This window comes from Triturus cristatus, chromosome 3_2, assembly GCF_964204655.1.
Source record: "Triturus cristatus chromosome 3_2, aTriCri1.1, whole genome shotgun sequence".
Lineage (NCBI taxonomy): Eukaryota > Metazoa > Chordata > Amphibia > Caudata > Salamandridae > Triturus > Triturus cristatus.
In genome coordinates, this window is record NC_140584.1 from 553,949,382 (window position 1) to 554,021,470 (window position 72,089).

The following is a 72,089-nucleotide window of genomic DNA, read 5'->3' on the forward strand; positions in this document are numbered from 1 at the left end:
CCATTGGGGTGGCCGCAGCTTTTATTATGGGGCATCGAAACTGTGGAATTCTCTTCCCTTTCAACTCAGGAATGCTACTTCCTTGATTGCTTTCAGAAAGCAATTAAAAACCTGGCTCTTTCAGCTTTAGGGGTAAGGTTGCGGCTGGTTACTGTTTGTCCTAGCACCAAGACACCTCCAGGTATATGTGCGCTCTTATAAATGTTTTTAACATAACATAACATAACGAGGATGATGAGATTATCTCCGCCATAATGCAGTAACAGTCTGGCAAAGCCCCTGGCCCGGACAGCCTCCACGCCGAGTTCTGCAAAACGTATCGCCACCTTCTCATTCCTGTCCTGTGTCATGTTTATGAAGAGGCCAGAGAGACGGGTATACTCCCACGATAGATGCGGGAAGCGCTCATAGTTCCCCTACCCAAACCAGACAAACCACCTGCACAGTGTGATTCCGACAAACCCCTCTCCCTTATCAATGTAGACGCTAAAATACTAGCTAAACTCATTGCAAACTGCATCAGCCCCCTCTTGACCGCCCTATTCCTCCCTGACCAGCTGGGATTCATTCCCAGCAGAGGCACCTCCCATAACCTTTGGACCCTATTCACTGTCCTTCAAGATATTGACCCTGATATATACACGGTGGCTGTCTTTCATGACGCCACCAAGGCGTTCGATTCCCTTGAATGGGACTACCTGGTATTTCTTCCTTCAGCGCATGGGCTTCCCCGCCCCTTTCCTAGCGTGGATTAACCTACTTTACACAGACTTATAGGCCAGTGTCCTGATCAACGGAACCAGATGCCTCCCTTCCCCATAGCCAGAGGCACCAGGCAAGGGTGCCCACTTTCCTCTATCCTTTTCGCTCTAGCCATTGAGCCCCTTGCCGCTAAGGTCCTCCAACATTATTGAGAACATGCCCTTATTTACCCTGAATGACAACTCCTGATTTCCATGTACGCTGATGACCTCACCCTCTACCTGCGTAACCCGGAAGACAGTCATTCTTCATGTTGCTTATTCTCTTTGGTCACCTCTCAAGTGTCAATATTAACTGGGGGATATCCCAAATCTTTCCTCTAACTGCTGCAGCGCCGCAATTCACCGCAGACTATCCCCCTTGCATGGTGTGAGTACACAATTAAGTACCTTTGGATTGTCGTCACACGCAACCGTAGCGCCTTGATGACGGTGAATTATGGGCACGCCTTGGATCTCCTCACCGATAAAATCACCAGATGGATCGCTATGCCCATCTCTATGGCCGGGAGAGCCTCACTCATAAAGATGGTAATCCTGCCCAAACTGCTTTACCTCTTCATCAACATCCCCTATGCGCCCAGTAGACACTTTTTTCAAGCCCTCAAGACCCAACTCATTCACCTCACCTGGGGAGGGAAACAAGCCCGACTACGCTGGGACACTCTCACATGGCCCTTTAGCAAGGGTGGTTTTGAGATCCCGGAACTGGAATTGTATTTCAGCTGCGCCCAGGCCCATTTTGCAGTATACTGGATGGACCTCCCCTACATGCCTCACTTAGCAGTTAAAGACGGTTACATGTCCCCAACCCCCTACTCCGCATACTTAAGCGCACCTGCTATTCCGCGCCGACTCGCTTCCTCCACGGTGGATTGCACCACTAGCGCTTGACATGACCTGGCCCGCCGCCTTCACATCACCACACTATATTCCCCCTTGCTGCCTATCCATGGCTGGCTGGACCTTCTAGTCACATGGGAGGGTGGATGCTGCCAGCTCCTCCGCAAGCTTGGGATTCAAACATGTGGTCAGCTATACACCAACAGCACATTCCGCACTAGTGAGGAATTCTTTGGAACCACCACACCCACCCCCTTAGCACTCTTTTACTATATTCGATTGAAGCTGGATGTTAGAACCCTCACACTGTGCTTCCCACAGGAACCTCCTACACTCGCTCCTCTGCATACTTTCCTTCAGAAGGACACCCCCGCACATGCCATTTCAACGCTCTATCGCACCACCCAAAAAGAATGCGAATATGACCACTCCCAGGTTAGGACTCGCCGGGAAGCAGAACTAGACTCCCCTATCACTGACAACCAGTGGTCCTTCTGCTGCCAACAAACTGGGAAAATATCTGCTAATAGTAGACTATGCATCATTCACTATCGCTACCTACACTGCCTCTACTATACTCCAGCACGCCTGATGCGCCTCCACCTTCACGACACTGACCGCTGCGATCGGTGTGGGAGGGAGGGAGCCGACTTCAGACACTTAGCCTGGGACTGTCCCCCCATTCAAAGTTACTGGATGGAGGTGTTGGGTGTGCTCAAGCGCATGACTGGACTACACATCCCCGAAGACCCACTGGTCACCCTACTAGGCTATACCGAAGCGCTGACCACCTCACTGAGGAAATACATCTCTCTGACACTGCTGCTTGCCAAGGGAAGGGTAGCCTGCAGGTGGGGACGGGGGAGAGCGCCTAAATTTAAAGTGTGGCTGAATGATCTAGTCTATTGCCAGGAACAGCTAACCACCTATGCTGAACTCCTCCCACCATCTTCCCGCCCCCGAGACATCTGGGCCCCCCTTCAGTCATATCTCTTGGAGCAGGCCAATATCGATGATGCAGACGTAGGCGATTCACCGGCCACTTGATATGGTCCTGGTGCGACGAGTGTTCTATACCATCACACATCCTGATATGGTCCCGCAGATTGTAGTTAAGGAGGTCAAACTTGTAAGACTCGGGTCGCACGTGATACACTGCTCAGATTGTCTAATGTATTGTGTTGCCGGTCAATTTGTAATGTCAACTTACAATAAGTGGAACTGGTCATTTGTGAATGCTGTATTCTTTACTGAAATGCCAATAAAGACATTTAAAAAAAAATAAAAAATCACTAACATTTTTAAATGGTTTCACAGCATCTTACATGTAATCAGGAAAATGACCCGTGATTTTAATTGTGAGGTGACAAAGCAGGCCAAAGGAGAGAAACTGCAAGCCGGGTTAGGTAACATCTGTTAATACAGTAAAGCAGGCCTACCGTTAATTAAACTGTATGATCTTTTCAAGGGCTTGAGATATTTCCAATTAGCATCTTTGCCAAAAATGCAAAAGACAAAGTGCAACAGTGATCTAGTAGATAAAAGGTCAATGGACATCAATTCATAGAATCTGCAGACAATCAAACTTTTGGAAAGGCCAACATAAAGTGAACAACGCACATTCTAAACTTAGGGTAAAAGCATTGCTTGTACGTGTGGGGAATCAATTGTAGTCTCTATCTCCGTAACAACAATTGGGATCTGGTCAAGCGCTTGTATGATCCAACAGAATCTCTAAGATTGTTCCCCCATTCTAAAAAGGCAAATCTCATCTAAAGCTTTCCCTTCCTCTGAATCGTCTCAGGTGACTTGTATAGTTGGGTCTGCAAAGTTTGGAGCTGATGTCCATGATGCGCCTGAGCCGAGGAAATTGAAGGAAAACTTTCAGGTTAAGTAAGTCCCTTATAATTTCACAGTTCAGATGAGTAGCTGGGTTCACCCACACTGAGACTCACATAAGGCAAAGATGCCCCAATTTGACTGTGTCTTCCAAAAGGTGCAGGTCCAGCTCCTCATTGCCAGAAAGTTGTATGGTGCTGCGTGGGTGACCAGAGGTCTTCTACATAACCTTTTTTTGGCTTATTACCCAGCCGGACTGCAAAATTATACACATCCCGTAAAGACTGTAAATTTGCGTCTCCTTACTCAGAGATGATGACGTAATCATACCTATTATCCTCACAATGATGGCTAAGGAACCAATTTAGCGTTATTATCACCCTCCAAAATAAAGGAAAACTGCTGCCACTCACAGTTTTAAACAGTGAGTACTTTATCAGTAGTGTTCGGAATGTTTTGAAGTTAATATATTACAAGTTAAGGACATTGTCATAATAAAAGTATTAAGAAATTCATTAGCTAAAATTCTAACAGCACAACTGAGGTATAGGGGTAATCGTATAATTAAACTGCCTTCCATTTTCCAAGAAATGGAAGCTTGATGCTGGGTGACCCACATTGGGTTTGTTAAAAAAGTAACCCTGGGTCAGGACAAAAGAAAAAGAAGTGATGGGAAGTAAGGGGGTTCCTTTTTATAGGACGAATTCCATCACCCTCCCGAGGGTGGCAAGCTTCATCATAGGGAACCTCCTTGCACTGCAAACCTGGTGCCAATGCATTCTACAACCCCCTCACTAAGAGGGAGGAGCTCAGGGATGTTTTAGTTGTGTATGACCAGAGGTATACTAAAACCTAGTGATGAGCCTAATGTGGAGGGAGAATGTGATAAAGTGTGCTAGTGTAGTAAGACTAACTACCTGGTGTGTTGAAAATCTATTTTACTAGTACACCCAGGGGTCAGCGTTAAAAATAATTTCACTACCATGCCTGGAGAATTCAACCCAGCATGGTTGTTTGTGATCATAGGGTCGACATGTTTCAGCCATAGTGGTGCTGTGGCTACTCCTGTGTCCTTTATCATGACTTGTGCTACCATGGCCATGCAAGAAAACTTTTTTCAATATGAGGATACCCTTTTTTTACAGATCTCGGGTACTTCAATCGGGAATATCTTCGCTACGAGCCTGGCGAACTTGTATGTTCACTCGATTGAACAGAACACTATTTTGACGTCCAACAATCCCTTCGAGACTAACGTTCGGCTCTGGAAATGGTACATCGATGATGTCATTTTGGTGTGGCATGGTAACAGGGAGGAGATTGATGACTTTCATCTTTGGCTTAACTCCTGCAATGACTTCTTGAAATTCAGTTGCGAATATAGCAAGGAGCAACTCCCCTTCCTGAATCTCTTCATCTCCAGCACTGAGGATGGTCTAGGCACAGAGTTATACACCAAACCAATGGCAAAGAACTTGCTGCTCTCCTATGCAAGCTACCATCCCAAATCCCATCGGGATAACTTGCCCTTTGGCCAATTTTTAAGGATCAGACTAAACTGCTCTGATGGGCCCAATACAAAAAACACGCATCCACATTGGCTGGGAAACTATTGGACCACCAATATCCTCACTCTTTGGTCCAGAAATCACTCAAGAGAGCCCGCAACAACCACCGGCAAGCTCTCCTAGAGCAACAACCCGCAAAAGAAAATACCGACAGACTGATATGCGTTAATACTTTCAGTAGAGGATCTAGTCTCCTACAAAAATGTGTAAACAAAAACTGGCATATCTTGAATAAGGGCAGTGGTTGTTTGAATAAGCCTATGTTTACGTTCAAACGCAGCACCAACCTTAGGGACCAGTTGGTACATACCAGACCACGTACTAAACAGCCATCCCCACATAACACACTTTGGAATCTTCCTCCAGTCAAGGGGCACTTTCCCTGTGGTAACTGTAGCATGTGTGAACAGACGTCACATACGACAACCATAGACATAGGAACAAAACAGGACTGGGAGTTGAGACACCATGCCAACTGCAACTCCGAGGGTTTGATATAATTGATCACTTGCCCCTGTGGTCTCAAGTATGTTGGAATGACTAAGAGAAAGGTGAAGACATGCATGTTGGAGCACAAGAACACTATCGGATGCGGGAAGCATATCAACAGGGTTACTTCACATTTCCTGAAAGCAGGCCTTGATGCTAATGATTTCAAGTGGGTAGTCTTCGACAAACCCACCTTGACTCGTTTTACAACCAACATGACTCAATTCCTTTTTAGGAGAGAACAACGTTGGGTTTTTAGGTTACATACCGATACCCATGGTATGAATGATGAAATCACTTGGTTTAGCCTCTCTTCCTAGCCCCACCCCATAGCTCGCCAACACACCATTTGGGGTGACATCTCCTGCCCGCCTCTTCCAGGCACCCGCAGTCCCTGCCACCGTGGGGTCACCCTGACTGCTTGTTTTAGCCCTTCTGGCTGACTTACAGCACCTTCAGACCTTCCATAGACTGGCTCAGTACACCCCCCAGGGGGTCTCAGGTTCAGGGTGGACACTACCAATTCTTTGGGACGTCTGCACATCTGGTCATTATGGCAACTAGTGTGCCTCCCCTGTGCTCTGCCGCAGGTTGTTACACTTTCAACTTTGTCTGCACACCCTTTCAAGATGACCACCACCATCCTTTAGCTACCTGGGCTCGAGCCCCTCCCCCACTCCAGATGGGGGCCTTATGTTCTGGATGGTTACTACATTTTAGGCACCACCGTTCATTTGGTCTCCTTGGTAGCAACTGCCCCTTTGTTCTAGCCTTCTCAGGATGTCTACCTTCCACTTTCAAGTTTTATACACTCTTCCAAGATGGCCACTGTCCGTGTCTGAGTCCTCCCTCCATCCTAGTTCCCCAGGGGGTGGAGTTCCTGCTTTCTCAGAGAACTTCTACTATACGACCCGTCCTGTCCTTCTCTCCAGCTAGCTCTCCTCGGACGTGCCACCTTGTACAGATGTCCTTCGGTATTTCCTCCCACTTGTGTCAGCTGGTTCTGTATTTGAGGCGTCAGGTCCTCGGACATTGCCTTTTCCACTTGGCCAGGGTTTCCCTCGTCCCTGAGCTACCCCCCTCTTTTCTTTCTTCTGCTCCACTTCGCATCAGGAGCTGATTATTGTTTGGGTTTTGTGGCCGGGTAGAACATTTCCTCCGGTTGCCGCCATAGTGAGGTTTCTTGAGCCGCTATTTGCTTTCCCACATCGTGTGGCCCCCCCACATGTGCTGGGATCTCACCCCAGTCTTGTCGCGTATTACCTTTTCCTTCAAATGCCACTTTTGCTTTTCCAACAGCCTCGCACCGTTATTTGGTGGTCAACCATATTGGCCACTCTGGCATGCCTCCTTGACCAGCCCCAGTCTCCACCGATTTGGTCGTATGTTGGAGTCTGAACCATGAGACCTCCCTCCCCACGTGCTGCTCCTGCAGCGCTTTTGTTGGTTATCGCTGTGTGCTTTACAGCCACTGTGCCACATTATTTTCCAGACTTTGGCTTCCTATTGTCGCACGGGGTGTTGCACCTTGGGACCCTTTCCATGGCATCTGAATATAAAAGTGTACGCCGGCCTGTTGTTCTGCTCTCTGCGGTGTTGCACTTTGTTGCTTACAGACTCCTAGCATGTCATTCACCATTACAATACGTCTGGCGTACAGTATTGAGCATTGTCAATAGCTTGGGTGTCCATATGGGCTCTCTTTCTGATGCCAATGAGTCAACTGTTGTTTAAGTTTTTTTGCACTTATGACTGTTATTTACAGCCACACATGCCCCCTCCTTCACCTTCTTTTAGGTTTTGTGAAACCCCCCTCTAGTGCGCTGAGGATGAGTTTCCAGTAGCTCCCCTCAAATGACAGGTAAGCCCTGATTCTTTATGATTTTCATAACTGTTTTTAAGTAGCCATTATATTTTAAATCATTTATTACAATTGATTTGGAACGTTTACCTAGGAGTGTAACTATGATGCTTTTCATGTGTGTCATTTAACACAATCTTTGATTTATAGGAACACCGCTGAATATCAGCTAACCATGATTGACGTCCCTTCTGCCAGTTGTCGTATCCTTCAGACACCAACCTGAGTTGGTCTGGTGTCAATTTTTTTTTACCTTTTTCACACATTTCTCATTAGGTCCTGAAGAAAGCCACAGAACCTCTACAGAGGGCACTATGGCTGAAACACATTGACCCTATGATCACAAACAACCATGCTAGGTTGAAATCTCCTGGCATGGTAGTGTAATTATTTTTAACCCTGACCCCTGGGTGTACTAGTAACATTGTTTTTCAACACACCAGGGGTTCGTTTTACTTCACTAGCTCACTTTCTCACACTCTCCCTCCACACCCGGCTAATCACAAGGTTTTAGTATACCTCTGGTCATACACAACTAAAACATCCCTGAGCTCTTCCCTCTCAGTGAGGGAGTTGTAGCCCGCACTGCGACCAGGTTCGTAGTGTGAGGAGGTTCCCTATGATGAAGCATGCCACCCTCGGAGGGTGAGGGAATTCGTCCTATAAAAGGGAACCCCCCCTTAGACTCCCATCACTACTACTTCTTTTGTCCAGACTCAGGGTGGCTTGTTTGTGGTATTATTGCATTGTAGGAGAGCCACCCCCTGCTGGTCGTTAAACCTCCTCTGGCCTTCTGTGTGGTTAGATTCATTAAAAATAACCAAGCGTTGCCACTTTGTTTGATTGGCGATAACAATCTTGTTAATCGGTTAATAAAATCAAACATACGACGTAGCAGATACTGATTTCTAAAATGAATCACCACACAATAACCTTGAATCATTTAGCAATTTTGTGTGAGGAACCCACCCAAAAAACATACATCACCATAATTCATTACTTTACACTTATGGGCCTGCCCCTCAAGTGTACTTGTAGCCATTTAAATATTTTATTTTTTAAATGGTCACGACTTTGCCTCTGTGGCTGAATCAAAAAAGGCAAGTCACAAGAACTACAACATAGTGAGCAACTCAAGGGGGGGTGCGCAATACAGGGAACTTTGCAACTTTTTAATTATTAGAAGCAGCATCTCTATCTGGTACGAGATTAATGCAACAATTTAGCGGTCCAATTTGATTGGATTACTCTTTCAAAAGGGGTGATGTGTAAGAGGATAATTAATTATTAACTAGGGAGTCATGTAGCTCAAAACACCTCTGTACTTCTGCTTCAGCTACATCAGCTATACTGGTGGGTTTATCACTCCCCCAGGGGACCCCACATGGTGCCCGTCGGAGCTAGGACCAACACCCATGCCCACAGACCACATAAGAAATCTAGGGATCATCCTAGATGACAAGCTGAACATGACGGCTTAATTCAATGCAGTGTGCATTACCTGCTTCCACATCCTACGCATGCTGCGAACAATCTTCAAATGGTTACCTCAGAACACCATACGGACCATCAAGCAAGCACTCTTCACCAGCAGGCTGGACTGCGGAAACACTCTCTACACCAGAATCTCCAAACAACTCCTACACAGACTCCAGACCATCTAGAACACCGCTGCAAAATTAATACGTTACCTCCCATGGCACACATCCAACACACAGCACCTCAGGAAGCTTCACTGGCTACCCATTCACAAGCGTAGCCAATTCAAGCTTCTCACGCACACATACAAAACCGTACACAACACAGGACCAAAATACCTGAACAGCCAGATACACTTTCACCAGCCCACCAGACACCTACGCTCTGTCTCACTCTAACTCACACACATTTCCCGCATCCGCAAAAGCAAAACTGGAGGTTGCTCATTTTCCAAAATTGCACCCAAGACAAGGAAGGAGCTCCCTCAACACATCAGAGCCTCCTTCTCACTTCCTGAGTTTCGCAAGAAGCTGAAGACCTCGTTCTTCATTTAAAAGCCTTTGGGACCACAAACCTACACACCTGCCCAAGTGCCTGGATACCCTCTCAAGTGATTAGTGCACTATACAAATCAGTATCACATAAGATAATATAACTCTTATGATACCATCACAGTTAATAGAAGATGTATTAAATGCTTGGAGATGTAGGGGTGCCAAGGAGTCCCTCTTATTGGGAGCTCTTTGTCAAGAATCTAAACATAGCTCTGTTTGTGCAGTTTCATCGGAAAATCCCCCAATGGCTCTAAAAGGCTGTCAATGACCATAGAAAAGTTATTATCCAGTTGTAGAGAGGTATAGGGAGATGAGAGAAGGGTTTCCGTATGTCCATGGTATGTTAGGTGAACTCAGAGCAAGGATCAAGAGAGGGGGCAAGCTTGGCCTCTTTCGGCCCCAGATGCACTGCAGGAAAGATATCTGCCTTCTGGCTGTGAAGGTGGGGTGGAGCTACACAAACATGAGTGAAGCTGGTCTTTTGCCTCTCCCTTGCCTCTTCTACATTACAGTTTCTCCACTGAGTGCATTCTTGATATACAGAAGGGCAAATTGGGTGTTTGAAGCATATTCAATAGAAAAAGTAGGGTCATTTCATATGCAGGCCATCTTCAGACAGTCTGCATCAAGACAAGAAAACAGGGAGAAACCCATAGTAGAGCATTGGCATGGTGACCAGGTGAGACCAGTAGCCTGTCTGCTGGCCCAAGCACCCTGTCAGGCAGATACCTAACATGAATAATGAATGAGGAAAGCAGAGGGTGGAGGCTTTTGCTTTTATTAGAAATGGAAGAGATTTACTTGTGGAACTCATAATTGCATGGGAAGGGTTACTATGAGAGGTTTTGAAACATCATGGTTAGGAAGTCATTCATAGCCTGCTTAGTTGAAGTCGTCATGTCACTATTACCTCAAAAGCAGCTCTTCAGAACAAGTTGGGTATACTTTTCATGTACAGTAAAATACTTGTCAGCAGAGCTGTCCCATTCTCAATAGGAGAGTAGAACACTTCTAGGGAAAGCTGCACTAAATTTCATTGAACTGTATTAACATTCTCAGATGGACAGTCCTACATTTATTCAAATTGCACCAACACTTCTCAGAAAGCGATTATAGTTTTTGTGGACCATATGAACCTACTGTTCCAGCACGTGTCAACAGAACCACATCTTAACCAGTTTTGTTTTTGCATTTGTCACCCCAGATCTCTGTACTGGGGTGAATGTATGACATTGTTCTGCATTCTGTCCATCAATTGTTGTTTTTGCATTTGTCACCCCGAGTGGGACGGGTATGCTCAGACGTGAGTCCCGTGCTCTCCATGCCACTGGAATCAAGCTATCCTGGCTGAAGAGGGGTGAAACCCCGAAACCAGTCCTAGGATGCTTGTTCCAGTTCAGGGAAGACCTGGCTTGACAGTTTGGTCTGGACTGTTCCCATGAGGCACAGGGTCAAGACTGATTCGCATATGGCTGGGTTCAAACTGGAATGGCATGGTGAGCAAAAAAACGATGGATTTAGGCCCAGATCTCTGTACTGGGGTGAATGTATGACATTGTTCTGCATTCTGTCCATCAACTGTTGTTTTTGCATTTGTCACCCCGAGTGGGACGGGTATGCTCAGATGTGAGTCCCATGCTCTCCATGCCTCTGGAATCAAGCTATCCTGGCTGAAGAGGGGTGAAGCCCGGAAACCGGTCCTAGGATGCTTGTTCCAGTCCAGGGAAGACCTAGCTTGGCAGTTCGGTCTGGACTGTTCCCATGAGGCACAGGGTCAAGACTGATTTGCATATGGCTGGGTTCAAACTGGAATGGCATGGTGAGCAAAAAAATGAGGGATGTAGGTCCAGATCTCTGTACTGGGGTGAATGTATGACATTGTTCTGCATTCTGTCCATCAATTGTTGTTTTTGCATTTGTCACCCCGAGTGGGACGGGTATGCTCAGACGTGAGTCCCGTGCTGTCCATGCCACTGGAATCAAGCTATCCTGGCTGAAGAGGGGTGAAACCCCGAAACCGGTCCTAGGATTCTTGTTCCGGGGTCTGGACTGTTCCCATGAGGCACAGGGTCAAGACTGATTTGCATATGGCTGGGTTCAAACTGGAATGGCATGGTGAGCAAAAAAATGATGGATTTAGGCCCAGATCTCTGTACTGGGGTGAATGTATGACAGTGTTCTGCATTCTGTCCATCAATTGTTGTTTTTGCATTTGTCACCCCGAGTGGGACGGGTATGCTCAGACATGAGTCCCGTGCTCTCCATGCCACTGGAATCAAGCTATCCTGGCTGAAGAGGGGTGAAACCCTGAAACAGTTCCTAGGATGCTTGTTCCAGTCCAGGGAAGACCTGGTTTGGCAGTTCGGTCTGGACTGTTCCCATGAGGCACAGGGTCAAGACTGATTTGCATATGGATGGGTTCAAACTGGAATGGCATGGTGAGCAAAAAAACGATGGATTTAGGCACAGATCTCTGTACTGGGGTGAATGTATGACATTGTTCTGCATTCTGTCCATCAATTGTTGTTTTCACATCTTAACCAGTGGCATGTTTGTGTTTTTTATTGAGAGACTTTCAAACTATCTGGGATCAGTGACATTGGTCAAAACTTGATAAGTTTTACAATGTGAATTTACAGGGGGATATTAACTTTCTATGCCACGAAAATATTTACAGCTTCATTCGGAGCACACTGACAAGATCCGGTGCAGGAACCCATACAACTACTGTCTGTAAACAGTATCCGGTCAGTTTTTTTCATTCAGTTATTAATTTTTTGGTGATCAGTTGGAAATATCATTCAAAAAGAAACTGTGCCATCGTCTTTTTTTTGCTCGGTATAACCTCTATTTCACAGTTTCTGACAGTTAATTTTCCTACAGGTAGACTTTGAAAGAGATTACATGCACAACACTGAGGTGCTAATTCTACTCATTCTGTCATACAGAAAATTAAAAACTGGACCCAAAAAAGGTTCTCACCTACCTGACAGTGCAAGGTGTCTGTAGGCGGAAATAACGATTGTCCACTTACTTAGAGCTTAGAGATCAACTATTACTTCTCATTGGTTGGCTTTTCCATCACTCTTATTTGCTTGCTTCTTATTCATTACCTTGTGTGGTCTTTACTCCCTCCACTTGTTTGTCCATCCCGTGGATCTCGGTTCCATTCCTTGTATCCTTTCAATGTTAATTTTCAGGTCAACTTTTTTCTTTTGTTTAAGCACTCAGCAAGAGTGCATCTGTTTTCCAGTTGCCTCCCTCGTGTACTGATACTCCCTGCAGCACTTGTATTGCTCTCTTTCACCCATGTGCTTCTCTCCTGCCCCGTTATGCGGTGCACTCACCCTTACGTGGTTCTCCCTTTCCACATATCTTTCTTGGTTATGTGTGTCCACTCCATCTCAATGTGGCTCTCTCTTGCCCATTTGTTTTTTTTTCCCCACTCCACATTGCTGTCTCCACTTTAGCGGTATTTCCTGGGCCCTCTCTATTGCTTCTAGCTTCCCATACCTTGTGTTACTTCCCTTCAGCTCTCTGGTTGCTTGGTTGCTTACCCCCACCATCGCCATAGTTCGTTCCCCCACCTGTACTTTTTCGCTTTCTTTTTATTTACAGGTCCAGCTCGCATCTGCACGGTATGTATAAAGGTATTTGTACAGCCCTAACCTAGCAAGAGGGCAATGGAGCTCTGGCCATTGTAGGAGCTCTGCGTTATGGTAGAAGCCCATTTACAGCTGAGTAACACGTGAATCCAGTTGTATGGCGATGTAGGAGATCTTCAGCTCATTTTGGAATTTCTGAAGGGTTGGGGTTGTACTGAGCATGGTCTCTGGGACCTGGGAGCATAAATGGAGAAGGCTTTTTCTGGTTTTCTCACTTTGTCTTGTGTTTCTCTTCACTGCTAAAAGCATACCACTTTCAATGGCCCATTTAGTATCTTAGTAGAGTGATAACTGTAGTAGTTATTTTCACATCTGAATATATATTGTGAATACCTATTGCTGTGTACTCAAAGTGCATCATATGGATTAGAAGATGCTTAGGTTTCTTCTTGTCATAGCAACGGTATGTTGTGTTACATTATTTTCTATTTCCTGTATGATTCTAGTAAGTATATCTCATGTTTTTCGCATTTTATCCATTCTTCAGTATGTTTCTATCCATTTATGAAGATCATATTTTACTTGTACTACAGACTATCTGCCAAATAACATATGAGGTTGTAAAGATGGCATGGTGGGGTGGGAGCATAGTGAGCAAGCTCAATCATCCCATAGAGGGTCAGTCCTTCCCTTGATTTTTCTTTTTTTTTTATTGAAACTAAGTGTAAATGGGGAATTTTAGAAACTGAAAGGCCATAGTTTTAAAATGAATTTCTAGAAGGATAGCCCTTTAAATATATTTCAAATAAGGCCTGGTTTGCCAAGTGAGCATGACTCTCACCCGGGGTGCGGGCACCAGGCAAGAGAGTTTGCCAGATCACCGGTCACTCCCCCGGTAAATGTGTCATCTCTTCGTTAGCTGCTATGAGTAATTGTGAGCTGCTGTTCTTCAAACACTCGCTTGGAAACCAGTTTCACTGATTTTAAATTAGCAAAGATAAGATAATGATCATCGCTAGCACACAGCATGTATAAAACATTGTATCCTGATGAGCAATTTAGCAAGGTGAGGGGTACGGTTCTTGTGTTCTCCAGTTACAGTGCAAGGTATTGTGCGCTCAGATTTATAACCTGTGAATTCAATCATTTGAAAGCCTATTTGAGATTCAGAACAGAGCTATCCATAGAGCCAATACAAAAAAATAAAGTGAAAAATGGAGCATTTTAAATATTGATCAAACCCTATATGACATGCGTTTGTGGATTTGACAATCTTGAAAGGTAACTGACATATTTAAAAATAGGAATTATTGATTTAACAATTAAAAAACAGCTTCTACAGATTTCAGCCCAAAGCTCCATGGAACCAGTTTTCGCAAAGTTGTTTCAAGAGGAGGATCCTTTTTGCCAATACTCCAAAAATTCCTTCTGTGAAATGAGCTTAGTAAATGTTTTAAATCGCATCTTCAGAAAGACTCTACTGTCTGACTGTAGACCAAATAAACATTGTCGGCCTGTTTATCAGAAGGATGCAACACAGGCTTCTTTGAGGCAAGACACACGTCCAAATTGAGCGTAGAGGGTTAAAAAGGAAGTTGCCTTGAAGAAACTTTACAACCAATGGTGCTCTAGTAGGCACAGTATCCCAGTATAGCTTCAATCCCTATAAAAGCATGGAATGTGTGGCTGATAGGCAATGTCCTGCAAAGAAGTGCCTCTTCATGGGATATATGGTTATAACAGCAACCATACTTTCAGTTCTGCTGTGAACCCCCAGCACAAAGTGTGAAATCCACTAAAATATGAATGCTGTGTATATAAATCAGGGTCATTGTGCATTATAAAATGCAAAATTCGTTACAAATTTCAAAAGAATGCCTTTGAAAAGAATGACCATTGTCCCTATAATGGTTTTTCATAAATATCTATACTAATTACAGCAATTTGCCTGGCTGGGGTAGTGAAAACGACGACCTTGAATGAGGCACAAGAGACACACCAGGCAGGCAACATGACGTTTGTCATTGTAAGGCTGACACAAGTAGTGAACGAAGTTGTGTTTTAATTGTGCAATACCTTTGCATTTGAACCTCTTATACACTATATTAGGTGTAGACTGCTTTGGACAGACCCAGGCTAAATTGGACAGCAGAATGCAGGTTTACAATCATGCTGCTGCCGAACTACACTAGTTTGTAGAGGCAGGACACAGTGATGCAATGCCTACAAAAGAGGACTGTGGGTGTACTGCATCTGCACAGACACCATTCCTGTGCAAAAACACACAAGGCATACATTAAAACCTATTCTACATCTATCATAAAATGCACTCTGAGAACCTGGTTATAGGGGCTTTAGGTGGAAGAGATACCCTCTGGTCATACATAAAGTGTGTGTTTCCGACTTCACTTAGTTGAGCTATCTTTCAGTCTACCCACAAGTCAGACGGAATGCCATGCCTCAGGTAACAATGCACCATTACCAAAGGACAAGAGTCACAACCTATAATTTCTGCCCAATGTCTTCATAAATTGCAACCAGCCATGCCGTTATGGCCTACGGCACATATTAAATATACTAAAAACTTTTGCATGCAAGATATGAGTTGTGTTTTTTGCTTACAAAGTGCAACAAACGCTGTAAGGCAGCTTGGCTCAGAACAGACTAACAACATCAGAAAAGATATGAAGATAATCAAAAAAACAGATCAGGTTTAACAGTCTTCCTAAACACCTCCATTTTTTGCAGCAGAAGACAGGAAATTCCAAACAGAGGAAACAAAAATGGCGAAGCCCCCAGCGAGCCTTTCTAAATAGAGGGGCACATAGCCAGACCCGTTATTTAGACTTTCGAAGCAAACACATTTGCAGCATGGGAATTATTTTGTAATAGGCTCTTTAGACAAAGCAGATTGCCTTACAATGGATCCTATGTACATGTATGTATGAATATCATCATGATGGAAGCAGAAAGGCAGATTGGGCGACTAAGAGCATGATTTCAAGTCATGTAGAATATGGGCTATAATTAGTGCACATGGTAATTACCACTACCCTAGTGGTAGATATTTAAAGAGTGACATAATGTATTTCTCCTGAGTTCTAGGCCTGGGCTAAAATTCCGTTCCACTCGCGGAAATTGCGATAATTTGACATTTTCGCGTTCCGCGGAGAGCGCGAAAATGTCAAAATTTCCGCAGTCCGCATTTTACCGGAAATGTTTTGCTTGCTCGCGCTGTAAAATAATACCTTACCTGAATCCCTGCGTTCGCCGACAAGTTTTCCCGGTCCGGTCGCGTTCTCCACAAGATGTTGGATTGTTGGTAGCCATTTGCGCTGTCTCGTGACAGTTCGCGCCCGCAGTAACGTCATTCGTCGCGCGATCACGTCTTTCTTCTTGCGATCATGCACGCGAGACAAGTGAAAACAAGATGGCCGCACCCGCGAGCAACCGCATGGGTAAGTTGGCGAGCTGCGACCACGCAGAAAATACCGCGAACGGGCGGGAAAAAAACTTGCGCATCTTCGCGATATTTCCGCATGTTTGCAGAGATTTTTAACGTTTTCGCGATAATTTGCGAAAGTGAATTTCGCAAATTCCGCCCACCCCTACTGAGTTCCCACCTCAGAATGAAGCCTAACAAGTGGAATAGATGTTTACCACACTGATTTATGCGTGTTTAGCATTTCTGTCTTAGCATTTTCTCCTGATAGATTCACTAGGACTTTTTCTGGAGAAATCTGTCATTAGAAAATTGCATAATTGCATTAGTAACGAATGGATGGCTCTGAACTGTTGCTTTAGTGCACACATCTGTGCATGGATTGGAATTCAAAAGACACCTTTGAATCTGGGTCCAAGTAAAATATGTGGGGTTTTTTAAAGGCAGGGATAGGTTATGTCAATAGTAATTTGCCTAGCTCTTTATAGCCTTTATTAGGGACTCTCAGTGCTGTAGGGTTTGATTATATTGTATTGTATTGTACTTGTATTTATAAGGTATGCTTCATACTCTTAAGAAGGTGCCAAAGGATGTTTATGGACAGGAAGCATGTTACTCTGTAGAGTACCATAGATGAGACAGTGTGTGTTTGCTGTGTGGCCTATATGGGGAGTTTTTTGATGTCATGCATCAGGACCAGAGTTATGCTCTTAACAAGTTATTTTGCTAGACCTCTGTCTGAAATTGAGGAGAAAATGAGTGACAGTTTACAGTGATTTTACCACAATGGGTTTTCCTGTCTGTGTTTTTTTGTTCCCACAGCCAGTAAATTCCAAACCAGAGCTACTGGATCTCTTATAATTCCAATCTGCACATTTCCCAATCAGGGTATTTATGTGCGTTGCAAGTGGACTGATTAGGCAGAGAAAGTACAACACCATGAGGCACGAGAAGCAATTTAAAATAGAGAAAAACCTCCTCTACCTGTAAATGGCTTTTGGATGACCTCAATGGTTGAAGTGGGCATGATATATCAGGAACAACATTCCCAATCTTTTTAATTACAATAGCAGTTGGCATACTTTAATGGGGAAAAAAACATTCCAGAATGGATAATGCTGACCTTTAGGTGCCACTGGCTGGGAAAGAAGGTGGTCTCCTGTTCTGTGAAGCCAAGGTAGAGGCAGAGAGAAAGACACAGGCTTTCTTGCCAGGGTACTTCCTACCTGAAATAATTGCAAATGTGTGCAATTGCAAAATCAACAGATCCGAAGGCTGCTTGGGAGTCAGTGTATAGCATTAATTGATGGAGTCATTTGAGGCTGTATAGTGACAAAGGTTTCTTTTATTTGAGTGGTAATGTAAGGATGCTATCAGTTGTCTTCTGAAGTATGTCCTTCTAATCAAAACTTGTTTAAAAGGTTTGCACTATTTATAGTCTCACTGTCTGTTACTAGATATATATATTTTTAACACAGTTGTTTTATCTTAAACTCTAAAGGCCTGATTTACCAAACATCCATTGGCAAAAAGTAGTTGCAAATCTTGCACCAACTTTTTGTGAATTGAAAATAATGTAGCAAAGAGGCCAATGTAGTACTAGGCCAGTTTCCAAAACTACAAATCATAGAGGGTCACAATCTGACCTACCTCATCAATATTCATAAGGTAGGGCGCAAATTGCAACTCACTATGATTTGATGTCTTTACATGGATGGATATTGGCCTGCTGCCATCAGTACACCACTATGTCTGTGATCTCATTCAAATAAAATGTTTTTAATGTTTGATTGAGGTTTGAGAGTGATCTCTTCAACCACTACCGATTCGCCATCAATTATTAATATTTTTTTTTACATTCACATTTGCTAATGTGTTAGTGTTAGTTCCAACTTGGAAGTCTGTGAGTTTGCAATGTTTTGCGACCAGAGTTTAGTTGCAAAACATTGATACATACCATATCAAATTGCTATTTAAAAGGGATGCCAAAAAGACATCTGAATAGTGATTTTTTGTGCCTTTGCTGATTTGATAACCTGTAACGATTTGCAAAACTGTTTTAGTACATTTAAAAAAAAGCCGTTTAGTGTTTGAAATCCCTATGATTTTGCAAATTCCAGACTTTATGACCACAAAATGGCTTTGTCCATCAGGCCCAAAAATTCTTAGCACATTTTCCTGCAGCCTATCATATACTGTGTGTAAAATCTTCATAAAAATGTAACACAATTTTAAAATTATGACTTGCATATTTTGAGTGCTTACAGTCGCAGACTGAGACCTCGTAGCACTATAAATGCATGTGACGTTTCCCTGGTGCACCAACTAGTATTTAGTTGTGTGACTATCTAGTTACAGACACAGACATCTGCAGTGATTGCATTAACCAATTGAGCTTTCATAACATGAAAGAACATATTTCTCCCCAGTTACTTTGACTTGTATTCATGTTTCATTTAAAATGTGAGTGTGTTATATTTATTTACATGAAGGTAAAATGGCAACAAAATAGTTGTTGAATGTTTTGTTCTTTTTTAGCCACATTTCTGTCTTCTCTCCTTAACACTCAGGAACAGATTTCCCATACTTGATTTGCATGCACATTCACCCAATTACTTTCACTCACCTATCGACTCTGAGTCAGCCATTAAGTTTTTCAATGCCGTTCATTTGCCAACTCGTACACCCGAGCCACCCACATTACTGGCCCACCCATCCACAATAAAGACACACAGTCTTATCCATCAAGTACTCAGCAGTTTCCCTAGTAAAACACACTCTTAATAGATTTGTCAGTGATTATTTTATTTCCACTGCAGGTTGCATCTATTTGTGTAATTGGATATCTAGTCATGACAGTAAAGCAATTAGAACTGTTGTACTTTACTGTATGATGTGTTAGCCTGCTATAGGGAGTTGACTTAGTTTGGCGTAAGGTGCTCCATCACAAATGTGATGGCTATCCTGTCCACCTTTTTACAAGTGTCATAAGATATAACACTAGCGAAGTGTATTTTAATGTTTCTTACACCAGTGCATCACATTTACACATTTTCAATAACAATGTTAATCTGTGTGCATTGTATTAATCAATTAATGTAAGGTGGCTGCATTTACATGTAGTAAGAGCCACACATATAACCATATTATAATCTTTATATTTGCTCATGCTACTGTATTCATAGGTTCCTATCTTAGTTCTGATGGATGACATGATTTTATACATTTATTAAAGAAACAACTCCAGTGACTAAGCCTCAGTCACTTGAGTTGTTTCTTTAATAAATGCATTGTCAAAGAGCCTCCTGTACCAGGCAGATTGATTGTTACCAGCATAAAGGCCTCACAGCTGTACAATCTTTGTTCAATGCTGGGAACCTGAGGAATCTATATGAAACAACAACTTAATCCGGTGGTCTGCTAAATGGGAAGAGGACCAAAATAACATATAACAGAAAGAGTACTACAACAAGCCGGTGAAAAGAGCAAGAAAACCCTTACAAGAGATCGGATTCCCATCACTCAGCAAAGTGATCAGTATCATCATTTGGGTATCCTTCCTACCATCCACTGTACCTCCTGATCATAGAGGAAATTGTAGTGGATTGTTTCTCGACCAGGTCATAGAGGAAGGACAAAAGGAAGAGACAGACTCTCAATTTGTAATGATCACAAATAGTAGGTGAAAGAATTTAAGTGCAGTGCGTGAAAGTGAAGCTAAAAAAGGATTTAGAAGGGAGAAAATACTTTTATTAGGATATCCCTTGTAATCCTTATTAAAAACAGTGCAAAAGCAGCTTACAAAAATAATAGCTGCTTCAAAGTACGGTCGACATGTTTCAGCCTCCTGGACCCGTAGTCCTAGGCTTTCTTAAGGACCTAACTGGAATAAGTATTGTTACTGCATTAAAAATCAAGTGAAAAATCAGTGGTATAAAGTTGTAATCAGTACAACCTTACGCAACAAATTTCGTTCCTCTTTACTGACAGGATACAGTCGGTACCTATAAAGTAAAATATACATTGTAGTACTCAAAATGAAATAGTAAATTAAGTCGCTAACAACCCAGAATGGTGGTGTCTCATGTGGAACATGTGAATTAGCCACAGTCACCATTATGTATATGTAGTATATACCAAACAACAATAAAAAATGCCAAAAGTAATTTCTCACCCGTCTCGCACGAGGATAGGACCTCACCTCGCCTGATCACAACTCAGGTCAAAGAGGCCCCGCTCTAGGGAGGGAAAAGGAGAATAAAAAGAGAGAGGAAACAAGGGAAGGTGAAACCACTCCCAACTTAAAATTTCAGACGTCCCCTCATCATATTGCTTAAGTATATCCCTCAGTAGTCCCTGCTAGACTTTTTATCAGGAAATGGAGTGTGAGGGAACCGTTAGGCTCATGGCTCTGTCAGGAATCAGTGGCTAAAAAACTGAGCTCACTATCATACTGAAAATTGAGTAACCTCCTCTCAGTATCTTGTATAACCATTCAGAGTTGAATCTCTACACATTCCTCATTCTTAATATGTCATGGGACCTTCAATTGCATATTAACGTGAGTTACTGTATAACATGACTCACTATAGCGCTACTGATCGCAAAGACACCGCATGGGTACCTGCATCATATGGCTCACTGTAGCGCTCTTGGTCACAAAACAACACATAAGTCTTAAATAGACTCTACACCCACATGGCTCGTGTGTCCACGAACACTAGAAAGTATAAGATATTGTTCTCATTGCAATACCTCAAACTACAACTTCTTATCACACAACTACTTAACCAACTACCGATGTCAAAATGAAACCGATAAAGTAAGCGAGCGCAAACGGCAGTGAACCGAGAGAAGGGGGACTGATCAGACCCAAATCCCATAGGTGTTTCCCGGCACTAACACAGCCTACATAACGTGTATTCTAGCAGTCTAACGAGATTGAAGATTATTAGACGTTAGCTCCAACCAGCCCTTACCTCTCCATCGGTACCTCAAGCTCGGACTGAGCTGAGTATGGAGGTAACGGGTAGGCGTTGGGTCTGTCTTTTATCTTATGCAAACACAGCTGCAGTGAATCGAGATGATACCGGCGTGTGGTGATGTCGTCATTTGAACTAAAAAATTACGACATGCAGGCAGGAAGCTGTAGTTTCTTGAACAAGTGTATGTTTTGAAACTCGATCGAGTTTATCAAATGCTACCATATTGGTGTAAAACGGCGGCTATGTGTACAGTGTACCATTTATTATTTTCTTCATTGCCATCTCGTAAATGTAATAGCAGTTTTTTGCACATTAGTAATCGTAATCTGTGTTCAAATATTTATTGTTTACCAACTGTTCTATGTACTATATGTCTACCACCTTCGCTCTAATAAAGAGTACACTGCTTGTACTAGATATTGTCTATACTAGAAGAATCTACTGGTAGACTAAATAATGCCGAACATTAATACATCTAGGAATGTGGATATTAACTCTCCACTTGATGAAGGGCACCTACATGAAGCTAAACTTCTTAATACATTCCCCACTCCGTTGTTCAACGGAGACCTTCCGTTTAGACCTTTTTTTTATTTATTTTTATTTTGAGACAAAGAATTACAGTACAAAATAGAACTTCAATTCCAGACTGAAAGGAACCCCCTACCCCACGTCTGGAAACAATAACAATATGTATTTGCAAGCATTTGAATCACTGACCAAGTTAATTGATAATCGATAAGCAATGAATGAGTACATAAGAAATAACCGTGCAACACAGGAAAACTCATAGCCAGAAATATAAGAGAAGAGAGGGATAGCGAATCCAGGCGGATTGAAGAAAGAGCAGGAGCTGAGAGAGGGGGGGCAGGCAAGTGGGAGGAGAGAAGGCGAAGAAGAGAAAGAAAAAAAAAAAAGAAAAAAAAATGATAAGTAAATAGATAAATAATGAAGACATTGCTACAAATAACCCAGCGTAACTACGCCTCCAGTATATTCAATGTGCTGAGCCACTTGGTTAGAGGTGCCCAGATCTCTAATCCCCTTTTTTCCCGACCCTACCTTGTGTAGCATATATAGCTGTCTCAAGTTTGTGTGTAGAGAGCAGTCGAGCCTGCCATTGAGCAAAGGAGGGAGGGTTCGGGTCCTTCCAATAACAGGTGTATGCCCTGTAGCATCAAGTTACTCCATGTAACAGCCGTACCATTTTTCATGGCACTGAGAGCAGGGCACACTCAATGAGACTCGATTCTATCTTCTGCCTTTGCTAAGCTCCCGCCTTCTGCGTCTAGGGATTTGAAGCTGTATGACATCACATACACTAAGTACGCTAAAAAACTGTGTAGCCTGATGTCAAACAATGACATTCTTATGATCTGGATCTGTATGACCTGTAACCACTGGATCAGTTATTCCAGGAGGCCAAGGTATAGAACATTAGCATAGTCCAGTCTGGATAAAATCAATGCTCTAACCACAGTGCTTAAGGCATCGTGAGGAAGTAAATGAAGAAACTTCCTTAACATAAGAACAATCCAAAAGCAAGACATCACCACTGCTGACACCTGCAATCCAAATGAGAGCTGGGAGTCAAACAACACCCCCAGGATTCTGACCACCGTTGTTGAAGGGGGTAGTGGGGGAACACTGTCTGGCCAAGCCCAGACCCAACCAGGGAGAGGATCTCCTCCAAATAATAAGACCCCCGTCTTATCTGGGTTGCACGGTAGTCTATTTGTCTTTAGCCAATCTAACAGTGCCACCAAACAGTTGGCAAAGGCTGCCCTCGCCCTCTCAGGCTTCCCATCATACTTGAGCAGGAGTTGGGTATCATCAGCATACAGGATTATCTTGATATTATGGGATTCCAGCAATCACGCACCAGTCATACACAGAGCAGAAGTGTACTTCTGCCCCTTCTGCAAAATCTCGCCCATCTGGGCAGTCAAAAAGACCTAGGTAGAATTTCACCTTGCATCACAGTAATTGGCCGCCCACCCGTTGCCACATCGGGTGCCTTGGCAGTCACGCACCAATAGTACATGAGAGCATGCGTGTACTTTTGCCAATTTAAATTAGGCACTGGCACGTAGGGCATGGACCACCAAGCACTTTCTCTCAGTGATTCCCGTCACGCGCTTCACTTCTCTAATCAGAGCATGAGCGTAACTCCACCATTTTGGGACCTGGCACTCGTGCTTCAGGACACAAGAAGTAGTGCTCCGGGTTTATCGGCATCTCAGCCTACCGTTCCACACTGAGCATGTGCACAGTACGGCCATGGATGAATCAGGCTTCCCCTCCAGGGACACAGGAAACCACGCACCTGATTTCACCTAGTACCACTTAAAACCAATTTACTTAAGTGAGCTGACTATAAAAGCACAATGGCTCTCCACCCAGTCCTACACCAGGGAGGAACGGGAGCAGTCGCCTAGGATCCACGCAGGAAACTTTCCTTGAGGCAGTAAGGGTGTGAATGAGAACGGATTGAATGAAAGTATTTTGGGGCAATTAGTCCACCATAAGCACAATTGAGGATGAATGCTCTGTATGTTTGTACTTGAAAACCCATAATTCTCACGCCAGCTGTGATCTATATGTTTTTTTCCCACAGGTTCTGACAAACAGGGGTTTCTCCTACCCTTCTCCCATGGGGCCAGTAGCTTTGGTTTTTAGGGTAGGAACAGTGAGACACGTGCTCTCACCTTTGTATCCCCATCATGTACACAAATTGAGTGGCACATGTCACATGAGTAGTCACTCACACAGAAACTGGATCAGTGCATGTATTGAGTTCAGTTATTCGCCACTACAACAGTCTGTTGTTATATATATTTTTCTTCTCTCCCTACATTTTCTTTTACAGGCTTGAATCTAGGAGCCATCCAATTGTGGAGTGTGACACTGATCACGCCCACACAGTGGTACACTCTTGCCATATTTGGTAAAACGGAGCCCCCATTTACATATTTAGGTCCTGATGAATGCCCTGGACCCTCTTAGGCCAAGACGGCAGAAACATGTCGACCTCTAAACACAACGGTTAAGGGACACTAATTCCCCCACATACCGTCACCTGCTTTTAAAACATCATATAGTTACCTCTCCCATTAAAAAAACACAATGAGGATAACTATAATGATTTTTAATCTCACTCACGTATACACGGGCCCCCACTTAGTTTAGAAGTGCATCCCTGTCGTCAGGTGTATGCCAGCCCTCTATCAAACCAAGGTTTTAGTGGGCGAGGACTGGTCAATGATGAAGCATGACACCAGGTGGTGTGTGAGACCAGTCCGTTACTTTTTGTGAGATGTCCTCACTCACAATATAACTCAAACCTTATAGTGGTTATCACTTTAGGAGCAGCTCTTTTGTGGTTAAACATTCATAGTTGGAGGCTGCTAGCTCCTAAAACCTCGCGCCTCTTGTTCCCTCCTCCACACAGTGTGGAGCTCATGTGTTTTTGATTCCGGAAAATATGCCAGGGGAGACATATAAATGTTGAAAAGTGTAGGACTAAGAGATGAGCCCTGAGCTCCCCCCATTTCACTTCTTTACTTCCCGAAGTATATGGTTTCATCCAGACTACCTGTACGTGGCCTTCAAGGAAGAAGCTCAGCCAGTTCAGTGCTGAATGCGTTACACCAAGGTGTTTTAGCCTGTGCAGCAGGATGTTATGATCCATCATGTCAAATGCTGCTGACAGGTCCAAGAGGAACCAGTGCAACATTGAGGCCTTCATCCAGATTAAATTTGATGGACTCAGAGACTTCTAACAGTGTGGACTTGGTGCTGTGGCAGGCTCTGAATCCCGATAAAGAGGGTTGTAGTAAGTTGTTTTCAGTCAAAAAGGCGGTGAATTGTCGATTTACGGATTTCTCCAGCACTTTGGATGCTGCTGGCAGCAACAAGATTGGTCTGTAGTTTGCTAAACATTCAGGATCGGCACTAGCCTTTCATAAGAAGGGGATTACCCTTGCTCTTTTCCAGTCATCAGGTACTACGCCTGTGTCCAAGGAGCTAGCAAATAACTTCTGACACACTGGAGCAATAATGTCAGAGATAGATTTTAATATATCGGGGGTATCATATCCGTTGGGGACCCAGATCTGCAGTGTAAAAAGGAGGCATTTACATCCTCCACCGATAGCGCCTGAAAGATGGCCAGTGGTGGAGGTTGTAATCAATCCTCTGGGACTTCTAAATCCAGCTCTGCCAGAATGAGACTCTACCCAGACAGATTATTCTGAATTTTGAGGATTTTCTCCTCAAAAAAGTCAGTCAGTTTGGAGCATAGCGCCTGACTGGGACTCAGTGGAGGGGGCGTCATTTTAAGATCTGTAAAATTGGCTACAATCTTAAAGACCTCCATCCCATAACGCTGTTATCCTGCCTCACTCTGGTCTCCTATGCAGCATCTGACCATCGCTGAACCCACGATTGGGGAGCAGCCAGGGAGGTGCAGGCTGAGAACAACCTGGGGGGTTATAAAGATCACTTGGACCACACCCGCTGGCTTTCGACCTAGCAGCTGGGCCACACCTTTGCCACAAGAGCTGCGGCCAGATTGCAGTCTGGCACCTTAGCCCTCATTGGGGGCGGCAAAGAGCTGGAGGGACCAGCGGACCTGCTGAGGGGTGCCTCCCCCTGTGGGGGCAGGCCACTGCACGGCTGAGCGCAGGGCTTGGGAGCTGCGATTCTTGCAGAAAACACCAGAGCCTTAAATGCTGGGCCATCACGGGCAGAGAGCCTTTGGTCGGCCCTGGTAAGAGCTCAGCAGAGGACACCAACTGCCTGGAGGACTGAGTCAGTTGGGTGCTATGGAGTGGGGGTAGTGAGGTGGGGGGCCAGAGCTGGCGAGGGCAAGATGATTGTCTGGGACCTGCCAGGACACCTAAGCTACAAACCATTAAAGTAAGGAGGAGAAGGCTGGGAGGCTGGACTCCTGAACACACGCCAGGCTACCCCAGGAAATGGGGTGCATCTGAGGATTGTTCCTGGAGTCTCATGACTGGTGGTCCCTGGGGAGAACTTTGCTCCCCTCCTCACCTCCCCTTGCCGCATTTATAAACAACTGCCAATTCACAAACGACTCCTTGAGGGAAAGGGTTCATGGTGGGGACTGCCTGTGGACTGATTTGCAAAAAACTAACAACAATGTCTCAACCGGTATCATTGAGAAAGGCAAGTATATATGCATGTACAAGACATTGCAGAGAGGAAAAGGGAAACTCGTGGTATGTTTTTAGAAAGTGCTCATGGCATCATATATTTGAAATAACAAAGTATACAGAACAGTGATATCAGCACTGTGAGCATAAAATGCAAAGGCAACCCAAAAAGAACTTGGTGCACTATTGTGCTCATGACACAAAAGGGTGACGGCGCAAGTGACAAGTGAGAGAGCAGCGGAAGGCGCAATGTGACAAAGTGAAAAAATATGCACAGAAATATATGGTTCATCAAAGATTATTTACAATAGTTGGTCATGGTTTGGCTAGACATTTTATGTGAACCTTAGTTGAGTATGTGCCGTGGATTGCGCTAAATGGTCATCTTCAGGACCAGCTTGCCAAGTAAAGGGTGCTGAACAAGGGAGGAAAAAGGGGAGAGATCAGGGAGGGATGGGACCAGGGTGGTGGTGCACATTGAGAAGCGGAGGATGTGCGAGGAGGGCGAAAATTGGCCTACCTGAAGGAAGCAGGGGGCGAGCGTCAAGGGGCAGCGTGGCTTGCCCAATGGGAGGGGAACAAACGATAATGTTGCAGAGTGGGAAAGCTGGGAGCCACGGGTGGAGCCCAGCGAGGAAGAGCGTCTACATGGTGGAAGGTACCGGTAATCACTGGGTGTACCTGGAGGTGAAAAGGTCAAATTACCATGAGCCATTGAGGGAGACTGCATGTGAGGTGGTGCGGTGGTATAAGCAAACTTACTTAACAATGAGGTAAATCTGGAATCGGGAAGGCATACAACAGGGTTGGAGCCCCGATCCACTGTGTGGGGTTTGGCCAGAAATACCGGTCCATGATAAGAGTCCTAAGTAAGGGTGAAACAAGGAGAGGACCAGTTCAATAATTAGAAAAGGCGAAAGGTGGTAGCACTGCCCAAGGGTATGATCAGGGCCATGCGTAAGGCTTACCGTAAGGTATTCCGAGGAGTTAAGCAGTATTCAGCAGAATTAATCCGGGGCCAGGAAGAGCGCTATGTTCAGTACCGAACCGCCATATTCATGTGCAGTCAAGCCGGTGTCCAAACGAGGTGAAATGGCCAGCCGAGGAAATAGACGCTACGCTTCCGGGAACGGAGTGTCAGAGCGTCATGTGACCATGAATCATGGTGCCTGGGGGCGTGGCCGGAACAGTCGAGGCAAAGTGAAGGAGAGGTTGGACACACGTGGAGGGGAGGGGGCAAAGGGGGAGAGAGAGGGGGAGAGGGAGGTATGGGAACAGGAAAAAAGGGGCTGAAATACTACAAACATTTATGCCCCGTTGAGGCTGCTGTGTACTAGCCAAGTACAGTAAATGGCAGAAAGAAGAAGGCTGGTATAGTAATATACAGTGTTGTTGTCTTGACATGGATAGACAATTCATGTGATACAAGTAAAAGCCAAATGAATTAAACATAATAACTGGTGCCTTGTATTAAAGGACTGCATAAATTACGTCTCAATTCGAAGAGGGAAAAAGAGTGGTAAGGCGGTAAGGGTGATCGAGAGGTTCAGTAACCGCACATGGAAGAGGTAAACAGCAGTGTAATCACAGGTTACTGCATAGATGTCAGGTGTGCTGTCACAGTTGTACTGTACTGTCCCACTCATCAATGGTATTCAATCGCCGGTCCACTGAATTGCATCAGGTAATCCATTTGCACTGCCTCCTGTTGAGTAGTGCTTGGAGGTTCCCCCCTCTGGTGGGTGTAGGGGCTGGTCGATCATCTGCCAGGTGATATCTAGTTCACTGTGGTGTTTCTCAACGTAGTGCGATACCAGGGGGGTAGTCAATACTTTGCAGTGAATCCTGCTTTTGTGTTGTATTATTCTTTCTTTCACCATTTGGGTGGTTTGGCCGATGTATGTAAGGTCACAAGGGCAACAAATGGTGTAAATGATGTTTTGGGACCGGCAGTTGGTGAAGGTTCTTAGTTCATAGGTTTTGTTGTTGGCCTTGAAATCTTTAGTGTTGGATGTAAGGTCACATACGACGCAGGTCTGGCATCTTTAATGTCCAATGACCGGTGGTAGGCCCCATGTAGCAGTGATGGAGCTCTGTTGTGCTGGTTTCATAGGCCAAGTGATGGCATGAACAAAGTGATTGGACAGGTTCTGTCTCCTTTGGAAGGAGAAGAGTGGAGGTTCTTGGAATGCCTCGTGTGTTCTCAGTATGGACCAATTTCGTTTGATGATTTTGCTGACATGTGTGCTGCAGGGACTAAACTTAATCACAAAAGGACTCCTGGTATTCACTCTTTTGGCTTGGGGTGTCAGGAGCTGGTCGCGGTGGCAGTACCATGCTCTTTTGCGGGCACGGGACACCAAACATGGTGGATATCCCCTGATGATTAATTTGCCAAGGAGGATGTCTGATTCCCAGAAATAATCTTTGCGCCACTTGCAATTTCTGCGGATGCGCAAGAATTGACCGTAGGGGAGACCATCTCTAAGGCCGCGTGGGTGGTAGCTGGAGTACTGTAGTAATGTATTCTGTCCCGTCGCTTTGCGATATAGGGTGGTTCCAATTTTCCCATCCTCCGCATGTATGGTGATGTCCAGGAATGGTAGGTTGTTGGGTTTACAATCGGAGGAGAATTTAAGAAGAGGTTGTGAGTAATTGAGCCATTGGACGAAGGAGTTCAATGAGTCGATAGGGCCCTTCCATAGAAGAAGAATGTCATCTATGTAGCGCCGCCAGAGGGAGAATTGTGTTTGGAAAGGGTTGTTGGGGGTAAGTATATGAGTCATTTCAAGATTATATACAAAGAGAATGGCGAAGTTGGGGGCAAAACAAGCCCCCATAGAGACACCTATGATTTGTAGATAAAATGTGTCCCTATATAGAAAGTAATTGTTCTCCAGTGCAATGTGTAGTAAATCTATTATGAAATCGGTAGGGATCAAGGTAGGTCTGGGTCTGGTCTCCAATAGTTCTTCAATGACTGAAAGGCCCTCCTCATGGCGGATGTTGGTGCATAGGGACTCTATATCGAGTTCCACCATGAGTTCGGTACTGGTATCAAAGGGTCTGTCCTCGATGGTTTTTATGAGGTCCATACTATCACATATGAATGTTTCTGTCAATGGGATGAAATCCTTGATAATGGCGTTGATGTACTTGCCCAGTGGCTCAAGGATGGAGCCACAGCCTGATACAATTGGGTGTCCAAGTGGGTTGGTACTGTCTTTATGTATCTTAGGTAATACATAGATCACTGGTGTTCGGGGATGTTGGTTGTTCAAAAATGCAAATTCCTTTTGTGAGATAATGTCTTTAGATCTGGCTTGGCTAGTGATTTTCTGGATTTTGATTTTCAGTTCAGGTAAAGGATCCTTAGTGAGTGGGTGGTGTTAGCCAGTTGTCTCTTGATTTCAAGGTCATATTTGTCAATATCCATGACCACAATCCCCCCGCCTTTATCGGCAGGTTTGATGATCAAATCTATTCTCTCTTTGAGGTTGAGGGGCGCTTGTTTCTTTGACCAAGGGAGGTTGTATGGAACATATTCAAACTGTTTTTGGAGAACAGATTTGATCATCAAACCTGCTGATAAGGGCGGGGGGATTGTGGTCATGGTCATTGACAAATATGACCTTGAAATTCATTATGGCGGACTCCATTCTCAAATTTACCGTGCATACGAGCAACAATAAATTGGAATCTCTTGACGTGTGGATTGAACATCTTAACTCCCAACTGAAGGTATCCCTATATACCAAGCCCACATCACGAAAAAACCCTCTTGCATTTCAGCAGTTTCCACCCTAGGTGTCAAAAGAACGGAATCCCGTTTAGTCAGTTCCTACGTCTCCGCAGAAACTGCACCACCTTAAAGGACTACATGATCCACGCAGAAACTTAAAAAAAAAAACTGAGCAAGAGAGGATATCCACACAAACTCATCAAAGATGCATTGGAGAGAGCAAGATACTATGATCGTGACACAATGTTTCAGCCTAAAAACAAGGCTCAATTAGTCTGTGTTACCAAACACTCCCTGTTTGACCACAAGGTGCACCAAGTTATCAATTCTCAATGGCACATCTTAAACTTTGACCATCAATCCCAGCCACTAACCAAACCCCTGTTTGCCTTTAAAAGGAATTAGAACCTGAGAAACGTCTTGGTAAAGGCTAGGAGGCCAGATACAAATAATTTTGTTCAAAGATCTGTAACGGGAGGCCAACCTGTTAAGGGAAACCACAAATGTGGTTCATGCCAAGCCTGTTTTAACGCAATTGTGGGCGACCACATTCAGATCAATGAACGCACAGTGTCCCTGAAAGAAATGACGAACTACCGTTCGTCGAATAATATTTATGTCATCCTATGCGCTTGCAATCTGGCATATGTAGGGGAAACTGCAAGAGAATGCCGAATCCGCATGGGCGAACACAAATCCAATATCAGGTTGCGCAAACACGCTGCACCCTTATTCAGCTATTGGATTGAGGCAAGCCATGCTAAAGGGGACCTCAGATGGACCATACTGGAAAAAGTATGCTCACAAACGGGCATTGATTTTACTGCGACGCGGAAGAAATGAGAAGTGTTTTGGATGTTCACCTTGATTACCAAAGATAAGGGACTCAATGAGATTCTTCCAAGGAAAAATGCCATCACATGAGACCCATAAAAGGACCCTCGTGATCCAGCTCTATCTGTGTTTGGCATTCTGCCTGTATATCACTAGTTTTATCTGTTCTATTGTGCTATTGCTTGTAAATTCCTATTCTCATTTAATTTCAATTTAAATTTTTTGCTTTCTCTATATATTCTTGTGTGATTATCACTGGGACACACGTCATATTTACTTCTCAAAAATTGGCGCATCCCATAATCGCCCCTATTCGCCATCTATGGGACACTGCCACTCACCTGCTGTTGCGAATTACTTTGAGACCCATGATTGATCCGCTGGATCTTCACTGCCCTTCATTCTGGTCAGAACGTTATTGTTGTTTTCTCTGACCTCCGCTCTATACCTCTCGGTAAGTTGTACCGCATCTTGAAATCTTGACATTGTTTACTATCTGTCTATGAGTAGACTCACCGGACTGCTCATTTCTTTTCTTCTCTTTGTGCCGTTTACATCTACCCAGGTGCTGCTTTTATCGTGCTCGTGCTGACATCCTGCAGTTACCTCCTTTGTGCATTCTTTGACTTTCAGGTACCACGACTAATTATGTTTGTTGTCATCATGCCTTATGTTTGATTCATTTTTATTATTATGTCTTTTGTTTTTCTAAACCCTGTCTCTTTGTCCCCACACTATCTGGCTTGAGATTTGTGTATTAAGTCGCTTTGTATTTCTTATTTGAAAATTTTTGAATGTGTATATGCTTTGAACATATTATGTATGTTCTTCTGGCTGGATATGAATGGATAGTATTTTTCATCTATTTTGTCTTTATCTCTGTGAGTGTTTTCCCATATGTCTTACCCAGTGTGCACATGCTTTCATTTTCTATGTATTAGTATATCGAACCCTCAACCAATGCCGTTGTGACCGCATTATGTGACCACCCAATATAAATTTGTACTCTGTATACGTGACTTATGTGACTATATTAATTAAATTTATATGTTATGTTATGTTAATAATTTCTTGTATAGTGCACGTACACCAGTAGGTTTCATGGCGCTAGCTCTAGAGTATGCCGGGACCATTGGAAGAAGTTAAGCGTGGTCCTGTGCAAACAACCATGTCTTGAGCATTTTCCTGAAGCTCAGCAGATTGGTGCATGACCGAATCTCTAGTGGAAAGGAGTTTCATAGTCTGGGGGCCAAGGATGTGAACCTGCAGCCTTCCTGCCATTTTAGCTTGAAGGCTGGGGTGGTCAGAAGTTGGAGGTGGGCAGATCGGAGGTTGCGGGAAGGAGTGTACCTAGGTAAGAGGCGGTTAATAAATTTGGGGCTCCGGCTGTGGAGAGACTTGAAGATGATGCAACCCGTCTTAAAGGCTGTACGTTGGGGAATGGGGAGCCAGTGAAGTTTTTTTAAAAGGGGTCTGGCGGATTGCCATCTGGGTTGCTTATGGATCAGTCTTGCCGCTTGGTTCTGGACCAACTGAAGCCGTTTAATTAAGAAAAGTGGCATGCCAAGGTATATAGAGTGGGCATAGTCTAAGTGTGATAGTACCATGGCTATCATGACCTGAATCAGTGCTGTTTGAGTGAGCAGACGGCTGATCTTCCTAATTTTACGTAACTGGAAGAAACAGGTAGAGACCACTGCACCCACTTGTGTTCTTAGCGATAGGTCGTTGTTGATGGTTACCCCTAGGCTCAGAGGTAGATGGTTTTGGGGTGGAACCGAGTTCCGCCGGCCATTAGTGCGGGCCCCAGAAGGTCTGACTGTTCCCAGTCAGGACTAGTTCAGTCTTGCCTGGATTCAGTTTTAAATGGTTTCGGTTCATCCAATGGCGGATTTGGAGCATGGTAGCCTGGAATTCCAGGATTGATTCTGGGGTGTTATCAATGGTAAAGATTAGCTGTAGGTCATCCGCATAGTTGAAAGTGATGGCCTTCCATTCCTTCAGAGACTGAATCAAAGGTAGAAGATGCAGATTAAACAGATGGGGGGAAAGTGAAGATCCTGTGGGACCCCACACGTGGTAGTTAACTTGGGTTCGGTGAATGGGGCTAGGCGTAACGCTTGGGTGCAACCCTTGAGAAAGGACCCAATCCAGCTGAGGGCTGAGCCCTGGATGCAGGCCTGTTTCACATGGTCCATTAAGATGACATGGTCGACCGTGTCAAATGCGGTCGAGAGGTCTAAAAGCACCAAGGCATGAGGGGTGCCTTTATCGGCTTTTTCTCGTAGGGCATCCAGTACAGCTAGGATCACTGTCTCCGTAGAGTGAGCAGGGCGAAATCCTGCCTGATGAGGGTCTAAGTATTCAGACTGTTCCATGAAATTGGACAGGCACTTTGCGACATGGGCTTCAAGAACCTTGGCCAAGTAGGGGAGCAGGGAGATGGGCCGATAGTTGGATAAGTTCTGGGGGTCAGCTCCCGGTTTCTTTAGGAGAAGGACCACAACTGCATCCTTGAATGCTTTGGGGACCCGGCCCTGCGAGAGTGATTCATTCAAGAGGGTCATGGTTGAGTGAGGTAGGGCGGAAAGGGTGTCTTTTAGGATATGAGGTGGATAGTAGTCCATGGGGGAGCCAGATTTGACCCTGGACAACAAGTCCCAGAGGGACTGGGTATCAATGGCGGGGAAGTTATCCAAGGTGAAAGGATTTATTATCGTGGTGGAAGGAGCCTCCATGGGACTGGAGATTGGAATACTAGCTTTAATGTTGGAGATTTTTTCCATGCAGTAGTTATTTAGAGAGTCACACAAATCTTGAGTAGGTGTGGGTTTAGGTAGAACTCTCTCGGCATTGGATAGTTCGTTAACGATAGCGAAGATATCCTTCGATCTGTTGTTGGAGTTTACGATTCTTGCGGAGAAGTGGGCGGCCTTGGCTGACATAATGGCTTTTTTGTATTCTTTGCGGGCATTCAGGTAGTGGTATTTTCCTTCAAGGGTGTAGTTGAGTCTCCATTTCTTTTCTTTTTGGCAAAGGGCCAATTTTTTAGCTCTTAGCTCAGTAGAGAACCATTTTTGACCACCAGAACGGCGAGCTCGTTTGAGTTTTTTGAGCGGGGCGTGTTTATGGGGTCTTACTGCTGATAGGGATTGTTGCCGTGAGTTTTATTAGGTGATGGTCAGACCAAATACATGGTAGGATTGTGGGCGTGGACACCTTGAGGTTAGTGGTCCAGACCTGGTCCAGTATGTGTCCTTTGGTGTGCGTAGCTGAGGATATGTGGTGGGTGAAATTGAGGTTAATTAGTAGTTCAGTCAGTTCGGTAGAGTGAGGCCCACCGTGTTCGTTATTGCACCAGTAGTTTAAGTCACCTATTAACAATATTTTGGCATAGTCCGTGGCAAGATAAGCAAATTGTTCACTCAGTGCGAAGGGAAATAGCGGCATGTGCTGCAGAGGCCTGTATACCAGGACACAGATAAGTGGCCCAGAATCAAGCTTGATGACCATGTTATCTACTTCAGGGAGACTTAAGGAGGACATGGATGTGAATTTGTGATCTTTATGGATGATTGCAGCTACTCCGCCACCCATTTTTCCTGGTTGTCGGTTTACATGGAGGATGTAGTAGTCCTGGGGTAGAGCGGCCAGTATATCAGGGGTGGAGTCAGGATTTAACCATGTTTCTGTGACAAGAAAAATGTCAGGTTTGTCAGACAGTAGGAGTAAGAAGATATCTAGCTGATGCTTGACTAGGGAGTGTGTGTTGAGGTAATGTATACGTAGTGCTGTGTGTTCGAAGTGGGCAGGAGGCGGTGCCCGATACTGATGGAGGACAGGATTCAAAATCTCTTGGCAAGAACTTCGTGCTTGGAGGATTCCAATGTGGCTTAGGCGTGCGCAGATAGCAGGGCAGAGTGAAAACGCCGCCTGATGGAATTTCCTAAATTCCTCAGATGAGTGAGTAAGTTTGGGCATGGATTATGGCCACAGGGCCCGTCCGGGCGCGGACGGGTGCAGCGGGTTTGCCTTTAGCGCGCCGCCGGCATGCCCGCTGCACGAATCCGCTGTGTTCCCACGCTGCATTGGACATAAATAGCGGTTCCCCCCTCTAACTCCTCCCCCGCCCGGCGTGATTGGCTAAAGCCGAGAGGTGTGCTGAGGAGAACGCGAGGTAGCCAGCGCCACTAGGAGGATGCAACCAAAGGTATTTTGAGTCGTAATTCACTTAAAATACAGTTTCAATTCAATTCAATTTATAGTTTTAAAAGTTTTTAAAAAGATCTTGGCACAAACAACAGCAGTCCGCAGGGTAGCGGCACGGTAACTAGACTATGGACTATATATTTTGTACTGTGAGTATATGTTGTTTATTGCTTGTTTCAGGCACATCCCACCACTGCTGTTTTTTGGTACATGAGCCCTGAGGAAGGTGAGACCCACAGCGGGGTCTTACACCAAAACGCACGTCAGCGCTACAATAGAAACTTGGACTTTTATGATAAAACTTTCTCCCCCCAAGGATCAACTATCCTGCTATGGATATGACATTTGTCTATCATTTGACCATTTAGTTGATTCTCACTGATTTATTTTGTCTACTTCTCCTTTAGTTACACTGAAGCCTTGTATTAGGTCCCATCCCATCCCTCCCTGACCTCTCCCCTTTTTCCTCCCTTGTACAGCACCCTTTGCATGGCAACCCGGTCCTGAAGATGATCCTGAGTAAATTGAATTGAAACACCGTCGACCATTCAGCGCAATCCGCGGCGCATACTCAACTATGGTTCACATAAAATGCCTAGCCAAACCATGACCAACTATTGTAAATAATCTTTGATGAACCATATGTTTCTGTAGATATTTTTTCACTTTGTCACATTGCGCCTTCTGCTGCTCTCTCACTTGTCACTTGCGCCGTCACCCTTGTACGAGCTCAATAGTGCACCAAATTTTTTTTGGGTTATCTTTAAAATTTATGCCCACAGTGCTTATATCACTGTTCTGTATAGTTTGTTATTTTAAATATATGATGCCATGAGCACTTTCTAAAAACATACCACGAGTCTCCCTTTTCTTCTCTGCAATGTCTTGTACATGCATATATACTTGCCTTCCTCAATGATACCGGTTGAAACATTGTTGTTAGTTTTTTGCTTACTTACCCAGATCTCAACCTGGTCTATGGGTTATACTCCTGTTGTTTTTTACTACATTGTGGACTTATTTGGGCATTAATAATGTTGGCGGAGACCTGGTTGTGGCCATTATAGGACATCGCTCTGCAGGGGTCCTTGCGTCCCTCCCAACCCATATGCGCCCCCTCTGGACTTATATGCGACGCGTCATCCAATATATTAATGCTGCTTTGTCCCAAAACATTGGTGTATTTGACTAGACTCTGGCCTGCAGAGTACTCCCAGACCCCTTGCAGATGGCCCTAATGGATTGACCACTACAGAAGAGAGGAGATAGGTGTTGCTCTTTTACCGGTGGGATCCACCAAGGGTCTGACAGGAGACAGTCACTTCTAGTGCTCCCTGCCAGTACCAGCTACCAAAGCACATATATGCACAGTGGAAAGATGAAGCCACCCCACCCCACCAGCACTGCGGAGATGGGCAAGCCCAATGTCAAATACACAAGTGTGACCTTGAACGCACAAGGGACATTCATGTCAGAAAGTGCACTATCAGGGAATGATGCTGACAGAATGCCTCCTACACTCCAGCAGACGCTGGATATATTCCTTGTGGCGATTGCGAATTTGAAGGCCTCACTGCAAGTACAGATCAGGTCAGTTGCTGAAGAAGTAAGCCTCTTGATGGCCGACCACCGCAAACTCACAGATAGAGTCAAAGAGACAGAGATAGCAGTAGGGGAACTTGATCCACCCCAATGACTATTGCAGACACAATTAACAGACCTTACTGCTCGTGTGAAGATCCTGGAACACAGGGCGGAAGGCTCTGAAGACCACTACAGAAGAAACAATGTGCACATCATGTGTCTGCCTAAGGGCACTGAAGGTGCTAATATCATCGCATACCTGGAGGAATGAATGAAAAGTCAGGCAGCTCCAATGGAACTTTCTCCCTTCTTTGCGCTGGATCATGCATACTGGGTCCTGGCATGGCCACCTGCCTCTGGATGCCCCCCATGGCTGGTGGTGGCCCGGTTGTTGCACTACCGGGATCTCGAAATCCTGTTGCGGAGAGCCCTTACAACTGTCCCCTTTCAAATAGATAATGCAGTAGCTACTTTGTTTCCGGACTTCACCACAACTGTCCAGGTCAAGTGAGCATCCTTCCACGAAATTAAACGAGAACTGCGAGAAGCCTGCATCCGGTATTCTCTGCTGTTCCCTGCCAAGTTGCGGAGTATGTTGGATGGACCAACACAGGTATTTCTGACCCCAACTGAGGTCTGCGAATGGGTAGGCAAATAAAGGGTGGAAGCCTTGAGTACTGGGGTACCTGAGTGAACACCTCTACCACACAAAACCCTGAAGAGTAAACGGCATGGTAGGCCGACTGTGAGAATGGTACACTGCTCAATGAGAGCCAGGGCAGCGGACTTGATGGCGGTGACAGACCTCACCCGTGGTCGTCAGTCAGACTCTGATGTGTGATCCAACTCAGACACTCTATGGACTGCCTTCGATGCCACCTCTGTGGACAAATTTCATTTGCCCTCAGTCACACCTCAGACTGACCAGTGGTATGGGGTTCATGATTGGGGGGTTTTGATGATCACTGATATGTGTGATATCTGTATATCAGATGTTTACTGCATTTTTTCAGTATGGCTCTTCTTGCTGTGGTTTGCCTGCCCAGGTGGCCTTCTGAGGGTCTATCAGGGAGTATGCTGGGGGGTGTTCCTCTCCACCTGGATCCCTGATGCCCCCAGGGGTGTGCTTAATGAGCAGTATTGATGATTGTTGTCAAAAAGAAAAGAGGGGGCTTGCCGCTGATCCCTCCCTGCTAGCCCATACACATTGCTACTGGTTCAACTGCAAGATTGTGGTGGTACCTGATGACAACTAGCACATGTTGTCAGTTTGGATTGCTCAGCCCCCCCACACAGGCCCATGACCATTGTTTGGTGGGTTCACTTGTTCTGTCTAAGTTTGGATGGCTGGCCATTGCCAGGCCATCCTGGGGTTAGGGAGGTATGGGTTTGCATTATTATGTGGGTTTTAGGGTTTGAGTTGATGTCGCCTTAGAAGGTGGAGGGATTGGATCCTGGGGGTTTCTTCTAGATCAACATATGTTACATGACTAGAACCATGGCACAAACTGACCTGAAACTACTCACCTGGAATATAAGAGGCATAGGTACGACTGCACGGCGGCACAAAATATACATGTTTCTTAAATGTTGAGCAGTACACATAGCTCTCCTACAAGAGACACATCTCATTGCTGAGGAGGGCCAGGTATATGTCAAAGGATATTCAGCGTATTTCAGGAGTGCACTGATCTGGGCCCAGGCACGTGTACCCATTGACGTTCTGTAGTCACATGTTGATACGGGTGGTAGATATGTTCTAGTAGAGGGGAGGCATAATGGTAAACCCTTGACCCTGGGTCGCATAAATGCCCCAAACCAAGACCAACCAGCTTTTTTCTCCCAACTATTGACTTAGCAAGGCTCTCTGTCTGGACAGGACATGATTCTTGGAGGGAACTGTGTCGCTGACACCATTGCCAGGGACTTTACCACATAGAGTGGTGAAGGTGTTTCAAGACTGTACTGCGAGTTGGGGCCTAGAAGATATGTGGAGTGTGCATCATGCTGGCGACAGGGATTATTCCTTCTATTCGATTTTATATGCTCTCCATGTCTGCTTGGATAAGGTCCTGTGCTCGGCGTCCCTCTGTCCTCTCTACTACCACACAAAGTACCTTGATCGCACCTTCTTGGACAATAACCCACTCCTTACAGGCAACAAGTTAGGTGCCCCCTCGGCTGGCTGTACCCACATAGCGGCGTTGCCCTGTTGTCCTAGAGGACAGCACCTATTGGGATGGCCTTCAGGAGGCAATCTTGGACTATTTCGTGGACACAGCCTTGGACTGCCTTGTTGAGTAGGAGGGTTTTAAAGTGGTCATTTAGGGATACTACATGGGGACCTCCGTGGGGGTTCGAAGGAAGCTAGACCTTGAGCTAGTTTTATTTCGTGAAACCATCCATGATCTAGGTAACCAAATTGGTTCTAACCCCCAACGTGAGGGTGCAGTTGGTTGAGGCCAGGGAATGATACAGTGTCTTGCTGGAGACACTAAGGTGTCACAATTACAAGGACTAGATTGCCAGGGCTCATGATGAGGAAGGTAAAGCCGGGAGGCTGTTAGCCTGGTTAGTTTACCCTGAGTCCCACTGGAACCGCATAGTATCAGTGATAGCCCCTGATGGGCGATAGGTATATTCCCAAGTGGAGATCAACTGGGACTTCTGTGACCATTATATACAGCTCTAAGGGAAACACCCGCACCCCAAGAGACGGGACATGGAAGCCTTTCTTGCACCTCTGTAGTTGGGGGCTTTACCCACACTCAAAGACCTAGGGGGCCCTATTACATCCCAGGAATCCAGGGGTGTGAGCAGGGAATTGGTGTGCAGAAGGATTCCGGGCCCAGATGGGCTCCCAGCGGAGTTTTACTCCACTTTTGCTGCAACATTGACCCCACGCTTGGCAGCCATGCATAATAAAGCTCTGACAAAAGCAAAACTCCCGGCTACTACAAGGGACATGGTGGTTATCCCTTACCCAAAGACAACCTCCCAGGGTGCACCCACTATGGCATACCACCCATTATCCATGTTGAATATGAACTTTAAAATATTAAATAAAAATACTATCTATGCAACTCCTCCCCCACACCCCTCAAAATATTGAGTACACATACTAGCAATCTGACTCCTCCCCCACATGCAAAGGCTGATTTACCCTGATCAGTGTGGATTCATTCCCCAGTGTAGCACTTCCATTAACCTACTTAGTCTCTACTCAGTATTGTTTACCACCTATCCAGCTGAGGGGTCCAGAGCTACCCTGCTGGCCGAAGATCTGGAGAAGGCATTTGACACCTTCAACAGGAAATACCTAACCGCAGTCATGACTAGGATGCAGCTGGGAGCGTCATGGGTGGCCTGAGTTTGGCTTTAATATACTAATCCCACCACCCAGGTCCGTATAGGCCAGATTCTATTGTCCTAACATGATGTCTATAGGGGGACTAGGTAGGTAATGTTCACTGTCTCCACTTCTATTCGCTCTTGCCATTGAACCATTAGTGGAGCTATGTTGGACTCGAGGACAGGAAAGAGGTATCTGGGTGGAAGATACCAAACACCTGATCTCGCTGTATGCTGATGACCTCTTAATATATGAATCCAATATGGTCACAGCAGACGTTCCATTTCTGCTTAAACTACTACATAGCTTTGGTGAGCTCTCGGCCCTGAAGGTGAATCTGACAAAAACGCATGTTTTCCTGTGACACCCGTCTTGACACTGCCTGGCTTCTTGCCCCCTCGAATTTTAGGTATCTGGGCGTCCAGGTCTATCATACTTGGAGAACATCCAGGAGGGCAATCTCGGAGTATTGTTGTAATCCCTAAAGGGGTGCATGACCTTCTGGCACTCCCTTCGACTTTGTGTTATGGCACACGTAGCCCTGACTAAGATGATTATACTGCCCCACTTGCTTCATTATTTTATCAATCTTCCGGTCTGGTTGTCACTCTCTTGTTTCAAGCCTCTAGACACATTGCTGCAAGACCTTATCTGGGATGAGGGAAGACACACTGCAACGGCCTATTTTGTAGGGGGCTTGGGGGATGAGGAAAACCCGACTTTGAGCTTTATTACCAGGCAGCCCAACTCCATTGGATTGCCTAGTGGATGGAGGGTAAGAACCTAGCTGAACTGGGCTGTGAGGGAGGACACCTAAAAGGGATGCGTTACTGGCCTGATTGCTGAGGCAAATGCCCAGACGAGGGACTGATGGAACACTCTTGAAGACAGTGCTCTGGGGTTGGAGACGTGTGTTTCAGACACAATGTCACCTACTATATGCCCCTTAGTTACTGCTGGGGGGACTCCTGCATGGAGCCCCCTCACCCTTTTCACCGCAGCTCAATTGACAGCCTGGACAGTGGCGGGTCTTCTTACGGTTGGAGATGGCTATGAAGCTGACACACAGGGAAGTCCTGGTTTAATAGAGAGGCTTACCTCCTGGGTAATTTCTCAGGCACTGGTTATGGTCTTTAGAGTCTTGTAGGGAGGTGGAGCAGTCCAGCCACATCTAGTTTTACAATTGCTGCTTACATTAGATCTAGGCCTACATCTGGTCAGATAGTTGTATGAGGCTCTCAAAGGGATGGGAAACTACTGAGTGCCCTCCGAGGCAAATGGGAGACCATGCAGGGAAGAGCCTTATCGGACTAGGATACGGCTCGAATGCTGGCCTCCTCACAGAATGTATCCCGCAATACCCATTTTAAGGCGATCCAATTTAACTGTTTCTAGCAGACTTACCTCACACCAAAGAGACTGACTGCTATTTGCGGGGGTCCCCTCCTGTTGCTTCCCACTCTGCACTTTTGAAAACACTGACTTTTGTCACATAAAATGGTCCTACCCCACTGTGCATGTGTTCTGGAATGCAGTGGTACAGAGGGTAAATGAGACATGACACCAGAATTTACCCTTCATCTTGGATGTCTGCCTACTGGGTCTGTTTCCATGCCCTGGGCCAAAGCAAGGGGGGGGGGGGTTACAGATTTTTGGATTTGGCATTTGTAGTTGCTAAATTACTTATTGCTATGATGCTGGGCCGATGATGGCGAGATGGGAATTGGTGGTTAGAGACTGGGCAAGAGTTTGGCAAAGGAAAGAAGTGCAATGTTGGCAAAGGAAATGGTGCAATAGGGCATCTGTGGATGCTCTGTTGTGGGCAGAGGTGCTAGAAGAATCTGATAACCTAAATGACCCAGAGGAATCTTCCCAGGTGGTCTCAGTATCTGAGAGTGAGGATGAGTTGAATCCCTTAGAACCATAGTGGGGACACAGGAGCAACTGCTGGGTGCCAGGGCACTCTAGACTGGGATGTCAAAGCGGTGAGTGTGCCGTACTCAGGAGGTGTCACATCCAAGTCATGTAATGCAATAAATGGTTGAGAAGTGTGCATGTGATATATGCATAGGGTGGTTCCCACTGCGCCTCCCCTCACCGCAATTGCCCCCCTTCTGCTCATCCTCCTCTTTCGAAACCTGTAAGCCAATTGGAACCCACTGTTTATTTGCTTCTTTTGTCATCTTTTCTATTGTTATACATTTTTTGTTTTACTATTTTTATGTTGGATTATATACCGTCTGCCAGACTTCTGTCTCCGTGTCATGTTCTCACCAATTTCTCCCTATGTTCGGAGCTGAATCACATGAAACACATATCATCTGCACATAGACCCTATGCTGCAATAAGCTAGGTTCTCCTTATAACAGGCAGTTCTCAGGTTGCAGTTGGTGAAAGGTATTTTCCTTAGTCATGGAGTATATTTTCTACTCCTTTAAGGGAGGCCAAATTATCAAAATTTTATCTGACAGGTCCACACAGATTTTCCATGCAAATCTAGGAACTCTTCATTAACCGAAGTTTTCAGTCTATATTCATACAACGTGGCAGTTGTTTCCAGGCTAACTGACGTCTTAGACTAAAAGTGTGTCATTGTGTGGGAGAGAAACAATAATTTAAGAGTAGAAAGTTAGATGGAAACCAGCTACTAGGAGTGTATTGCCATTATAATTTCCTTGTGGATAGCAGGCATCCCATAATGTCCACTTTATTTCTCAGCTTGGAGCCCTGCAGCCCTTTGGCCAAACAAGGTTTCCATTCAAACATCTCTAGCAGCTCGAACAAACAGGATACGATGGGTGGAATAACAACAGCCCATATCTTTATGGATACGTCTTTATCCACAGTCCTTTCTTACGCTGCTGCAAACCTCAGGCAATATGTCGACCTGCTAGAACTGGCTTGTCTTTGAGAGAGTGAACAAAATAACATAGACAAGTATATGATTTTAACCGGACATTTTTGGCTTTACAATGGTTTGAGGGATGGTAGATAGGAGAGCAGCATGGAGGAGTAGGCATGGCAATGGAAGACATCCGTAAGTTTTACCGCTAGTCCTTATGGAGAACCCTTAAATCTTTCGGGGCTACTGACACACAGAGTACCAAACCAGATGTAATTCACCAATCATGGACACAAGTACTATCATACTGCAGTGAACATCAGTGGTTGATGCAACAATGATACGTACTTTTGTAAATGAAGTGATATTGTTGTAGTAATCAATCCAGTAAACAATTAGGTAGATTATGTAAGTTTATTAGTCATAAGTAAGATGGTAAAAGAGAGCCCCACCGGGAGCAGCGTCCTGCTGCTCAGCCCCACTCACTCAAACTGACCACTTATTCAAACCATGCATTCACGAACATTCTGATTACATCACACACACAGGCTGAGCAGCAGGGAGAAAGGAGACACATAATAGTACAGAATACAACACTTACTGGCTGCAGCATTACTGATCTTCAATGGCCCCCAAAATTAGTGACCCTTTTCAGTGCTTAATTTGAACCAAAGTTTTCCAGTACTCGGCACTGGCACTTAATTGTCAGCACCTGCACTTATGACAGTCTGCCACATGGCAGTGCTCTTTGTGTAATTTAGAGATGAGCACACTAACAGTTGTTTTTCATTAAATACACATTAAAATGACTCTTACCTGCCACCCACCCCATTTTTATTGCATTGGGGGCCTAGAATAGTCTGCATTGTCACACTTGTGCGAGTGTGATTGTTAGTAGTTGTGTTGGCAACAGTGGAAGGAGCAAGAGGTGGTGCGGTATTTCAGTTGCCTCAAGACGAGGGCCCTTGCACTTATGTGTTTATTTACAAATTAAACACTGGTCCTTGATGGTCCCAAGGAGCAATGTGCATTAATCACTGATTAATGAACATCAGCAGTAACTAGCCTTTTGTTTTGAGAAATCTCCTTGTGAGACATTAAAGTTCTTAGGGGCGTACAAGCACCACAGAGAATTGATTAACAGACTAAAGTGTCTGCCTCCTACTGCTCTTGCCCAAGGATTGTGACAACTGTAGCCTTTCTCCCTGGACTGCCGCCCCATGTCCTGTTTGCCAACATTGTCCTCCCTATCCACAGTATTTTTCGTGGCAAAAAGGAAAAGGACCAGTACTTAATTTGAGCTGGTGCTTTCAGGTGCTCAGTCAGAACCGGACCTTAATTGGTTTCCAGTACTCTGCACCGGCACCTAATTGTCAACACCATACTTAGAACAGTCTACCACATGGTGGCGCTGATCATCTAATTTAGAGATGAGCAGAACAACGGTTGTTTGGGAATACAATATACCTTAAAATTGCTCATACCTGCCTCCCCAGACATTCCTTTAGCTTTGGAGGCCTGGAATAATCTGAACTGTCGCATTTACATGCGAGAGAGATGGTTAGTAGTTGTCTTGGCAGCGATGACAAGGGCTATGGGTGGTGCAAGCCGCAGTGGCCTCCTGGTCAGAGCCCTGGCATTTCATATTTTACAAATATAGCACTGAAAAGGACAGAAGAATTCTGCCCTAAAATTATGATAAAAGACAGTGAGGCTGCTGTCAGAGATATTCCAGGCCGTGTGACAAATGCCAATAGAGCAAACAGTGGCAGCTCCTTCACTAAGGCAGAGGAGCGTCATCCCGCTGCTTTTCGCAGTGTAAAAAAAAAAGAAAAATACCATGATAATAACTTGACGTTATTATCATTTTATTTTTTCCTGCTGCGGCAGCTTGGAGGCTGGGCAGTTCTGCTCTCAGAGCAGGGGGAGGAGTGGTGAGCACACTCTGTAAGTGCTCATTAATGTTTGCTGGCCGTCTCGGACCTGCCTAACAGTCATGCACACTTTGCATGCTCTCCACCTAGGCTGCATTACAGCCTTGGTGGAAAATATATCCAGGCTCCCATTCCCTGGCTGAGCGCTGAACCATAGCGCTCAAACCAATCACAATGCTTCATTGCAGCATTGTGACTGGCTTAGGGGAGCTTGGGTGATCCCTGTTTCCAGCCTGACTCAAGAGATGACTGAGGAGAGACGTGGCGCTAAGGTAAATTGATTTTGTTTTTTACACCCTCTCCCACCTCTCTGCCGCACCACCCCTGATCCGTGCCAGTCGCCACCGAGAGTAAAACGGTTCGATTGATCCTGCCTTCAATTAAAAAGGGAAATATGAAAAAAGGCAGAAGGTAAAAAAAAATGGTCCGGGTCAGAGACTATCAATATGAAAAAAACAGAATTAAAAAGGAAATACAAAAAGCTTCATATGAGGGAAAGAGATAATGTATTTTAATAGTAAATGGAAAAAAATTAATACTGTGATACCAGAATCAGCTTTGGAGATTAGTGAATAATATTCAGTTCAAACCTTACCTCATTACTTTGCATAAAAGTCAAATGGAAAGCCCCGATATATAATGTGTTTGGGATGCCCACTGCAAGATCACCACCTGGTAAACATGATGCTAATTCGGCTACTGTTACATCACTCGCTACTACCAGTATCAGAGACGCTATTCAACCACTTAAACTAAACAGAGCTGCAGGCCCACATGGTCTTTCAGCTCTAGCAGTTAAAATAATATTGAATCGTGCGTCACATGTTTAACTCCTCCTTTTAAATGGACAAAGAAAGACAGGTGAAATAAAATTGTCTTGGAAGTGGGGGTGGGGGCAATATCTAAAACTGGGTATGGAAGTTCACCCAGCAACTACAGACTAATAAGAAAAATAGTGTGTTGTGTTGTTAATAAAACCATTACAAAAGACACATCTATAAAAACTCAGTACAACATACACACAAGTACACTTTATTGTTCTTTTTATTAAGAGATTAAAAAAGGTAAGCATGTTAAAAGCACAGCTCATGAATAATACATTGTGAAAATAATGCAGGAAAGTGCTGAGCAAAACTACAATTATTTTTTCGCCCTAACCCAGATTTATTTTACCGTGTCACGTTTCTCTAGATTGTCCAGAGCTACATTAACATATTTTATAAATCCACTTGCTAGTTGCATGTTCTTTTGGCTAAAACATTCTTTTAGAACCACCGAATTGGATCTGATGTTCAGGAGTCTTAATAATGGCTCGAGAAAGTTTGCTCGTTCTGATGAGAATGCTAGCAGCAAAAAAACTAAACCCAGAGCCAGAAAAACATGTTGTTAAAAACACCCGGAGGTTTCCACCCACACAGCCAATAACTGAGCAGCGTCTTGCAATGGTTTTTTATTATGTACCGGGTATATAGCAATTCTTTTGGGAGAATATATATAGTGAAAAACCACAGCACAAATACTTAAAGATATACTACCCTACATACCAGAAAATATTACAGGACATTTACCACCTCATAACGCCTTATGACAAGAACTGAAAGGGCCACCAGGAACACCCCTCCTGCTCCTAAAACATTTAGAGATATAGACATCCCACCACAGCTTACAATAACCCACAGAGAGGAGTAATTCCTATTATATGATAACAAAACTCATGACAAACGTATACTTATATTTGCTACCCCTACCAACTTACTAAAACTCATCCAATTTCAAACATGGGTAATGGATGGCACATTTAAAATGTGTCCTAAACCATTCCAACAACATACAATTTGAAAAAACAAATATACCCTTTGTGTATTCATTATTCCCAGACAAACAAGGCAGCACCTATTTGAAACTACTAAACCACATTAAGCAACAAACAACTACTATCACCCAAAAATTGTTATCGACTTTGAGCAAGCTATGATCCAATGTGTACTAAAACTATACCAAACACAGCAATACAGGGATGTTACTATCATTTTAAATAGAGTATATGGTGTCACCTGCAGAAATCTACACTTAGGCCCTCATTACAATGGCGGTAGGACTGCCACTGACAGGACGTCAGTGGGGATCCCACTGCCAACATCCCATTGGTTCGCCCACTGCATTACAATGCTGGCGGTCTGACCCTATTCTGTTGGGGGACAGACTGCCCCTCCAACAGGATCTCAGATCCTGACAGGGCAGCAGTCGGCATCATAGTCCCAAAGGGAGGCGGTGCCTAGCCATGCACCGCCATCTGGACTATATGCCTTTCAAGCAGCCTGTTCATGGCGGGAGCACTGCTATGTACAGGCTGTCAGAAACTGACTTTGGGGGCATCCAACAGGGCACCTGTCCCCCGTGGGCTACTGCAAAGTGGCCATGGGGGCACATGTAGTGCCCTCACTCACATCCATGGTCTATGGATGTGCAGGAAGTGCTCCTGTTCACAGTGGCTTGTGCTGCAGCTCTTTTCCTGGGCCACAGCACAAGCTGTCGTGAAAATTAGCACTGTGTGAAGGCCAGCCCCGCGGTTGCATCATAACTGCACAGCTGCCTGCTTGTTGGGTGGTCTCCTGACTGCCGTGATAGCAGGCGGCGGTCCGACCGCCCGCTAATATAATAAGACCTTTAGTGTGGAATACGCCACCAACAGCCAATTCACCTTTGAAATGAAAAAAGGTTTGCATTAGCCTATGTCCCTGTGACAGAAGTAGCCAACCATTACAGCATCCTAATAAAAGTCACTATTACCAAAATAATGAAAACAAATTTGCTCCCCTATTGGACTACTTCGAGGTCACATGGGTAGGCAGACTCCATAGGTCAGGACACTGTCACCAGACAAAATTCCAAATATCAAGGTAGAATGTGTACAACGGCACCTTGGCACAGGAGGTAAAAGCAAAATGTCTTCCAATCCACATTAGGCAGAACTCAACCTACGCTACAAAAATTACTAGAAGCCTTACAAAAAGAGCAAAGCTACCAAGAACTTAGACTGAAACAATCTGTTACAGAAATCTGTCCTAAACTAACAGAATAAACAAGAAAAATTTACAAAATTCTACAAAAACCAAAGAAAGCCCATCCGTCATTCATGGACCTGACTTCCACTTACTGTTTCGGAAAACAGAATGTTCTTTAGATAACCCTCACCTACCAGTGTTTCCCCTTGGTGGCATGCTTCATCATTGGATCCTTCCCGTTCACCGTGCTGCGAACTACGAGTTACATGGGAGCACTTTTGGATGTTTTTTAATAGTTGAATAAAGATGTAAAGAATAGGAGGGGGGAGTTGTTTATGTGGAAATAAAAAATACCTGTCTAGTAGGAAAATAATTTTATTAGCACCTCTAGTTGGTATGGTTAAAAATGGGGAAAGAAATTAAACTCAATGGAATTATGTTCCTGGGTTTTAGAGATCTACATGTTTCAAGGCTTTTCATCTGTACCAACGATTACTACTCCTTGATACCACTCATGTCAACACTCACTCTAGTTGTGAAGCAACTGCATGCTAAAGAAAGAAAATATACATACACAACCGTTTTGGTGTTGTTTCTGGATGATAGGTAAGATGCCCAAATCTGGCATTATGAGTTAAAATGGGGGAAAGAACGCCTGTAGTCACAATTACTCCAAGGTCTTGTCATTTGTAAACAAAAAAGGACTAGACTACTGAGAAGTATTAGCGAAATCTATCCTCTAAACCACATATATATCTACCAGGCATCTAAGAAACTACCACATAATACAACAAAATAATTTAAACATATATTTTTTAAACTAGTTAAATATTATTATATCAGTGAAAAAATAATTCACACTTTGCATTACTCACTGAGATAATACAAATATTAATAATATGTTTTTAAAAATATTTTACATTATTTAATACATAAAATAAACTACCTATACATAATTTTAAAAATACATCACATAATTTCAACAAAACAACATAATAAATATATCAACATAACATAATTATAAATATATAACATTTCCCACCCACAGTAAATTAATAAAATTAACTTACAATTTTGTTGCTGCAGATCTGTCCCCAAATCTGCATATTTCCAAAAAGCTATCCACCAAAAAGTAGTTTAAACAATAGTAAAAAGCCCCCCCAAAAAATGCAAAAATGTAGTTTAAAAAAGAAACAATCCCGCGATACAATTAACAGTTTCTATGTTCCATTAAAAACCCCAACAGTAGTTTTAAAAAAGGAAAGCAAACAAGGAAATCTGTTTTAAAAAAAATTAGTTTATGAAAAACAAATTCAGATTCCCATAAAAAAAACACAGGACGTCCAACTTCCCTTAGAAACATTTAGGAAAATAAAACCTGCTAAAAATAGATAGAACACCCACCCGCACAAAACACTACATTTCCAAATATATACATATATAATATTACTCTACACAAAACTTGTCAGCAATACATACACTACACATAACTTACATCAAAACCTTTTCTTCCTAAAACACATAATAAAACAACGCAACACCAAATAGCATACAAAAAACAATAAAAACACACAAACTCACCAATCACACCACACATATCATATACACAACTGGTCTACCTTCCCCTATCTTAGAAACACAGCAAAAATTAACTTATCTTTACTGATGAACAGCTGCACACTACTGCAACTTCTTTATTCCACAAATAACCCGAAGTAATACCAATAGACTACCACATTTAGTGAGTGGTAGAAACAAATGGCCACCTAATGAAAGTGACACAAAAACTAACTCCCCATAGGAATCAATGGGAAAAGAAGCTGAAATATAAAAAGGTTTATAAAATGTTTTCAAAATGTTAAAACATATAACACATGTACAACAATGTTGTCAAAATTCATACAACATTTTTAAAATATATGTTACATAATATTATTACATATATAAAATTATTTAATATGTATTGAAAATATCTATGTTAAATAACAGTATGAAATGTGTATCAAATGTATTTGTGAAAAATATATAAAAATGTAAACTGCTTAAAAACATATGAAAATGTATATTACTAAAAATGTATTAAAAACATTTGTTCTGTATTTAACAGCCATTAAAAAACTTTTATATATTTTATATAATATAACATGTATAAAATATGTAATATATATTTGAAATATTTATATTAAATAACAATGTGATATTGTATGAAAAATGTTTGTGAAACATATTTAAAAATGAACAGTGTTAAAAAATATCAAAATATATATTCTGAAAATGTATTCAAAAACATTCTTTCCATATTTGTTTAACAACTATAAAAAAAATTGTAATTTATTAAAATGGCCAAGTTTTCTCTCTAATAAATACATAACAAAATATGAAAAAGTTACAATAAGTGTTTTTTCTTCAAACAAAAAATAATAAAACATTAAGGCATTATTGCGATGTCAGTCGGAGTTGCCTCCGACCAACACCGTCTCGGTCTCAGGACCTACCGACCTCCGGATTACGATGCAACCAAACACTGTTCGGTTGGATACTCACATTTCTCTATGGGAGCTTGTGTTACGGCCGTAAACCGGCCGTAATACAGGTCCCCATAAAGAAATGGGGGTGGGAGGTGTAAAACACTTCACCCTATGGCAGGCACCCCATGGTGCCTGCCACATAGTGCATGGATTTACAGGGGGACACCCTAGGTACACTCTTGGCCACTAACTGTAGGCCGCGGAGGCAAGATATCCCTGGTAGGGGCCCTCAAAGCTGCTTTCCAACAGCTTTTCCATGTTGGAAAGACTGGCATAGAAAGGGAAACCAACATCGTAATCCAGACAGCAGAAACGACTACCACAGGTGATTACGGTGCAGTTCCGTCAGCTGGAAGACTCCCATAGCGAGTCGGAACTGCGTCTATAAGACCAGCCGGCTCATGCTTCGATCGCCAACATCGTATTTCGGCGGGTGGACAGCAACCCAACCCTGTCAGTCGGAAAGTTTCTGACTAGCGGTCGGAGGCTTTCCGTCCGACATCGTAATCAGCCCCTACATGTGTATTGTGCTCTTCTAATAAATATTAATAATACAATAATAATGAATTGCAACTGCTACGCTTTTTTACCATTCCAATGCAAAATCTACTTTAACAGAATATTTTAATACTACTAACAGATCACATACTAGTCTCACTTCACTACAAAGTAAACACGTATCTATAGCACTAAATACTTATAAGTCTCTATTCCCACGACAATACAACTTACCTCAGGAAAGGTTTTGGACACTAAAAGGGTTAAATATGCTATTCCCACTATGATCTAAATTTAGTCAGGGAAGGTGTTGGACCATAAAGGGGCAACATTTACTATTCCCACTCCTATCTAACTTAACTCAGGGAAGGTGCTGTACACTAAAAGTGTTAAATATACTGGTCCCACTCCAAGATAAAATAAGTCAGGGAAGGTGTTGGACACTAAAGGGGCAATAATTGCTATTCCCACTCCAATCTTACTTAACTCAGGTAAGGTGCTAGACACTAAGGGCCTAATTACTAGTATGGCGGTACTGAGACCACCGTACCTGTGGATGGCAGACCGACCGCAGACATTGCGTTGGGACTCCCGCCCAATTACTATGGTGGCAGTGGGATTGCCACAAGACCTCCGCCGTTATCCAGGATCCCGCGGCAGTGATGAGAAGGGCTGAAAATGCTGGTGGTGCCGATACCAGCACTCCCGAGCAGATTACAATCTGCATTTTCACAGCCCATTTAATTGCGGGGACCCCGCCATGAAAAGGCAGTCAGAAAGGCAAGGAAAAGGACTAAAATAAGGCCACCGGGCGAACCTGCCCATGGGGGTGCGTGCGGGGGCACCTTTTGTGCAACCCTCAAATTGCACCAATGTGTGTATACTGTGTGGCATGCATTAAATGGTGCATGCCACAGAGTGTATACTGTTCCCATTCCAATATAAAATAATTCAGGGAAGGTTTTGGACACTAAAGGGGCACCATTGACTAGTCCCACTCTAATCTAACTTAACTTAGGGACCACCATTGCCCTGTTGCAGTCGCCAAGGAACTTCCACTCCCTGGCAGTGTTGCGGTGGTTTATATAGCTGGCGGGAGTGCCACAGTCCCGCCAAGCATATTACGAGTTTCCTCTTTGTCGGCGGTGTCATGGAGGTTCCTATTCCATGAACAAGCCATGCCGTGCAGGAACTGTTTTTGGTGTTCCTATTACGGTGCCCATTTTCAGGGCACTGGCGTGGTACCATAAAAAAAAAATCCCGCCAGACAGGAGTTAACTTCCAATCTGGTGGACGGCCCGACCACAGCAGGAAGTGCGGCAGCAGGGCAGATCTGACGGCAAGGCGGACCCAGCGTTGCGCAATCAAAGTCGCAATTAAGTCCTTAATAGACAGAAATTACAATACTCCACTATTACAGAAGAAGAAAGTAAAAATATAGCACACTATAAAGTTAACATTTACTATATCCACCTCATCAGGCTGAACAAATATGTAGAATTTTCTTCTTTTTTAATAAAAATAATCAACATTAACATAAACCTCATGATTTTAAATGTTTATTTTCCATAAAACCTTTAAAATATATTTCATACAAATTTTTTGTAAAATATTAATATATGAACATATTTAACACAGTGCCATTTTTCAAAACAAAATTAATGTAATTACAATATTTATAATTAGGAATACTATATTTTCAAAAACATTTTGTGAATACATTTTTTAAAACAATCATTACATTTACATAAAAATAGCGATGTAATAATTTTTTCAATATTTTCTTATTTATAAAATAATATATAGAATTTTTCTAACAAATATTCTTAAGTTTTTCTACAATAATTTATTTCAATTATTTTATTTGATCAAAAAAATTCACTCCCTTATCCATATTGATTCTACTCTCCACTTCAATTTTTTTTTATTTATTGAGTTTAATAAATACACATCCAAAAGTAAACACCAATAATTTTTTTTTATTCTTCCTCCCTTATCCACTATAAACCCAATAATCCACTAATAAAATAAAAAAATCTAAGTTTATTTTCGAATTAACATTAAAATGTTCAATAATACTTAATTTTATAAACGCTTACCACCCTTATCCCCTATAAACCCAACATCCCGCTGCTAAAAAATATAATTTTACTAAATAAAGAAAAAATTACATTACAATCAAACTGTCTTATTCATTTTTTTTAATTATGAACAATTACTATAAATAAACATAAAATTAAATCAAAAATACAATATATTACACAATAATTATCACTAGAAAAGATATTACAAACAAGAATATTAAACCCATCAGTATTAAATACATCACCTAAAATGATATTTTTTACAATATTAAAGACAATGATATTTGTGTCATGATATTCTTGACACGATATTAATGCTATACAATATTTTTAAATCCGAACTTACAATTAAAGAGGATTTTTAATTTTAATTTCATAGATACCATATATGAAATGCTCACTTGCACCAAATTAAAAGTTAGCACTTATTAAATGTCATACGGCAACCAAATGTTATTCTTTGGGACAGGTAGGCCTCACAGTAGTGAAAAATGATTTTAGGAGTTTTTCACTAACCGGACATGTTAAACTTAAAAAGTACATGTCCAACCTTTTAATTACAATGTACGCTGCCCTATGGGCTACACATGGCCTACCTTGAGGGTGACATATCCAATAAAAGGGGAGCTTAGGGCTTGGCAAGGGGGATATAGGGGCTGATCACGATGTTGGTCGGAAAGCCTCGGAACGGCAGTTGGATTTCCCTAAACCGTGTCGGAACCTATTCCGATTACGACTTACTCGGTCGGACCTGCATTCATAGACTCCGAGTCGGTCGAAGCCGAATCTTACAGCTCTACGGACCCTGTTTCGGACCTATGGATTATGGTGTCGGATTCTGACAGCCTTTCCGACTCGGTCTGTCCGGCATGAAAAGACTGTTGGGAACTGACTTTGGGGACCCGTAGCAGGCCCCCCCCTTCATCCTGAGGCCTCTGGTTGGGGTCCTGTAAAACCATGCACAGTGTGACAGGCACCATAGGGTGCCTGCCACAGGGTGCAAGGTTTTACGCAACCCTACCTTTTTTCAATGGGAGCCTGTGTTGTTGGTCCGAACACAGACTTCCATTTAAGTCAATGGGAGACTTTCCGAACGGGGGTCGGAAGCATCGTAATCGGTTGTGCGGACTTGCCAAACGCGAGTTGGTCGGAACCAAATCCGACAAGGAGTCGGTCGGTTTGCTTTCCGTCAAACATCGTTATGAGCCCCATAGTTTCAAGTTGAATTGGCAGCTAAAACTGTATTCAGGTTGCAATGGCAGCAGTGGGACATGTTTTAAGGGGCTGTTGAAGCGGGTTGCACATTAAAGGACTCATGATGATGTTGGGGGGACTCACATCTGCCTGACACCGTTGCAGTCTTGGGACAGACTGACAACACCGCTATTACAATGTGACCGCACATAGTGCGATCAGAAGCTCCCATTTTTCTATGGCAGTTTCTGATAATCCCTGCACTGCGTGGTGCCAGCCACACTGAGCAAGGATTAACCCCTCGACCCCCAACCATACACCGCAGGGAGAAGGGGGCCCTGCTAGGGGCCCCCAAAGTCACTTTCTGACAGGCTTTTCATGTCAGAAATCCCGACATGGAAAGTTGTGGGAAACCAACATCATAATACCGATGGTGGAAACACCGTCCTTAAGGGATTAAGTGCCATTTCCAACTAGCCGACGGGCTCAAGGAGCCCATTGGAAGCCAGCCAAAATGACCTGCCTGTTTCACTTCTGACCTCCGTCATTGTAATACGGCGGTCGAAAGTGAAACCGGAGATGTCGGGCGGAAATCCTCCAACCAACATCATAATAGGGCCCTAAGTGCTGCAGGCCCAGTCGTAGCATTTCATTTACAGGCACTGAGTATATTGTATACCACCCTACAAGGGACTTATAAGTAAATTAAATGTGTCAATCAAGTCTAAGTAAATTTTATCATGTTTAGGGGACTTAGCACAAGTACATCAGCATTGGTCAACAGTGGGAAAGTGCAGAAAGTTCTTAGGCTAATTTCGCAAAAAATAGGAGGGGTGAAGGCAAAACATTTGGGGGTGACCCTGCAGAAAGGGCCAAGTCCAACACTGTAATTTCCTCTTACATTTGTAGAAGGAATAATTATTTGCCATCGTTTCTGTATATTTCTTCCTTTCTCTCTTTGTAATCTTTCCTCTCTTATAAAGCTACCTTTTCTAATTGTTGATTATTATTTTAGACAGGTAAAAGCAATGTATGGAGCAGAGTTTAATTCTGAGGTTATTTTCCTTAAACAGTGGCTTGACCTTATATTTTCTGTTTTTTTCCCTTGGCTTTCTAAATCATGATTCAGAATCTCTAAAAAGAACTCTGCTCCAGCAAATAACTAACATTTACTATTGTACAAGTACTTATTATTTGAGGTTTGATTTGTACACAAATAACGCACAACTTGTGGGTATAAATTGCACACCAGCTAGATATAAATTGTGAGATGTGTTGAAAAGATCAGGCACACAATTTACACCCGATTCTGAGTTACATTGCTCAGATTGGTAAATTACTTACAAGTTGAGTATGTGAGTACCCTGTCCAGGAATTGCTAACTGATGTTATCCTGCTATTTTCCCTAGGGTTATGCCAAGATTCATCTGGGAAAAATTACAGAGGCAAACACTTGTGCCACAAACAAATGAAACAGGAATAGCAATTGTTTAAACATATTTATAAAAGTTATGCACTCCCATTTTCTGTGATAGGTTGCCTGTGAGATGTCAGGTCAAATCTGATCATGGAAGCACTTACTTGATTCCAAGGTGTGTTTTCAAAAGAAGCTATCTTGTTTCAGTTTGGGTGTAAGCAACATTCATTTTTATTGCTTCTTTGCGTTGAGGTTGCACCAAGGAAGATCTGAATCAGCCTGCTTTATCTCAGTCTAGAGATACAATCCTGCATTCTCAAAACATGTCGCTGAATTTACAGCCAAATACTGCGCAATCCTTTAAATTCCCAGTCACAAACAACTATTTTCCACTGCTTTAGGTGGTAAAACACTGCTGCTACAGATCATCAGGGTTGGACTAGCCTATTGGGTAATCAGGGAGCGCCCAGAGGGACTGGTCTGTAGGTCATTGTAAGCCGGTTTTCAATGGTTTGCCGGCCTGCTTTATGGTCTGGTAGCATGGCTTTTACTTTTTATTTTCTTGATATTCCCACAAGCATTGACTGTAGCAAGCACAAATTCATACAGACTTCCATACATTGCAAAACACATATAAAATATGTAAAGTAATTACAAGTGCAAAACTACACTATTTGCAAATGTGGGACACTTTTTTATCTATCTGATTCGCTAATGGGGGATATTTTCATTTTGGTGTATTGGCCAACTTTTTCTTCCTGTACAACACCGCAGATATTCTGCTATCTAATACACCAGTTAGCCCAAAACTGTGGCAGAGACCTATCTTAAATTATCACTTCCAGTACTCCCACTCTGATATGGCCGTTACCCTTAAATGGACTGTTTTGTTCAATTAAATGGCTCTCTGGGCATTTCAGTATTGTGACACATACGATCTTACTTTCCATTCTCCTTGAGACTGGTTGCTCCACTCTAGATTCATCTGATGAGAGCTTCTGTTTTGAGGGGAGTTCAGCTTTCAATGCATGGTCATGCATTTCAGATATTTGATTTGAAGAAAACCAGTAAACTAGATTCACTTGGGCAGTTCGGAGCTGGTGTGCATGCCCTAACTTCGGAGTGGGGGACATTCGCATCCCAAAAACTTATTATACTAAACAGATGCTGCTCAAAGCATAAAGTTCAGTCACTTTTGTATGGAGCGCACCATAGAGAAGATGGCAATTAGCAAGATAATTATTTAGCACAAGCCTTTTAAATGCATAGAAGTCCTTCATTAATGACTACTTTTCACCATTCCATGGGGAAGAAACATTGTATGACCAAATATATTTCATGTTTTTGTCCTAACTACGCACAGCCTAATTGCCAATAACAATTAGGACTCATGTATTTCCTCAATAGAGCTGAACATTTCACCTATTTTGATTATTGCATTTACAGCTGCAACTGGTGAACAATTCCCCAAACTAACTGTAGGTCTTAAAATACTTTCTAGCCCTTTATTACTGGATTCTTCATGCCGCATATTTATTCGAACATAAGGCCTGTCAGTGTTGATATGCTGCAATGTATGCTTTGTGACACTGCATGCAACACCAATAATTCTGGCATACCTGTTGAGGATTTTTGATTCAAACAGCCACCATTTCCCTTCAATCACTATTCTTTTTCATTCTGGTTACATTACACAATGTAGAGGGGAGGGTGGTGGTAATGTTCAAACTTATGCCACCTTTAACTCAACTTTACCCTGTCTAGATAGCCACTCATATTCAATCTTTGCTCTGCAGTGAAACGGAAGCAAAGGAAAAAACATACAGGTTATCCTGTTTTATGTCCATATGTGTGATCCATATACAGACCACAGCCACTGGACAGTCCTTTGCAGTTACAGTCATGTACTCCTGTTAAGTCTACAATGAGGAAACTGCTCAATACTTTGAAAGTCTTTCAAAGATACCGAGCTAAAAGGTCTGTGGAAGGAAAGCACAGGAGCAGTTTCATGCCTGGCACATTTATTGGGAATTCTAGCAGTCCCTATCTCGTGGCTCGTGCTGATGACTTTATCTTTAGTTTTGAGGCAACCCTAGGGAAGGAGAAAATAAGCTGGCATCGGTCCTCTGTTTGATAGGCAAATCATCCCTTTCCAGATCCTGAGCCACCAGCACTCTCCTGCTCTATCTTTATCCAGACAAGAAATGAGAGTATGGCCCTACGTCACCACTTGAAATGCACATGGACGCTTTTGCTTGGGTTCTTTTAGTTCCTCTTTGGATTCTTTTGACATGTCAACTTTTATACGTTATTGTTAATATGATACACTGCTCCTCTCCCAATATCTCTTCCTGTAATGTGTTACATTGTAGTAATATCGAACTTTTGTTGTACTCAATGATTTTTTGGGAACTCTAGACTCCCAGTCCTTTACGAATATCACAGTGATAAAACGAACTAAAAGAATTAGAACTGTAAAACAAAATAACATTTACAATTATTTCCAGAGAAGTCCGAAAATAGAGACTTAGGGCAAGACCTTCATTGTTTATAACTATTATCTAAGCGATAAAGGAGACGTTCAAGTGTGTCACCTGTATGAAAAACGTAAATGAAAATTAGGAATTAAATAGCTAAACCTAAAACTCACAATCTCACTGCAGTGGCATTGTGTACTAGAACAGTAGTGTGTGTCATACTACCTTCAAATAAAGGGAATAAGCAAGTGTCTGTTAATGTCCTGTTACTTACTGGTAATCGTCATTACTCCGGGTCCCATTGTCCTCGTCCCCTTCATACTACACAAGTCAGATAATCTATTTTACCGACAGAAAAAAGAAAAGAAGGAATGCTGGTACACCCCCCTTGTCCCCTCTACTGAGAGTACATAACCGTACTCTACCCAGCATTCCTCCTGAACCACCAATCCCCTGATGAGGGCCGGGAAGCCCGGGAGGGAGGGAGGGATGCTATGAAGGGGACGAGGATGATGAGACCCAGAGTAATGGAGATTACCGGTAAGTAATCGGACATTGCCCCCAGGTCCCTCCAGTCCTCGTCCCCTTCATACTACACAAGGGAGAATACCCAAGCAGCAACCGGCCATCATCACACAACAAACCACCAGGACACAGAGCCATAGCAAACCCAGCGATTTATTGAAAACAGCACAAAAAGAAACGAAAAAAGGAGAATCAGGAGCACACAGCCTGAAGCCCCCCCCAAACCAAAGTTAGCATCATCCCCCAGAACACTCTGAATCCGGTAATGCCTAACAAAGGTATTAGCAGATGCCCAAGTGGCAGCCCTACAGATCTCAGAAAGGGACACACCACGAACCTCTGCCCAAGAAGCCGCCACCCCCACGTAGAACGCCCCTGAAGCCCAGCCGGAGGAGGGGAGCCCGAAAAGGAATAGGCCAATATGATGACTTGCTTCAGCCAGCGACCAATGGACGAAGTGAAAGCCCTGCACCCCCTGGAGGCCACACCAAAGGAAACAAATAGGGAGTCAGACTGCTGAAAGGGACAAGTACGGTCCACATACATCTGTAACGCATAGCAAACATCCAACAAAGACCAGGAAAGATCACTCCCATCCACCTGATCTGCACACAGAGCAGGCAATACCAGCTCTTGGGGCAATGGAATTGGAACAGAACTTTGGGAACAAAGGACGAATCCAAACGAAGTACCACGCCATCGTCAGAAAAGGAAAGAAAAGGATCCCGAGCCATGAAAGTCCCCAACTCCCCATGGCCCCTAGCCGAAGTAATAGCCACCAAAAAAACAACTTCGAAAGTGACAAATTTCAGGAGACTTTGCCTTCTTGTCCTGACCTTTCCAATACTGAAAACGTCCCTTGCCCTGAGAAAACTGCCTGCGAGAGGGAGGATGGAAACAGGACTTGGGCTTCGAAGAAGCTGGCACAGAGAAAGGCTGTTTGAACGAAGAAGAATGTTTCTTCTCCTTAAACAGACAATGCAGCTTGCCCTCCAACACTTCCCCAAACATCATGGTTCCCCGATAGGGCAGCCACAGCGCAGAAGACTTCTGGGCAGAATCTGTCTTCCAGTCCTTCAGAACCAAATTGCGTCGAGCAGCCACACAAACTCCACCAGAAAGGGCAGAGGCACGCACTACATCAAAGGAAACATCAGACAGCAACTCCACTTGCCGCTCAATATGATCCGGAAGCCCTGAACAGTCAGTCAAATCATCTATAGACTTGTACAGGGACTTGATATCTGTAATAAGTGACTGAGCCACATAAGTCCCATAAATGCCAGCCTGGAGTGCAGATGGGAACCAGAATAAACCTTCCACAGGGAAGCGTCCACCTACTTGTCCACAGGATCCCTCACTACTTAATTCTCAGCCAATGAAGTACGACCCACATGACTGGCTACAAAAGAATCAATTGGAATGGAGTCCGGCAAGTCCTTGCCATATCCTGAAGAGGATAGAGTTTTGCCATGAAACGGGAAGCATAATGTGATCAGGATCCTTCCATTCCCTGTTAAGCACCTCCCAGATATACGGATGGACTGGAACATCAACCGCAGCAGTGCTTTGGAAATGGTGAAGCAAAGAACCCCCAGAAGTGCTTGGGCCATCATCGCAAGGAAACCCCATATTCGATTTCACATGTTTCAACAAGTCCGGCAACATCTCCTTGTTGATGTATTTGCCCTTCAGGTCATCATTCCCCAACCACTCATCCTCAGAAGCAGAAGAAGGCGATGGTGGGCCCGACCAGAGTTCTTGGACCTAGGTGCGCCAGCCATCTCCAGCAAGGTCTCCTTAATGAGACGTTTAATCTGGGCCTCGCTACCCACCTTACGCGGTCTGGAGCGTGCAGGAGAAGGCGAAGAAGAAGCCGAGGAAGATGAGGTGGAAAAATCAACATGCCTGCTCTTCCTGGCATGTTTACCCATGGCGAAGGAGTAACAGAACTGGTGATGGACTGCAGGGAAGGCAACACAGGAAGCTGACCCAGACAGGAAGCACAGAAAAGCAGCAGGACAAACTCCAGAAGAGGGCCACAAGCAGAGAAGCCCCACATGTAGGGCCCTGAGCAATGGCACACCGAAACAGCAGGCAGACCCCCTACCAAGGAAGGAGGCAGGACAGAAAGCGGACCAACCCCAAAGCAGGGTCCGTAAAACAGCCTAACACACTGCAGCTCAGGTAAAGTACAGCATGCACCAAGGAGAAACAAGCACAGAATGAGCCCAGAGCATGAATATAAATAGAATAAAACCGCTGCGCGGTACTCACAGGAGGGCCGGCTAGCGCCCCATGCCACCGCCGCCAGCCGCAAGGGAACAAATGCCTGACTTTCTGCCCCAAACCCAAGGAAGTCAGGCAAACTCCGGCAGGAAGCGCCCCAGCCACCCGGAGATTGCCAGCAAACAGCAAGCAGGAACTTCCGCGAACCCAGACGTGCCCGGCAACCCCGGAGGCGCGGCAAAGACACCTCAGTGGGAGGAAGCACCCGCTGAGATGAAGTAATAGCCACCAAGGCGTCAGCAGGACTCTCCCATGGCCGGAAGGTGTGGAGACCAAGAAGACCAGCAGACACCTGCCACCCAGCAGCAGCTAAGCCCTAGGAGCCTCCAGGCTCCTGGCCCTCTTCATACTGTCGAAAGACAGAAAAAAGAACAGGGAGGACTGCTGGGTAGAGTACATGTATGTACTCCCAGGAGAGGGGGAGGGTGTACCAGCATTCCTTCTTTTCTTTTTTTCTGTCAGTGAGATAGATTATCTCACTTGTGTAGTATGAAGGGGACCAGGGGGTAATGAGCAAGAACTTGCTAAATCTTAGTAACACAACCACGGTCAAATAACTCAAATAAGGGATATATATAGTGAACTATTATGTATTGTGTCACAAACAGAGAAAAGGGACATAATGAAAGGGACAGGAGGATAATCGGAGAAAGAAGAAGAAGAATTGAATGGAAATAAGGAACAGAAATAACACAACAACGCTTGGAAAGAATATTGGCTGCAGAAGAGAAGAGTGAGATATGAACTAGTCTTATAGGAGGAGCAAACTACAGACAAGTTTTCAAGAATCATTTAAAGAACATTACGGCTGTGATTGCTTATTGATTTGAAGGCATGTTGTCAAAGTGTGGTAGCCATTATCAAATATACAGATAAGAACAAGCATTTCTTGGATGCAGTCAAGAAGAAAGCTAAAAAGTGATGGGCCCAGATATGAAAATCTTGTCTTGCTAGTGCGAAAGTCTTTTTACGGGATGATAACAGGGCAATACCCACAAAGCAAGAGAGATGATATTTATGGTTACCAATATGTTCTAATGCAGGTTCCACATTAAAGGCATGTCAATCACCAAATCTTTAATTTTTATGTATTTATTTGACATACTATCTTTAACAAAAGTGCCCAATAAATCTATATCTGTTGGTTAAATTAGCAAGCAATACAAACAAAAGATTACCACAATCAATAAGCAATAAATAAACAATAGCTCCCCATATATACAAATCCAATACACCCAATTTCTCATCTAATTTACATGGAGGCTAATTAAATACAACAACGTATATAATTATAGTAAACAAAATAACTATACACTTCTCAATTTATATACCAGCATATCTCCCAGCCTACTGTCAGGGAAATCGCTTTAATTCTATGCATAAGGGGAGCAGTGTCAATGCAGTGCAGAATGCTTTACTAAGTCTGTGATGACATCTCCCAAACACAAGAACATAGTGAAATATTGGATTTGTACCACATCAGTGCTGCACACTTCAACACAGTTTCTAGGGAAGACTGTAGTGATTTTTTTGTGTTTGGTTTTGTTGGTTTAAAGTGGTCATTTGCAGTTGCTCAACTTGAGCACCGTTAAAAGATTCTTGCACATCTCAGTAGCCAAGTGATTAGTGCAATCAGCGTTCCTTCGGCATCACAATGACTCTCATCTGCTTCTTAGCACCTTCATGTCTGCGGATTCCCATGCTTTCTTATTTTCTTCATACACATGAATAAATTACAGAAAGATCAAATTGAGGTAATCTGTTTACTAATCATTTTACCTATAGTTGCAAAAGTGAAAAGACTGCATGTAGTGTTCAAGTTTTCAAGTTTAGTTTATTAGCATAGTTACTTCAAATCATTGCATAAAAGTGAAAGCAATCCAGAAAATGCTTACAAAGTTATAAAACATTGTAATAAAACAGGTAATAAACCCTTAAATACGTGTAGTGTGCAATAGTGCAGGTTGAACAACATTAAAAGGATAACGCCCCCTTGGAGCAAGATTGATTGACCATTGCATAGCAATAAAAATGATCCATAAAAACTGTACAAGTAGAAAATAATTGCTTGGTTTTAAAAGCAGTCTATAGAAGCCTTTCAGGATAATGAAACAGGTAGTAGAACGTTAACTCCGTGTAGTGTGCAGTAATGCCAGTTTTGTGACATTAAAAAGAAGACCCCCCCAATTGATAATCCCCCCTGGGAGCAAGATTGATCAGCCAATGTATTTAAAAAAGAGATCATTCTGGGATTAGGTCCAGTACACCATACCTGTGTTGCCAATTCAAGTACAATATTGAGTCCGGTAACCAGCCCTTAGGGTTGGCTCCCCACGAGCTGAGTGCAGGGAGACCTGCCCTGCGACTAGAATCACAGCTCCTATCATTTGTAGAGTCAGCAAAACACACTAGCTCAGCTCCATAGCGACTTGGTTGAAATCACACAAGGTCAGTTTCTGGCATCTTCTTGGCTACCAGTGTAAGGAATCATACCAGTCGGTAGTTCAGCTGCTGTTACTCGGGGGCAAAACAGGCCAACAAATCCTGTCTCCGAGTGAGAATTCCTCTTTGGTTAAAATAGTCTTTTACCAGCTGTCTCCGTTCCACCAGAATCTCTTTGCAGGTGCAAAGAAGGTGCAGCAGATCTGTGGTTGTGCCGCATAAGCGGCAGGCCATTTTTTCAGTCTCTTTGCCAGTGCGGAAGGTGGGGGCACACGGTAACAGATCCAAATGATATTTCAGGAGCTTTTCCGTAATGGTTCTTGAGTAGCCTAATCTGAAATATTTTTGGGGTGCCGGTGCGCTATAAGGGCTCAGTATCATCCGGCCATGGCCCGTTGTGCTAATGCAGCTTTGTCTTCCACCAGTGACAAGGACTTTATTAATTTCCACACTAGCTTGTTAAATACAGCGTGGCTGATGGTTAAATCCCAGAGCTGGGACAACCCAGTGTTGTGCAAGCATTCCTTGAGGAAGGTCGTGGCTGGTGATGAATCTCTCTGATGCAGCTCTTGTCATAGGCAATGATTAGGAATATCTGAGGGAGCTTTCCAGATTTTGTCCCAGCAGATTATGAAGGCTCCCTTTCTAAGGTCAGCCTTTGTAGTCCGAACTCCAGCCTGATCTATGCTGGTGAGGTGTAATTTGGCAGGCTAAATATGATTCTATAAGCTCTTACTATGGTGTTGCACAAAATTCTGGCATTCCTGCCCCGCTGGAGTTCGCCGCAATATGCTATTGTTGGTATAAGTTTAGCTTGTATTACTCGGAATAGGGGGGATAGTGTTGGCACCTTCAGTTTTGACTTGAGATTCTTCAATGTGATTGCGAATGCTAGACTTCTTCTGATTGTTTCCCTCTGGCGAGCAAATTGGCCTTCCTTGTCAATGATCACCCCTAGGTATTTATATTCTGTTGCAGATTGGACACTTGTTTTGCCCTAGAACCAAACCAGTAGTTTTCTGTAATTTCTGCCAATCGTCATAGTTCATGTCTTCTCAAATTTGATGTTTAGGCCGTTTGCCTCAAGGTATTCTTGTGTTGTAGTGAGAAGATGCTGTAAGCCAACCTGTGTGTGGCTGACCAGAACTACATCATCCGCTTAGTGGAAACTCAACAATAATAGGCCTCCTAGCCTTGGGGCATGAGAAATGCAGGCATTGAGTGCCTGCATCAATTCTTGATAGTTAAAACCACATTTTCCCTTTGGAAATCCTTTTGCACACTAGGGTGGCGATTACGATCCTGTAAAAACCGGGTACGAACCGTCGGACGGAGCATATTCTCCGTCCGACGCGTACCTGGTCGTAACAATATACAAACATGGAAGTACGATTCGCACGGAAATACTATTTCCGTACGAATCGTACAAAACCCCGACCGACGAAAATATACATACAAATGTGATCCGGGAAAGCGCCGACGTGACGTCGGGACGCACGCAGCCTGCCATTCACGAACCAGGAAGTACGATTCACACCGACGTCATCCCGCACGGAGAATATTTTCCGGCAGCCAAAAACTGCTGGGAAATCAGGACGACGCGAACAAGGAGTACCTGCACGCGACGGACAGACATGGACCCAAACCTACGTGTCATCCCGGCCCTCATAGCAGTCGACCTCCTCTACAGGTTACGACGCAGACGCCACAGAAGGTCGGAACAACAAAGGGAGGGGGGAAAGGGGGGGGGGGCAGGAGCAGGGGCAGGCCACAAAACCCACACCCAAGTCACACAGCACACATGCTCTGGACATACCTGACCCCCAGGCCCTGGTCACTACGAGGGGGTGGGGGCGTGTCCAGCAAAGCCAGCGTCCGCCACAACGGAAGTGGTTGACGACACGAACCGGTAACACAACAATACAGGTACGTCCTGTACCCACGCCTTAAGAGTGTGGGTACGAGTCGTACCAGGCCCACACCTACGTCACCCCAACAATGGCGGGACGGCTGTACCCACGTGGCAAAGGCCTGGGTACGGCCCGCACAGGCATTCCACAGCGTGGGTACGGATATGTACGACCCGTACCCCCACCCCCGTATGCATGGAGCGTACCCCCATGCCAACAGTGTACGTACGGACCGTACCCCCACCCCGTATGCATGGAGCGTACCCCCCACCCCAACAGTGTAAGTACGACCCGTACCCTCACCCGTGTATGTATGGAGCACACCCCCCATGCCAACAGTGTACGTACGGACCGTACCCCCACCCCGTATGCATGGAGCGTACCCCCACCCCAACAGTGTAAGTATGACCCGTACCCTCACCCGCGTACATATGGAGCGTACCCCCATGCCAACAGTGTACGTACGGACCATACCCCCACCCCGTATGCATGGAGCGTACCCCCCACCCCAACAGTGTAAGTACGGACCTTACCCCCACCCCGTATGCATGGAGCGAACCCCCCACCCCAACAGTGTAAGTACGAGCCGTACCCTCACCCGCATATGCATGGAGCGAACCCACACCCGTGTATGTCCTAAGCGTACATATCCTGAAATAGGAGGGGTGGGTGCAGAGTCCACCCAGCAGTGCCCAGACACAGGAGGGGTGGGTGCAGAGTCCTCCCAGCAGTGCCCAGACACAGGAGGGGTGGGTGCAGAGTCCTCCCAGCAGTGCCCAGACACAGGAGGGGTGTGTGCAGAGTCCTCCCAGCAGTGCCCAGACACCGGAGGGGTGTGTGCAGAGTCATCCCAGCAGTGCCCAGTCATAAGAGGGGTGTGTGCAGAGTCCTCCCAGCAGTGCCCAGACACAGGAGGGGTGTGTGCAGAGTCCTCCCAGCAGTGCCCAGTCATAAGAGGGGTGTGTGCCGAGTCCTCCCAGCAGTGCCCAGACACAGGAGGGGTGTGTGCAGAGTCCTCCCAGCAGTTCCCAGACACAGGGGGGTGTGTGCAGAGTCCTCCCAGCAGTGCCCAGTCATAAGAGGGGTGTGTGCAGAGTCCTCCCAGCAGTGCCCAGTCATAAGAGGGGTGTGTGCAGAGTCCTCCCAGCAGTGCCCAGACACAGGAGGGTTGGGTGCCTAACACTCACAGCAGTGCCCAGACACAGGAGGGGTGGGTGCAGAGTCCTCCCAGCAGTGTCCAGACACAGGAGGGGTGGGTGCAGAGTCCTCCCAGCAGTGCCCAGACACAGGAGGGGTGGGTGCAGAGGCCTCCCAGCAGTGCCCAGACACAGGAGGGGTGGGTGCAGATTCCTCCCAGCAGTGCCCAGACACAGGAGGGGTGGGTGCAGAGTCCTCCCAGCAGTGCCCAGACACAGGAGGGGTGTGTGCAGAGTCCTCCCAGCAGTGCCCAGACACAGGAGGGGTGTGCGCAGAGTCCACCCAGCAGTGCCCAGACACAGGAGGGGTGTGTGCAGAATCCTCCCAGCAGTGCCCAGACACAGGAGGGGTGTGTGCAGAGTCCTCCCAGCAGTGCCCAGTCATAAGAAGGATGTGTGCAGAGTCCTCCCAGCAGTGCCCAGACACAGGAGGGGTGGGTGCAGAGTCCTCCCAGCAGTGCCCAGACACAGGAGGGGTGTGTGCAGAGTCCTCCCAGCAGTGCCCAGTCATAAGAGGGGTGTGTGCAGAGTCCTCCCAGCAGTGCCCAGACACAGGAGGGGTGGGTGCCTAACACTCACAGCAGTGCCCCTGCAAAGAAAAGGGTGGAGTACCCACAGATCCAATGCCCACAAATGTCAGTCAGGTGCACAAAGATCCTGCAGTACATGTACCACATGTGTGCGAGGCTGGGAGTATACACATGCATAGCGCCGAAAAGAAAACATGTCCACATGAAGTCATGACAACAGTCTACATACACAAGTACAGTGACCACCAAGGACGCCACGAATGATGCGGGTGGAGACATCGCTCAGCATGCATGGCCCAAGTCTAACGAGTCCCTCACACACCCAGCCAATGTAGACACAGCTCAGCACCACATATTGGAAAGACCCTGCAGGGAAGATGTCAGGTTACACAGAGGAAGGAACACACCTTGGGACGATGTCACCATGCAGTAACTGCTTACATGAACAAAGTTATGTAGCCAACAGCTTGTGATGGCACACAGATACCAGGATCCACCCTATGACCAGCACAAGACTACAATACCCACACACCCAAAACATAATCACCACCCAAAATAATGGGGCCGGTCCACCAACAGCAATACCAGACAGACAGTAGTGTACTAAGGAAAAATAAATAGCTTTATTCAGCATCCAAAAATCTGTTTGTCCCTTGAAAGTTCAAAATGTACAATGCCCATAGGGCAATCCAAAGTTCAAATCCAGGTGGGGGACACAGTGGGACACGTGTCCCCTAGCTTGCCTGCACAGTCAGACTCCTTCGTCTTCCAGAGCGGGGAGGGCATCATGTGGGGGGGAAGGACCAGGCACCGCAGGGACATGAGGGCGAAGGGTAGGCATCGTGGGTGCAGGGATGGAGGACTCCACCACAGGGGGTGGGGCAGGGCCAAAGGCGGAGGCCAGGGTGGCGCTGCAGACCTTAGCAAGGTCCTCCAGCGACTCCCCTGCACCCGAAGGAACCACAGGCCCCAAGGAGGGGGGGGTCAGAGGGATGGGTCGCAGTGCCACTGGAGGAGGGTGTGGACAGGGGGGGACTCAACCACCCTGACCGGGGACTCCCTTGACCGCTTGCGGGGTGGTGTCACTGTGGGGCTCAGGGACAGACACCCATAGTGATACGGACCGTACACACGCCTGTACGCTCACTATCACTATGGGTACGCATACGCGAGCACACCCATAGTGATATGGACCGTGCACACGCCTGAACGCTCACTATCACTATGGGTACGCATACGCGAGCACACCCATAGTGATACGGACCGTACACACGCCTGTACGCTCACTATCACTATGGGTACGCATACGCGAGCACACCCAAAGTGATACGGACCGTACACACGCCTGTACGCTCACTATCACTATGGGTACGCATACGGCAGCACTCCCATAGTGTTAGGGACCGTACACACGCCTGTACGCTCACTATCACTATGGGTACGCATACGGCAGCACTCCCATAGTGTTAGGGACCGTACACACGCCTGTACGCTCACTATCACTATGGGTACGCATACGGCAGCACACCCATAGTGATACGGACCGTACACATGCCTGTACGCTCACTATCACTATGGGTACGCATACGGCAGCACTCCCATAGTGTTAGGGAACGTACACAGGCCCTCTGAGCAAATGTACGGTGCCTTTCACACATCACAGTGGTGACAGGCAGCACACAGGAAGGAATAGAGCTGACATACTTGTCCATGGATGGACATCAAGGCATTGTCTGGGCAGTACTACATGTGTGGGGCACAGGTGTGAAAGGCTGTGATGTGGCACATAACTCCTGAGTCGAGGAGGCAATAGATGTATGATGAGATGTGTACAGATGTTATATGTGACGGTGCAATATGTGCCAGGCATGCCCTTGACTCCTTAGACATGTGTGCATGTCGTACTGCACACTTGGGATGAGCGTCACTGGCATGGCACAGTCAACAACACACGCAAGTGTCCCCTGATGGCCGCTACAGGGGTTACCACACCAGACATGTGACTACCCACGGTGCACGATGTGTCTATGTCATGTATGTGTGGTGTGTTCCCATTAGCTTGACGTTGGTGTTCCATCAAGAGCATCAGCTGTTGCAGCAACCAACATGTGTCTGTGTGTAGATGGACATGGCACACTGTTACGCACACCAGGCCACATGTGGTATCGGATGTGAGGTGCGTATGTATGCATGGGACACGGAGTAGCGTAACAAGGACCTGTCAGCATCCTCTCAATGTATGTGTGGTGAGTCATTAAATGTACACCTTATTGGCAAGGTGTGTGGGCTGTCCTAGTGTAATGTCATGTGACATGTGGCTCTAGTGTTCCGCTACCTGTCTCTGAAATCGACATCCTACTTCTGCTGATGTGTTGATGTATGTCACTCCTGTGTTGCGTCTGGCTGTTCACTTACACTGGGACACAGCTAATCCCATGGCATGGCATGTGGAGGTTCACAATCTCCGTGTGTAGCTGGGTCCTGGTAGGAGTGTCACCTGGCAGCCATACGTGTCCAGGGCATGTGGCACATACCTGACTCCGTATGTGGCATATGTGTATGGACAGATTAACATGTGCTCAGTACAAATAAATTGTTGTTGTAGTGCACTCACTCTTCCTTGTCACTTCCAAATTACTGCAGAGCGCCGCCTCTTCCCCGACCAATTCCGGACTTGGCTGACATGCGGGAGAATGACTGTATACACTGTTACCGCTTCCCCCAACCGTTGATTGAGGAGTTGACGGCAAGGCTGGCACCACACCTGCAACCGCTGCACAGGTATCCTACGGCACTGACACCCAAGCTGAAGGTAATGGCAGCTCTACATTTTCTTGCCACGGGTACCTTTCAATATACCATAGCTCATGTTGGTGGCATGTCCCAGAGCATGTTCAGCCGTGTGCTGCATGATTTCTAAGAGGCCATGTTGCTTCACCTTGATGAGTTCATCCATTTCCCAACTCCTAAACTGTTGACTGGGGTCAAGCGTGGATTCTATGCCCTGGGAGGGAGGCCCCATGTCATTGGGTCCATAGATGGGACACATGTGGCTTTGGTACCACCACAGGCACAGGAGGTAGTGTACAGGAATCGCAAACACTACCACTCCATCAATGCCCTTGTGGTGTGTCTGTCCAACATGGTGATTTCACATATCTGTGCTCGTTTTCCAGGATCAGCACACGATGCTTACATCATGAGGCGTAGCAGGGTGCCTGAAATGATGACGCAGCTGCGCAACGAACGAGCATGTGTTGTTGGTGGGTACACTCTGTCTGTCCTGTATTTTGCGTAGACTTCCAGCACGACCACTTCTCCTGTCCTACTTATGTCCATGTGGTTTCCATGTAGGGGGCGCTGGCTATCCCAACATGCCATGGCTGATCACACCTCTCCGCAACCCCAGCACGCCGGCCCAGCTCCGCTACAACACCGCCCATGGCCGGACAAGGCGAGCGATAGAGAGGACATTTGGCCTCCTGAAGAGCCGATTCAGATGCCTCCACAAGACCGGCGGCGCACTCCCATATGCCCCGGCGAAGGTCTGCAAAATCTTCATGGTCTGCTGCATGCTGCACAACATGGCAGTTGAGAAAGCTGTGACACTCATCCTGGATCAAGATGATCAGGACCATCCACCCGTGGAGGACGAAGGGCTTGGCAATGGGGCTAGTGATGTGGAGGATGTGGTTCCACAAGAGGACATTCGGAGTCGGCTCATACGCGACTTCTTTGCTTAGTGGAGAGTACCAGTGTCTGAGTGTGCACGCATTGGTCCCCGTGTGGCATGTGTTGCGATGTGTGTGTCCATCTGCATGTATGCCACGTGAGTCAGAGGTGTGTGTGGATGTGTCACTCGAGTGATGGTGCCAGTGATGAGTGTATTTCCACAGTCATAATTGTGGCCTAGCATGTTGTCATCCTTACATGTGTTGAGTACATGCACATGGAAGTGGCTGTGCTTTTTGTGGCTGACTTCTTGTGTGTCTCTCATCCCCAGGTACTTGTGCATGGCGTCTGCTGGTTGCATTGTTGTGGCACTGCTATTCCTCATGGACACGTCATCGTGTGCTGACTCAGCGTTACACACACGGACAAGTTTGGAAGTCTCCTTAGGGTAAGGGATGCATCAGGGGTGTATTGGGTGTGGCAGTTGTTTACGATGTGTGCACACTGCCCCTGTCGATGTTTGGTTCCTCTGCAGACATGTTAGCCGACACTTGTGTGCCAGTTCCATGGCTATCAAGCATTTGTGGTGCAGAAGGGGGGTGCCAGTGTTGGACCCACATGTTACTCCACATTACCTGTGTATGTGTACTCTGAGTTGCCTCTGCATTCCGGAATACATGACTAATAAAGGTGTCCCTATGCCTCCAAGCCGCCTCTTCTCAGTCAATGCTGGTGTGTTGCCACGGTGCATACGGCATGTCTGGCATGGTTTTCCCTGATAGTGGCTATGTGTCTATGTGTCGAGTAGCAAGATGCAAGCTGTTTGTGTGGGATTAGACTGTGTATTGTGCATGATGTCCATGACTGTGTGGGTATTGTGACATGTGCCATCCCCATGCATCCAACGTTGGCCAGGCCACCATTCTCTGCATCCACCTGACTCAAGCTTGCAGGACATGGTTCTGCCACCTGTCCACACATACCTGAGTGCCCCCAGGAGACTCCACATGATCCCTGACCTCTGCGCATGGCTGTCGCTGTACTCAATATGTCTGTCGGCACGGTTGTGCGGCCACCCCCTCAGCTGGTTGGGCCCATCACGGGTATGTATGGTGCTCCATGTCTGTGTTGCCTAATACATTGTGACCCATGTGTGTCCGGTGCCAGACTCAGGCCCCAGGGTGTGGATGGTTGAAGTCATATGAGAACTCAGGCATGGTTA